This window comes from Lacerta agilis, chromosome 5, assembly GCF_009819535.1.
Source record: "Lacerta agilis isolate rLacAgi1 chromosome 5, rLacAgi1.pri, whole genome shotgun sequence".
Classification (NCBI taxonomy): Eukaryota; Metazoa; Chordata; class Lepidosauria; order Squamata; family Lacertidae; genus Lacerta; species Lacerta agilis.
The window spans coordinates 87,579,157-87,649,823 of NC_046316.1; the positions used below are offsets into that span (position 1 = coordinate 87,579,157).

General features: G+C 46.3%; 3 protein-coding genes across 3 annotated transcripts; all 3 read right to left on the minus strand.

Annotated features, from left to right (window-relative positions):
* Window positions 1-541: 541 nt before the first annotated feature.
* On the minus strand, window positions 542-12,601 carry HRG (histidine rich glycoprotein). The gene is made up of 7 exons (XM_033150748.1): window positions 12,297-12,601; window positions 9,960-10,070; window positions 9,097-9,184; window positions 7,545-7,711; window positions 6,046-6,159; window positions 3,816-3,911; window positions 542-1,458 (listed from the first exon to the last, which is right to left on the minus strand). The coding sequence occupies exons 1-7, from the start codon at window positions 12,498-12,500 to the stop codon at window positions 631-633; spliced, it is 1,608 nt and encodes a 535-aa protein (XP_033006639.1). The 5' UTR covers window positions 12,501-12,601; the 3' UTR covers window positions 542-630.
* A 7,084-nt stretch (window positions 12,602-19,685) lies between these two features.
* Window positions 19,686-28,905, minus strand: FETUB (fetuin B). The gene is made up of 7 exons (XM_033150749.1): window positions 28,610-28,905; window positions 27,262-27,372; window positions 25,455-25,542; window positions 23,583-23,749; window positions 22,860-22,973; window positions 21,591-21,680; window positions 19,686-20,878 (listed from the first exon to the last, which is right to left on the minus strand). The coding sequence occupies exons 1-7, from the start codon at window positions 28,844-28,846 to the stop codon at window positions 20,252-20,254; spliced, it is 1,434 nt and encodes a 477-aa protein (XP_033006640.1). The 5' UTR covers window positions 28,847-28,905; the 3' UTR covers window positions 19,686-20,251.
* Window positions 28,906-36,095: 7,190 nt separating this feature from the next.
* On the minus strand, window positions 36,096-50,564 carry AHSG (alpha 2-HS glycoprotein). The gene is made up of 7 exons (XM_033150750.1): window positions 50,276-50,564; window positions 46,918-47,028; window positions 44,319-44,403; window positions 41,813-41,979; window positions 40,458-40,568; window positions 39,042-39,158; window positions 36,096-37,083 (listed from the first exon to the last, which is right to left on the minus strand). The coding sequence occupies exons 1-7, from the start codon at window positions 50,495-50,497 to the stop codon at window positions 36,826-36,828; spliced, it is 1,071 nt and encodes a 356-aa protein (XP_033006641.1). The 5' UTR covers window positions 50,498-50,564; the 3' UTR covers window positions 36,096-36,825.
* Between the last annotated feature and the right edge of the window lie 20,103 nt (window positions 50,565-70,667).

A 70,667-nucleotide genomic window follows, 5' to 3' on the forward strand; every position in this document is an offset into this window, starting at 1 on the left:
GGCGATTGGGCCGCATCCAGCACACGGGCCTCAGGCTGCCTAGCCCTGATCTAAAGGGTTGTCACATGGAAGATGGAGAAAGCCACCCCAGATTCTGCACTCATCATCTGACGCCCTTCTTCATGTGCCTTCTCCACGTGAGGTTCGGAGGGTGACAACACGAGAACGGGCCTTCTCTGTAGTGGCTCCCCATCTGTGGAATGCTCTCCCCAGGGAGGTTCGCCTGGCGCCTTCATTATATATTTTTAGGGGCCAGGTGAAAACGTTCCTCTTCATCCAGACCTTTGGCTGATTAATATTCTACAGCCTTTTAAATGTGTCTGTGGGAAGGGTGTGTGTGTTATCGTTGTGCTGCTTCGTTTTTGTATTCTCACATTTTCATCCTGTATTTTATTCTGTGAACTGCCCCGAGATCTTATGATGAAGGCTTATTTATAAATCTAATAAAACCAACAAACCAAACATATGTTTTGTGCTTGAGACATACCTTAGGAAGGCACTTTCCACAAATGCTCATTCCCTCTCAGAATAAAAGAAACTGTTTTGTGTATAGAGATGTTTTATTTTTCACTATTGAAGGCCGCGGAGCTATGTAGTTACGGAAACACTTCCGCTTAATGGGAATGTGTTTCATTGCGGATACAAAGACAAAAGGCCCGGCTGATCATGCTTGGGCTTCCCTGGGCACGATTTTGATTCTGAAGCAGCTTCTGGGAATGGTTGCGGCGCTGGTTTCTCGCGAGGGCCTTTGCCGCACAAAGGCGGCTCCCTGTGGCCTCGCTGCTGACTGTCTGGGCCACCAAAGAAGTCTGCCCCAGGAGCTTGGAGGACATTGTCTGGACTCGCAACTGGGACGTAGTAGACCGACCCGGCTTTGCTGCCGTGGAAAGGGTGGCGGTCCCCGAAGGAATCGTGCTCTTCAGAGGATCCTCCTCCTCTCCCAGCTGAGCTCATGCGACACCTGTGGCCGGGACAGCGCCTGCGGTCGCTATGCCCGCAAACCCGCTGATTTTGGGGAGCTGTGGGACAATCGTCGGGGTCATCAGGAGGGGGAGGGGAGTTGCAAAGAGGCCCATGTGGTGGCCCTGGGGGAGGTGGGGGGTAGTTACCAGGTGGAAAATGGTGTGGTCCACCAGGGGGTGGAGGAGGGTAGCAGGGTCCTGGAGGAGGGGGAAAGTCAGGATATTCTCCAGAGGAATTGTGGTCACCTCTGGGCCCTGCATGCCCGTGATGCCCATGCCCATGATGCCCATGTCCATGCCTGTGATGCCCACGATGTTTGTGATGCCCATGTTGGCGATGTCCGATGTTGTGATTGTGATGAGGATGAAAATGGATGTGGCGATGATGGTGATAAGGACCATGGTGCTGGTGGTCATGGTTGTGATGGTGATGAGGGTGCCCATGCGGTGGGTGCCTGCATGCGTGCCCGCACACACGGCAACCTTTTCCTGTATCCTGGTGGTGGAAGGGAGCACAGCCACCAGGTGTGCATGCAGCGCACATGAGAACGGGAAACAAAAGGAGAAAAAAAGAAAGAAAGAAAGGAGTTAGTTTACGAACCTTTCACAATTTTCATTGCACCAGCGAATGCACCCAACCTTTTTTTTTTTTGTTTGCCATGGAAGTAGATTGTCAGTCCTTGGACTTTGTGCTGCTATCACGCTCACCATGAAACAGCACCCTGCCATTTGTCCTCTCCATGCCTGTAAGCTATAGCGGTGCTGGTGCTCTTTACAAACCCAAACATCTCCAGGTGCTGGCCGTGTTGACTAGGGCTGATGGGAGTCCAACAACATCTGTTTGACAGTGGAAGAGATTCCTTTGAGAGATTGTGGACGCTTCTTCCTTGGGGGCTTTTAAGCAGAAGTTGGGTGGCCATCTGCCATGGGTGCTTGCAGGGGGTTGGACCAGATGACCCATTGGGGTCCCTTCCAACTCCAGAACTCTATGATCCCGTGAATGGCCACAGGTTAGGCACCCCTGCCTTAAGCAGCGTGAGGTTTCCTTAGAATCTTCTCCTTCACTTGCCTCTTTTGGCCTTATTTATCTGTCTCATCTGCACTTTTCCCTGTGTCCGGTCTGCTTGCTATAGGAATTAGGCTTTGGTGTGGTGGCACCTACCCTTATGAATTCTCTCTTGCTACGTATTAGACACATGCAATCCTTTTGGTCTTTTCTGTGCCTATTGAAGACTTTCCTCTTCCCCTCCCTCCTTAGGATCTCTTCCCTCGCAAAGTTATTCCTGTTGTTGCTCATATTGCTTAGATCCCAGAAAACCTTCCCTTCCTGCAGAGAAGTTGGATATAAGCCTAGCCAATCAGGATTGGCAGTTTCCCTGCAATGATTGCAATGCAGAGTTGGATTCGATAGATACACAGCGATGTGTTTAACAGATGTGTTAGTTTACAGCTGAATGGCTCCGATATAGCAGTCTATGTGCAAAGCTGTGGAGGAAAAATAGAAGCCGCCAGGTGATGGAGCCAGGTAGTGCACACTTATTGCAAAAACCACCCCCAAAAAACTCAGATGCATTGCTGAGAAGGAGCCTGATTTGCACTTTGGGTAGAGCTGCAACATATGCTTAATTGTCACCCTTGTAATGTATTAGCCAGCCAACCAGTGCTTGTTGGGATATTTGTGGCGCTCTCCCAGCCACTCTCGATAAGGAAGACCTTGTGTCACGCTAATGAAATGTGAGATTGGGGGTTCTGAGATGCTGCAGAAGTCAGGCAAGGAGGCTGAAATGGGCCACTTGCTCTCTTCCCCTGTGGAGTAAAGACTGAAGGGAGCTGAATTGCTGCAGTGTTGGATCCCTGAAAAGAGATTTCCTAATTTTAAGCAACGCTGCAGTTCTTCTTGGCTCATGTCGCTGTAAGTGGGTTGCATTTTCTTACAATAAATCACTAGTATAGGGTTGCCATGTTTCAAAAACTGAAATTCCGGGCACAAAAGTTGCTGAACTCCCCCCCCCCCAAAGTTGTTGAGTTTTGTTGAGTTTTTTTGTTTTTGTTTTGCAAAATCTCCAATTAATGTGAGCCACATTAGCAGCTTGTACTTCCTATTCATTGAAACTCTAGAGACCAAAAGAAAGCACAGTATAGGAGCCTCTTTGGTGCTCTCTGCTGGGTGGAATACAAATTTGCTATTGCCACTTCCTAACGGAAGTACAGTGGAACCTTGGTTTTCGAGTGTCTCAGCTGCTGAACGATTCGGAAGCCAAACACCGAAAACTCGGAAGTGAATTCTTCCGTTTTCGCACACGCCTCGGAAGTCGAACGGCTTCTGCGGCGCGTTCTTCCATTTTCACCATTCACTTTGCCGACAGCCCTTTGATTTTCGGTTTTCGAACATTTCAGAAATCAAACGGACTTCCGGAACGGATTAGGTTCGAAAACCGAGGTTCCACCGTAATTGCAGTGCACCTAAATTTTCTGCCGCCACCTGGTGGATTGGTTTATGCTGCACAGACGGTGTCCTTGAACGTTCCCCCCCTCAATGTCCCCCCCCCAAAAAAATCCTGCAGTGGTTGCATGTGCATGCTGTGTGACACGCTTACCTTAATTGCACACAGTCACGCAACTGCCATCAGCACACTGTTCATCATGCATCCACAGTGCGAGCACAGCACATGGTGCATAACATCAGCGTGCTGATGTCACTTGTGCATGTTGTGGGCCCCTGGCCCCTCAGCTATGGAGGCAAGGCGGCACGCTTGTTTCTGTCGTTGCTGCCTGCTTCTGTCCTTGCCTTAAAGGCAGGTGGGAAGGCCTCTCCCTTCAGCCACAGAGCAGGTGGCAGGGGAATCGACTTACTTGAATATCGTAGATTTCACAGGACTCCATTTCAATCACACTGGGATCTTTTGCATCCGACTCTTTAACGGCTTTCCCTCTACAGAGTCCTTTGCGCTGCGGAAAAGGAGGAAATGTCAACGTGAATCTGTGCCCCCTGCGTTGGATGGCGCTGCAGATTCTTTTGTGTGACAAGGCACCGGAGCCACAAAGTTCCCAGGAGAACAACAAAACACACTGACACGGAGTAGTTTGGTGTATGGGTCCAAATAGGCCACAACTTCATTGTTTACAGATGTGAGCGGTTCGGCTTAGGCATTGGGGTGAAGCCAAGCTATATCTTGACTCCTGCCCATCTGCAGGGAGTCCATGGAAAGGTAAACCACTATGACTTACATCAGATAGAGGCACCACCCCAAGGGGTCCCCGTAGGAGCTATGGACAGGATGTCACACCTCGGATCCCTTTAACAGGATACCCTTTCTGAGGAGGGGCAGGCGAAGGCAACAACCTCCCCTCCAACCAAAGGCTTACCCAACGCCTACTGCCACTCGAGCCCAAGATCCAGAGATTGATACCAAATGGAGAGACCCAAGCTTTGCTTCTAAAGGTGTGATCCTGTTATCCCTAAGGAAGCCATGGCCCCAACAGCCCTTGGCAAGGGAGGGAGGTTAAAAAAAAAGTGTCAAAATGCATATATTTTGAAAGAAAATGCATTTAGAGATGTAGTTTGAGAGAAAACCATTTAAATACAGTGAGACGTTGCGCTGGCCATCAGGCAATGGCTTTTTCCACCAGCCTTGCCCATCCTTCCAGCTTTGATGAACAGAGTGGAAGACTGTGAGTCATGAGTGTGTGTGAACTAAACAGTGCTTACTTTGTTTTTGGTTGCTGGTTCGTTAATGTTGCTAATGTTGTTTTGTGCAGTGCTCTTTTTTCTAGAAAAAGAGGGGCCAGAACTCACCACGAACACCTCCCTTGTTCTCTTAGAATGGCAATGGCACCCACCTGAGAGGAGTTCCGGCTGGGGGAAAAGCCCTGGTTTTGTGGATTAAGAGTGCTGTAATGCTTTGTGGTTTCTTGTCGTGTGGTTTAGCTTATTTTTTAGTTGTTTTGTTAATAGTGTTTCATAGAAGGTTGTTCTACTGAAGATTTTTAATTGTTTTACTGATGATTTGTTATTCTGCATGATTTACGCTGTAATTGTTTTTTTATTCATTCTTTTATTTATATTTTTATACATTTATTTACATTTTATACATTTTTTGACAAAGTAATAATAAAAAACAAATAAGAATAAAAATGTGCACCCCACCGCTGAGACCATTCCATTGTAACTACCCAACCTCCCAAAATTTCAACACCTCTTGCGATGGTTTGACCCCTTTCCGTTTTAACAGTATAAATTCTACAAACACCCTCCATATCTCCTCCAAATCATTTCTCCTGCATATTCCCCGTCTTACATTAATGGCACATGTTAATTTATCATTAATAGCTATATCCCACACCTCTTTATACCATTCTTCCATTTTATATTCTGCTTGCTCCTTCCACTTCTTAGCTATCATAATTCATGCAGCTGTCAATAAATTTGTGAGCAAATTTGAAATGACATTTAAATCAGCCTGGGGGAACTTCAGGCCCGTGGGCTGAATGTGTATCTCAAGACCTCTCCACAAGGCCCTTGGGGCTCTCACTAGGCCACGCTCTCTCCCCAGGCCACACCCCCTGCCTCTGCACCCTCCTCAAGTGCTGGATTACATCCTTGAACTCTGATAATTCCTCCTGCTTGTCTGGATGGGCGGCAAAGAGCTGTGAGTGTGTGTCTAGAAACCTCTCACATTTCCTCTCAAGATTTAGCTTCTAGGGTTAGCTAACTCACAGCCTGTCGGACTGGGGCTGGTGGGAGTTGTAGTCCAAAACACCCAGCAAGAAGAAGAAGAAGAAGAAGAGGAGGAGGAGGAGGAGTTTGGATTTGATATCCTGCTTTATCACTACCCTAAGGAGTCTCAAAGAGGCTAACATTCTCCTTTCCCTTCCTCCCCCACAACAAACACACTGTGAGGTGAGTGGGGCTGAGAGACTTCAGAGAAGTGGGACTAGCCCAAGGTCACCCAGCAGCTGCATGTGGAGGAGCGGGGAAGCGAACCCGGTTCCCCAGATTTCGAGTCCACCGCTCTTAACCACTACACCACACTGGCTCCACATTGCACCACATTGCAGAGGTTATGCTAGACTCTTCGCTTACCGCAGTTCCGTCAGGGAGAAATTCACACGCCGAGATATTCCTTGCAAGACTGGCTCTTGGGCACGAGGTTTCTTTGATGGTAAACTCAACAATGTACATCGTACGATCGGCCATCTGCAGGGAAAAGGCCAGGAAAGAGCCCAAGAGCATAAGCACAGCCATTTGAAATGCCAAGGCACGCCTTTCCTCTTTGCGTTGGGCCCCTGGTAGCTACACGGCAAATCTAAACCAACTGAATTTCATTAATTAACAAAAATTATATATCACATGATTGTAAAAAACAACAACAACCCCAAATCACTAACCCTCTAAAAGGTTTACAAATATATAAATTAAAACATTAAAATCATTGATTAAAAACAGTCGGAAGCAAGTATTTAAAAATATTCAAAATATGATTAAAAGATTGAAACATAAAACAAAACACTTGTAACTTCTTTGTGTCGGGATGGGTTTCCCTATACAAAAGTGATTTGAGCAGGCGCTGAACAGAGTGCATTTATGGTGCCTTTGTTGTTGGCATCTGACAATGGAGTGTGCCTCCGGGGGTGAAGTCAAACTGCTGCAGAATCACAGCACCTGCTGTGGCTGCAGAGACCCGTAACTTGGAATGGCTGCCTCCTGTGTTGTTTTTGCTGCATCAGCAGCACTGAAACAATCTCTCCAGGCCACAAGCCTGGGCAGTGTGCATGGAGGTCTTGGGCTGCCCAGACAAGAAGACCCCTCTCTCAGACTCACTGATGTGATCCAAAGGAAAGCAGAGCAAGATATTTGGCACCAGATTGGCCACAGGAGTAGCCAGAAGGGGCACCATCCAACCGCCTTAGGGACTCCACTCCAGATTTGTGTAGGCTTTACTCCTTGTGGCCTTTCCTCCTCCTGAAGATGTCCTGCAAGGTATGGATTTTTCCTTGGGTTTTGTTATGTAAGGTTTACTCCCAAAGCCTGCCAGATGTCAATAGGCACCCAGTTCCAGACTGCAGGTGCCACCACACTAAAGAAATCCATTTCTTTTGCATGCGGAACAAGCGTTATGTGGCCCTTTGTAACAGTGCCAGTTCCGCACTGTTGAATTAACTGAATAAGAAGAGTTTGGATTTGATATCCCGCTTTATCACTACCCTAAGGAGTCTTAAAGCGGCTAACATTCTCCTTTCCCTTCCTCCCCCACAACAAACACTCTGTGAGGTGAATAGGGCTGAGAGACTTCAAAGAAGTGTGACTAGCCCAAGGTCACCCAGCAGCTGCATGTGGAAGAGCGGAGACGCGAACCCGGTTCCCCAGATTACAAGTCTACCGCTTTTAACCACTACACCACACTGGGACACAGTTTGTCCCAGTGAACTCTGGGAATGTACTTGCCAAGCATTGTGGGCCTTTGACGCCATCCTAATAGCACACAGAAGAGCACACGGCCTCTTTCCTAGCAAAGAAATGGGAGATGGGGAAAGCTTCACCTTTATCCAGCAATTTAAGTTCCAGGGCAGACTGATACATACCGCACTGAAAACTTTTTTTATTTCCTCCACCTTGTAATAGTTCGTCTGGTTGCTGTCCTGATTGTATTGCTCCAAGACCCTGTTGGCGTACTTCACGTGCTCTTCAGCATCTTCTATGACTGTTACCTTCACTGGACAATCCTTGCACTCGTATAATTCAGGTGGAACTGTGAAAAGCAAGCAGTTATCAGCATTGTGTTATTGTTGCCTGGGATTGTAATTAACACGCAGGGTGAAGTCATTGATTGATAGCACGTCCGATGTCCCAGTGTCATCCTTTAATCCCTGACTTCCCTTGCTCTGTATCTTCCTCCGTATCAAATCCCAATTCTCTTCAGCAGTGAATTCTCTCTCTTCATGTGAATTACCTGCCTGTGTTTTTAAAAATACTGCATTTATACCTTTAAAAGTTAAGACAGTGCTTTTTTAAAATTAAAGCTGAAAAACGGTCCTGAAAAGTAGGTTTTTGACATCACAAATCCCTACTCAGTCACCAAAGTCTGCTGCCAGCATCTGCTGGAAAAGTGGGGGGGGGGAGGTTTCTACTGGGATCAGCTTGGGAGAAAAGATAATTCATATGATGACAATTAAGGGCTGTGGTTCAGTGGCAGACCATCTGGATTGCATGGAAAAGGCCCAGGTTCAATCCCTGCTAATAATAATAATAATAATAATAATAATAATAATAATAATAATAATAATAATAATAATAATAATAATAATAATAATAATTTATCATTTATACCCTGCCCATCTGACTGGGTTTCCCCAGCCACTCTGGGCGGCTCCCAACAGAATATTAAAAACAGGATAAAACATCAAACATTAAAAACTTCCCTAAACAGGGCTGCCTTCTAAAAGTCAGATAGTTGTTTATTTCCTTGACATCTGATGGGAGGGTGTTCCACAGGGCGGGTGCCACTACTGAGAAGTCCCTCTGCCTGGTTCCCTGTAACCTCACTTCTCGCAGTGATGGAGCCGCCAGAAGGCCCTCGGAACTGAACGATAGGGGTGGAAACGCTCCTTCAGGTATACCGGGACAAGGCTGTTTAGGGCTTTAAGGGTCAGCACCAACACTTTGAATTGTGCTCGGAAATGTACTGGGAACCAATGTAGGTCTTTCAGGACCAGTGTTATGTGGTCTCGGCGGCCACTCCCAGTCACCAGTCTGGCTGCCGCATTCTGGATTAGTTGTAGTTTCCGTGTCACCTTCAAAGGTAGCTAGCATCTCTAGAGGGCCACTGCGATTCCTTTTAGTCTAAACCACCTGCTTTTGTGTGTCTGGAATGTAGCCTTGTGCACAAAGGGTAAGACTCACATCTAGCGTTCCATTTCCCCCCCTCTGGCACCCACCCACCCCTGGTACCCATGCACCCCTTAGGAGGTTTCCCACAGGAAATGGACTTAAAAAGGTTCCCCAGCCCTGGTATTCTGAGCAAGATGGGCCCAATGATCTGTAATGCTGTGAGTGAGCTACCAGATTGCAGTGACCCATCTTTTAGTCTGTATCCTGCCTGAGTTCACAGACACTTCATTTAGAAGCTATGAATACCTGGGCTCACAGTGCAGTTGTATCTATGCAGTTTCTCTTCCTCAAGGAACCGGTTTATTTGCACAACAGCTTTACATCGCCCAAAGTCCTGGAGAAGGCAAAAGACAGACATCTTTCGGAAGCTCTGATATGAGCACCCATCTTTTCCAAAAGCAACAAGAGAAGTGTGCCGCCGTGCTCTGACGGCTACTGTAGTTTTCTTAAGCTGTGTACACATTAGCGACTTAAAACGCTGGAAGGCTGTTTCCACCGCTGCAATTGAAGTCACCTTTCTACCTTTTTGTACACATCAACGAAGGGCTTGGAATGTCTTCACCTGATGCGCATTACCTGATTTGTGTCCCTGCACCTGCAACCCCCGCAAACTCCTGTTGCATGAAGCTGTCCTCTGCGCATGCACAGTCATCTGCACATGTGCGGCGGCTGTCTCAAATATGTACATCTCAGCTTAACCGTGGCATACATTTTCAAGCTGGATGGAAGCCAGTTTGAGGGGAAATGAACCAAGCAGTAGCATTTCTCAAGGGCCCACAGGATGCATAGAGATTGTGGCTAATGACGTGCATGCTCAGCTTCAAACGCCAGAGGTGTGTGTGTGTGTGTGTGTGTGTGCGCCAGAGCTGCAGTACACATCCTTAGTCACAAAAACATTGATATCCATAGAGCAGGCATAGGCAAACTCGGCCCTCCAGATGTTTTGAGACTACAATTCCCATCATCCCTGACCACTGGTCCTGTTAGTTAGGGATCATGGGAGTTGTAGGCCAAAAACATCTGGAGGGCCGAGTTTGCCTATGCCTGCCATAGAGTATCGGCAGTATCCGTGAGTCTGCCAGAAGGAATAAAAAGATGCTGTTACTTACTGTATAGCCGTAGAACGGCCTGTTTCCACAAGATGTCCAGTTTTTCCGAGATAATACAAAGCATTCTGTTTCCAGCACATCCAGAGTTAAGTACATGATGGAATCATTTCCCTGAAAGGGGAGGAAATGCAACAAATTCAACTGCATTTCTGCAGAAGGTACTGTATTTTAGCAGTATCCAACATTTGCCATCCACCCTACCCCCAATTCTGTGCAATCCAACAGTTTTTTTTTTTTTAGTAATTCCCCCTGCGATTGGTGTGGCCTAGTTGTTAGTGTTGGACTTGGACCTGGGAGGCCAGAAATTGAAATGTTGAAGCTATGAAGCTCACCTTGGCCAGTCGTCCTCTCTCTCAGCCTAACCTGCCTTGCCAGTTGCTGTGGGAATTAAATGAAGGCGGGATGTCACCTTGAGCTCCTTGGCAAAAAGGCGGGGTATATATGCAGCAATAAATTAGGGAATTATGTATTTCTCAGCAGGCAGGCACCTTTACAGCATGCCTTGAGTTGGTGGCAAGGGGGGAAAAAAATAGCTACAAAAGGAGACTTCCCTGGATGCCAAGATCCACGTTTGGGGCAACCGCAGCTGAGAGAACCACAGCAGAGATTTAAAACAACAAAATATGCAGCAAATTAAAGTATGGAAGTATAGGTTGTTAGACTTTTAAAATATACCCTTGTGAGCAGGGGCGTAGCAAGTCTCTGCACTGCCCAGGGCGGCGGCGGCGCGGAGGCACCCCCCTGGGGGAGGGGCACGACGCGTGCGCCGCGACATCGTTGTGACGTCACAACGCACGTGGATGCCACTGAAAGGGGGGAAAGGGGAAGCTTCCCCTTTCCCTCCTTTACGTGGCTTTTTTCGGCCCAAGGGGTGGGCCAGCGAGGAGGGGGCATCACGCTTGTCCCTGGCATGACGCCCCCTCCTCGCTGGCCCACCCCTTGGGCCGAAAAATAGCTACGGAAAGGGGGGGAAAGGGAAGCAGAGCAGGCGCGTTCAAGCGCCTGCTCTGCTTCCCCTGTCTCCCCTTTCCATCGCTTTTTTTTGGCAGGGGGGTGGGCCAGCGAGGAGGGGGCATCACGCTTGTCCCTGTCATGATGCCCCCTCCTCGCTGGCCCGCCCCTCGCGCCGAAAAATAGCCGCTGGAAGGGGGGAAAGGCGGCATGCCCCCATTCGGGGCCGCCCGGTGGGGCGGGGTGGAGGGGGGGCCAAAGTGTCACCCCCTCCCCTGGAACCCGGGGCGGGCTGCCCCCCGCCCCCTTGCTATGCCCCTGCTTGTGAGTTCCTTCCAAAGTTTCTCTCTTCCCCTAGCATATAAAAAGGCTACATGTTGGGTAAGTTTTTTTTTTAAGGGTTTACTTACAAACTATCCAATGATCAGATTCATGTGCTTCCGAATAGATTGCACAAGCAGTAAAATTTACAAGCTGTTACAAAGTGGCTAAAGTTCCCAAATTATTTGTATATAGTAACTCTAATGGCTTGTGAGAGTCATATGGTTTGAGCTTGGAGCAACCAGCTCAGTCCTCTTTACAAGCTGAGCTTCTCAGGTAGACTGGAGGGGGACAAAGGCTTGATTACCTAGTCCATCCCAAACATGACAGCTATTTCTATGACATTAACCTCTCCATGCATCAATTAGATTTAAGCATGTTGGTTATATGAGGTGGGTTATCCCACCAACCCCCTCTCCGGCAAATATAACAGTTGCACGCACAATTAATGAACCACCCAGAGCCCCATCTTGACTCATTCCCAAAATGGTTTCTTGGTAGCGGCTTGGTCAGAATGTCAGCTATCATTGGTTTGACATTTCTCCAATTCGCCTCACATGTATAGAGGTATTTCACACCAATGTGTTCTTGCATGAAACGTCTCGCTTTGAGACAATTTCAAACAGCTTTGGTTGTCCTCCATAGAGCCTGCTAGCTAGGGAAGATGGGATTTGTAGTGCAGAAAACAGCTGAAGGCCCAAGTTTGGAATACTCTGGTGTAGACAATGGGCCAGAGGACTCAGTATAAGGCAACTCCCTGTGTTCATAAGGGGAAAAGTCAGCAAAGAGGCCAGTCAGAAGAAGAAGAGTTTGGATTTGATATCCCGCTTTTCACTACCCGAAGGAGTCTCAAAGCGGCTAACATTCTCCTTTCCCTTCCTCCCCCACAACAAACACTCTGTGAGGTGAGTGGGGCTGAGAGACTTCAAAGAAGTGTGACTAGCTCAAGGTCACCCAGCAGCTGCATGTGGAGGAGCGGAGACGCGAACCCGGTTCACCAGATTACGAATGTACCACTCTTAACCACTACACCACACTGACTACAGTCAGAGCTGTAGTACTTACCACATGTTGTATGTGAGCATCGGCAACACGCAAGAGGGTGAAAATATAGCCATCCTTGCGGTGCTTATTGATCAAGTCGAGGGCCAACCCAGCATCCTTTTCTATTCCTGCATCATTGCAGTCTGCAGAAACTACGGCGGCTTGGTTTTCGCCATTAGAACAGAGCAGCACCGCTATAAGCACAGCAGCTGCCAGAAGCTCCATTTTGACCGTGCTAGAAACTGGCTTCCTCTGGAGTTTACATTTGAAGTGCCCTTCCAGAGATGCGCGCAACACGCAGGCGGATGCTTAAAGGCGCACCGTTTTATACCGACGCAACACCTGCAAGGCTGAAGCAGTTGCCTTGATCCGCAGTCAAGGGAGGCAAATAAATAGAAATGAATCATTAATGGAGGGAAAGGAAGCCAAACAGAACGGCATTCAAGTTGGCCAAAGTAGCCATGTGTGAAGGAACAAAGGTATGTGGGTTTTGGCTGAAATAAAAAAAAGTCCGCAAACAGGGAGGCAGCTGTTTTTGCACAGATGCGATGGTCTCATGAAGAGAGTGCATCTTGCCTATTCTATTTACTTAGAATCATAGAATCTTAAGAGGTGGAAGGGACCCCCAAGCGTCATCTAGTGGAAACCCCTGCGATGCAGGAATCTCAACTAAACCATCCAAGCAAGATGGCCATCCAACATCTGCTTGAAAACCTCCAAGAAAGGAGAGTCCACCACCTCCTGAGGGACTCGTGTTCCACTGTCCATCAGCTCTTCCTGCCAGAAAGTTCTTCCTGACGTTTAGTTGGAATCTCCTTTCTTGTAACTGGAAGCCATTGGTTGGGTCCTGCCCTCCAGGGCAGGAGAAAGCAAGCACGCTCCCTCTTCCATGTGACAGCCTTGAGATGTTTGAAGATGGCTACCATAACTTCAGGATTTCTAAACTGCTCTACATTCAAGGGATACCCAAGAGGTGTGCAGGAATGGAAGAACTGGGGGAAGGAGGGGTTTAGCATCGAGAGCATCTTTGGGGTTTTATGCCTGTAAGATTTTGCAGAAAGGGAGGCTGCTAAAGTGGTTGTATCTGCCGCTTTCTGAAGTTAATGGCTCCAATCAAGTCGGTTAAGTATCTCTTTGTAAGACCAAGGAGCACAGGTGACTGGAATTGCCATAGAAATGGTTAGCTGGGGATGCTTCAGATCTAGAAGGGGGGGGCAAAAGGGAGCACAGCTTTCCCCTCTTTTGTGGTTGGAGATTATGTTATCACTGAGTATAAGGGAACATCAGGCAGGCACTAAAACATTTTTGTTAAGGCAACCTTATCCAGACACATAGATGTTGACATATTTTAAACTTTGTTACGATTATTATTATTTTCTAAAAAATTTTTTTAATAGTAACAAAGATTGTTTTTTTTTCTAAACTTCCTTTTTAAAAAACAAAACAAAACATATTTTTTTAACTGATAATTGTAATATTTCTTGTAAGCTCGTTAGAGGTTCTAATTGCATCAAGTGGGATATACATTTTGCTAAGAAATAAATCAAATCAAATAAACAATGGAAATAGGCAGTCTTGCATGGGGCTGGGATGAGTTTGACTTGCTCTTTGTGCTGAATCTAAAACTATGGCTTTTTGAGAGCCCCTAGAAACCTAACAGGGGAACAAGATCTACTGGAATGTTACTGCTGTAATCCTTCCATCTCATGAATCTCATATATTCATATATGTGGGGGAGGAGAATTATTGTTTTGTTCTTGTTCTTGTTTTTATTATGCAAATTTGTGATTTGTCTTGTATTCTTATGCTGTGAAACACCCCGAGATCTTCAGATAAAAGGCAGTATACAGATTTAATAAATATAATAATGATATATCACAAAGACGCCACCATCTTCAGTGATCTTCATTTAAGGAAGCCATGCCTGAGCTGTGGACTAGCATTTCTGAGTCTCTCGCTGCTTGGAAATTGGGGTGCGCATAACAGAGACCTTTCGGGGAAGTTGCCTATTGGGCAATGCAGAGCTGCAACAGGCTCACATGTCCAGCGACTGAATTCCTCCCCAGCTTTGCGAAAAGTCCAATGCTCACACAGCCTGACTCTCGCTTATCTTGTTTTCTTTGAACCTTTGTATATTGAATTTGGCACCAGTCTCATTTTTTAAAAAAACTTAAAGGTAAAGGTAAAGGTACCCCTGACCATTAGGTCCAGTCACGGATGACTCTGGGGTTGCAGCGTTCATCTCGCTCTATAGGCCAAAGGAGCCTGCGTTTGTCCACAGGCAGCCTCCGACTAAGGTGCGTCTGGCGAACCAGAGCAGCGCACGGAAACGCTGTTGACCTTCCCGCGGGAGTGGTACCTATTTATCTACTTGCACTTTGACATGCTTTCAAACTGCTAGGTGGGTAGGAGCAGGGACTGAGCAAAGGGAGCTCACCCCATCGCGAGGATTCAAACCACCAACCTTCTGATCAGCAAGCCCTAGGCTCAGTTACTTGCATATTAGATTCACATGAGAGAAAAGCAGAATTAGGTTTTGTTGCCAAATCACAGACACAATCTTTGCTCTTTCGTATTTGGACCGTGTCACGCTCAGCTTGTGTGCACACGCACACACACACACACACACACACACACACACAGCCTACAAAAAGGATGCCCATTATTTTACAGGGTGGCCTCCATTGCTCATTCAAGGAAGTGAGCTGTTCGCGAGTGCCTGATGGTGCTTCAATCAGGGACCAGGGTTCATGTGGTACCAACCCTGCCTGCCATCTTTAGATTGCAGAGTAGCTTGATCCACTGGTCAGATGCTAGTCAAACAAAACCATGAAGGGTGTTACCCTGGAGAAAGCAAAACCTGCTTGGCATCTGTCTGTCTCGGGAGACAATGGAGAAGTGCTTCGTTGTCAAACTGTTGGAAAGTTGCAGCATCTGCTGTAGCTGTAAAGACCGATATGGGAGAGACGTTTTGTTGCAGCTGGGGCAGATGAAGGTGTGCTGCTGCAGACGCAATGTGGCGTTTCTTCTCTCTGCGCTCCTCCCAGCGACCATTCCTCCTCTGGTCACTGCTGTGGATACACAACCTGACCGTCTGTCTCCGCGGCCGTCACGGCGGGGTTGATGTTGCCAGCCTTCGTGCCATGTTTGCAGACATCTTTGTAATATAGAGTTGATCTGCCAATGGGACTGGTGCCCAAAGCCAGCTCCCCATAGAATGTGTCCTTGGGGGGAAAGCAAAACAGAGGAGGGGACAATAGCCTCAACCCTCACTCCTCACAGTCCGGCGGAGGGCTCAGAGTTCCCTTATTCTGAGATCAGGGGTATGGGCATACATTGCATAAATGCCTAGACTCTTGGACATTCTTTCCGAAAGTGCATAGGAGGCCAGGTCAGTGAGCATGATTCCCCCCAACCTCCATGCTGTGGGGAGGAGGGCATTCATTCTGCACAAAGACGACCCCTGAAAATAAGAAGCCCAAACTTACCCGCAAAAGGACCAGCCTCTCGGGACCCTTAAGCGACATGCCTGGGGACGCAGAGTGTGCTCTAAGGGAGCACTCCCAGGGCTTAGTCTACCTGATCCTCTCACTGCACTAAAAATAGCACCCAGGGGCCTACTGAGTCGACGCACAAGAAGGAGGGCAGTAGCAGAGGCCCTGCATGATCTTCAGGAGTTTTATCAGCGTGCGGGAGATTACATGGGAGGCTGGCTAGGGTCAAGCTGTTATTATTCCCTGCGGGTGGGGGGGAAGGAAGAGTCTACTGGGACAGTGCTCAAGTCAAGGACCACCCTTGCCTCCTTCTGTGTAACATTGCAGCCTGCAGAAACCGTGGACACCTGGTTTTGGGCATCAGAACAGAAGAAAGCTGCCAGAAGTGCCAGGTGCTCACCTTACCCCTTCTGTGCCCTGTGAAGACTTTGCACCAGGAAAGCCCCCACAGAGGCACATGGGTTGACGCTCAGCAGGACACCGACTTGTTTCGTTTATTAAAGAAGAAGAAAAAAAAGATATAGCATCAGTGTAATTAAGGCAGCTGTCTTGATCCCTGGTTGAGAAATGTAAACAGAAAACGAATGATTTATGCAGAAATGGAGCCAGAGCAGAATAGCAAAAGAGGAACGTTGGATTCATGCCGGTTGGAATAGCAGGTGTGGCCCAAGTATCGCAACAGGTAGTTGTGTGGGTGTTATGGGCCCACTGGAGGAACAAAGGTGCATGGCTGAAATAGCAGTTGTGTGTATTGTGAAATGCAAAAGTGCATATATTAGGGTAAATTATATTGGGCATAAATATGAGTATATTCATGAATTGGCCAATGACTGCATGAGTGGTTGGATGACTGACAAGCTCTTCTGCATACAGGTAGGTAGCCGTGTTGGTCTGCCATAGTCGAAACAAAATTTAAAAAATCCTTCCAGTAGCACCTCAGAGACCAACTAAGTTTGTTATCGGTATGAGCTTTCGTGTGCATGTGGTATCTGAAGAAGTGTGCATGCACACGAAAGCTCATACCAATAACAAACTTAGTTGGTCTCTAAGGTGCTACTGGAAGCAATTTTTTAAAATTTTGTTTCAAGCTCTTCTGCAGTTTGTTTTAATGTTTTCCCAAATTGTCCTTGTCAACTTTTTATCTTTTGTTTTTTTAAAGAAGTGTCTTAAGCATACAAGTCCACTGGTAATCACCCTTTGGCTGCTTTGCACTGACCTGTGATAGATTTCTTGGTGTGCCTAAAGGCTGTTTTTGTGGCTTGTTGCTGACAAAGAGGATGCACTGGGCAGAATCTGAAATGCACCCCTTTTCATTTCTCTATCTCTCAGCGTATCTGTTTTTAACCATGGCTCTTCTGCTGCTCCGTATAAAGGTATTCATCCCTCCCAAATGTGCTATAGTCTCTGGTCAAACAGGGGTTGATCATGCTTCTAAACTCTGCAAATACTTATTGGATTGGATGGTATTGTGGGAGAGAAATCAGGTATAGTGCTTGAGTAAAATGGGTAAAGTATCATGGGTTAAACCACAGAGCCTAGGGCTTGCCGATCTGAAGGTCAGCGGTTCGAATCCCCGCGACGGGGTGAGCTCCCGTTGCTCAGTCCCTGCTCCTGCCAACCTAGCAGTTCGAAAGCACACAGTGCAAGTAGATAAATAGGTACCACTCCGTCGGGAAGGTGAATGGTGTTTCCGTGCTCTGCTCTGGTTCGCCAGAAGCGGCTTAGTCATGCTGGCCACATGACCCAGAAGCTGTACGCTGGCTCCCTCGGCCAGTAAAGCGAGATGAGCGCCGCAATCCCAGAGTCATCCGTGACTGGACCTAATGGTCAGGGGTCCCTTTACCCTTTACCTTTATTGATCCACACATGGTTTCTGGCCTTGCCCACAATTCCATGGCGGAGGCTCTCCGTAGCCCCTCTGGGGGCTGCAAAAAGGTCCAGGCAGGGGAAAGGGAGGGAATGAGGCACAAATCCTCCTGATGCTTTTTTTTGGGGGGGGGGTCCTGGGAAGTTCACTGTATCCTGCAGTGTTGCACAATCCTGTGTCTGCCAATTTGGAAGGCAGAATGGGAGCAATCTGGAAGTGGGCCCCCGCTATGGACAAGCCACCATTACTGGCATGATTTGTGGAAGTTTCCTCCTCAATCTGGGCAGTTGGCGTTAATCAAGAGGTGCTCCCGAAGTGTTATATGCAAATGGGTTGCAATCAATCAGCTGCCAAAAGAACTGGGACTGAAGGTATTTGAATGGTTTTCTGAAATTTGAGAATCCCTACCACAGCCGTGAAAGGAAAGGGGGAGGACAAGGTGCTTTGCGCTCTCTGATGATTTTCTAATGGTCTTTCCCCCCGCCTATCCTCCTCTACATAATGAAGACGTGTGTAGTTGCTACTGTGCTTGATACTTCGAAAAAAAGGGTGGGTGGGTTGATTTATGCTTTACAAGGAATTTAATAAGGTTTTGCTATGCCCCCCTGGACATATGATGCAACAGGAGCAGGAAACCTGATTTTAAGAAATTTTATTAAATTAAAGTAATTTGGTTTGATTTGAAATAATTTGGAAAATTAATAAACATAATTATTAGAGAAAGTATTGCTCCACACACAGTTACAGGTGGGTAGCCGTGTTGGTCTGCCGTAGTAAAAAAAAGAAAAAGAAAAAGAAAAGAAAAAAAATTCCTTCCAGTAGCACCTTAGAGACCAACTAAGTTTGTTCTTGGTATGATCCACACACAGACACCTTTTTGCTAGGCAATAAAACAGGAGATGAATTTTGGGCACAGGGCAAAACTCAGTGTGTGTGTGTGTGTGTGTGTGTTAGGATTTTGTGTAGCCTCTGCTGCTTCAGCTTAGCTATTGTGGTTAGTATAAATCACATGAGTGTCTGAGAGAGAGTGTGAGAACGGAAGACTGTCTTATCTCTTCCGCCTAAGTGTTATTGTAAGTTAGTTTCACTTCTGCTGTGTCACAGTTTGTTTCTTGTTCTGCCAGAGCTTGGAGAACACAGACGTGGAAATGGATTCTTTGTATAAAGACTGTAAATAAACGTAGTTTAGATCTACGGATGTTTCCTTCTTCTTGCTGCGTGATGCTAGAAGACTTGTGTGCTCTTCTCATAAGAGTAGAGTCGCAGATAGGCACTCTGGACTGAAGGGACATTCCAGAAGGGGCCTCCTGGGAGACGCTCAGGGGTCTTGGAGTTCGCCGTCTCCGAGAGAGCGTCATTCCCAACAAGCTGCCCCCATTAGCTGCCTGACACTCCTTTATTCAAGAAATCCAGAAGTGCCACTGTCACAAGAGGTTCTGGGTTAAAAAAGATAGAGGTTTCTGCTCTGTATTGGAAGGCGCTCTTGGCCTCACCCCTGAAAGCTAAAGCTATGCTGTATTATTATAACCCGTTGCCATTCTGGGCACTTCTGGGCAAAGATGAAAAAGAAAAAAAAGGCCGACATGGCCATCAGGACAAGCATGAATGGAAGTGCTGATGCAGAACAATGAGTTTTTCTCTCCCATGCCCTCTATATGAGTTTTACTCCCAGAGCTGGTCTGGACACTAGGTGGACTCAGGCTGCTGCCTCAGTTGGCGGTGGCAACGGCACCTCCCATTTTGCTTCAAGCAATAAAACAGGATGAGCTGCCTCTGTTCACTCCTCCACCCTGACAATTTTGGGGAGGGATTTCCCCCTTTCATCCTCAGCCACCTCCCCCAGGCTGAAGGTGAAATTTCTCCTGTGAGAATATATGTCTCATCTCTCTCACTCTACATGACAGACATCTCCAGAACCTCCTGGTTTCCTCAGGCTAAACTGCCCCAAACACACACTTCACGGTTACCGCCTTGACGTCTAGAGGCCTGCTTTGTTTCAAAGCGAAAATGAGAAAGGTCTGCTTTCCAAAACAGCCACTCAAGGGGCAGTAATGTCGCATCGCTCTTTTATTGAGTATTGTTAAGCTTCCTTGCAGCAGAGAAAATGTCGCTCTTCTCACATTCACAAGGACAAGGAGGTCAGAGATGGGTGGAGAAAAGAAAGGAAAGACAAGAGATCTCTGGCCACCATGTTGTTTAGATTCTCCCACCCCGGCAGGGACTGAAGAAGGCACAGCTGAGCTGTGAACGTTTGGGGCTTTTCAGGTGTTGCTTTTGGGATGCTATAAGGCCCAAGATGGGCTCCCTATTCACTGTAAGCCATTCCTCCCCTCCATGGACTTTGGTCCAAACAGCATACAAGAGGGGGCTTATTTGGCGAAGCACTCGTGCAAATCACTAACATTTGTACCACAAAGATTCCTCTGGTGCCCTTTGTGTCAATTCACTGCACAACCAGCTGATTTTTTTTAAATTACCTTTTGTGGTGAGAGATCATAATGACCATCTTTTTTTCCTCCCCCCTTCCCTTCCTCCTCCTAAACCGCTCCTCTCATGCTGTGAGGATGCAGTACCGCCTGTTGAATAGCTTTTTGGGATTCTACAGTACCCAAACTTTAGGCCTTCTTGGGCTCTGGGGGCAATTTTATCAGAGGCCTCTGGGGCAGCTCGACGCCAGGGATAATTGTTGCGCTGTCTCCTGGACATGTAGCGGAGTTTGAAAACCCAACAGGGAATGCAAAGATGTTTGGCTTAGCCAGTGGTTTGTCAGGAGCACCATGTATATCAGGACGGTTGACTTGAGGGATTCCTGCTGGGCTCTCTGCCCCAGGGGGAATGGGTTCCCCATCTAATTGTTCAGGTTGAATTTCTGGCAGGGAATGGAGAGATACATGTTCGTTTGAAGGAGGGAGAACAACCACACGGCCCACTGTTTCTGGCAGGTCTGGTGGACTCTGGTGCTCAGGAGAGTGGTCCCCATGATGCTTGTGGTGGCGGCGGCCATGACCATTACCATGACCACGATCGTGACCATTACCATGACCACGATCGTGACCATTACCATGACCACGATCGTGACCATTACCATGACCACGATCGTGACCACGATCGTGACCACGATCGTGGTCGTGTCCATGCCCTTTCTGGTGATGGTGTTCTTCACTGCTTTTGTGATCTTTGCGGTGTCCTTCGTGCCCAGGTTTGGGTCCAGGTTGTGGAGTCTGATCATCTGTGTCAAGTGGCTAATAGGGAAAAAATATTAGAATGGTTCATTCTGAATCACTTTGCAATTTCTTTTTTCATCTTTATATATGTATGCATTAATTGGGACCAATCTTCCACCCAAAGGGTGGCGCTGTGGTCTAAACCACTGAGCCTCTTGGGCTTGCCGATCAGAAGGCCGGAGGTTTGAATACACACAACGGGGTGAGCTCCCGTTGCTCTGTTCCAGCTCCTGCCAACCTAGCAGTTCAAGAGCACGCCAGTGCAAGTAGATAAATAGGTACCGCTACGGCGGGAAGGAAAACAGCGTTTCTGTGTGCTCTGGCTTCCATCACGGTGTTCCGTTACACCAGAAGCAGTTTAGTCATGCTGGCCACATGACCCAGAAAGCTGTCTTGGACAAACGCCGGCTCCCTCGGCCTGAAAGCGAGATGAGCACCACAACCTCTATAGTCAATCCAGTCAGCCTGTCCTGCTTCCTTTAAGCAGGAGATGGGCAGGAATCCCCCATCTTTTGCCCCTGCATCCCAGCTGCACCGGTTCACTGCTCCGCTATCTGACGTTTTGAAGACATCTGAAGATAGCTCTGTTTAGGGAAGTTTTTAATGACTGGTGTTTTAATGTATTTTAATCTTTTGTTGGAAGCCGCCCAGAGTGGCTGGGGAAACCCAGCCAGATGGGCAGAGTATAAATAATAAAATTTACTATTATATGCCTGACTGAGCAACATACCTGTGGGGGGTAGAGTTCACACTGCGCTCTGACAAACTTCTGATGATCTACCTGGCTGTTTACCACGGAACCGCTGCACAGGCCTGTCTCCTATGAAATAAAGCAGATCCCTCCATCAGCAAAGCACGAGTGATAAAAAAACAAGCCTGCCTAGACTTCAGGTTCTAATAACTAAAGCGGACGTGGGGAACCTTTCCCTCCTTAGAGCAAATGTGATGGGACGGCCAAAGGTCCACGGTGTACTCCCAAACACAATATCTTTCTGTGGCACCCACAGGTTCCCATTCCCACACCTCGACTGAAATTAGGCTTGGCAGAAGCCTTCTTTAGCCAATGAAAGCCTAACTTGGGTGCGGGATGCAACTTGGGGGGTGAGGGAGGAGGTTGCAGCTGGGGTGTGGGGAGCTGTGGCATGTGCATGGTTCCCGCAACAGGTTCTACAGGTTGCAAATGTGCCCATATGCCCCCAAAAAGGTTGGCGACCCCTGTCTCAGTTGCGCTTTCACCAGAGATCGAGAGAAAGGGAGGGATAGTGGCAACCATGTGCACAAGTCCAACTGTGCTATAATAATAATAATAATAATAATAATAATAATAATAATAATAATAATAATAATAAATGTGCATGCCGCTCTATTCCTACAGTAGAAAGCCTGATTTATGTGCGCTTAGGCTAACATACCTGAAGGAGCGTCTCCACCCCCACCGTTCAGCCCGGACACTGAGATCCAGCGCCGAGGGCCTTTTGTCGGTTCCCTCACTGCGAGAAGCAAAGCTACAGGGAACCAGACAGAGGGCCTTCTCGGTAGTGGTGCCCACCCTGTGGAACGCCCTCCCATCAGAGGTCAAGGGAATAAACAACTACCTGACATTCAGAAAATACCTGAAGGCAGCCCTGTTTAGGGAAGTTTTTAATCCGTGATATTTTAAATGTATTTTAGTATTTGATGGAAGCCACCCAGAGTGGCTGGGGAACAAATAAATTATTATTATTAATTATTATTATTATTATTATACAACATCCAGGGCATGAATGGGGACTTTGCTGGAGTTGTCAAAGACAGTTATTCTTATGCTATCTACTCATGTCCTTGGAGAAGAAAATAAAATGGTGCAAAAATGTTCTCCTGGGTTTCCCAAACTTGAGTCTCCAGCTTTATTTGGACTGCAACTCCCATCATCCCTAGCTAGCCGGACCAGTGGTTGGGGATGATGGGAATTGTAGTTCCTATAGAGGCAAATTTCAGCACAAAGTGAAAGAGTACTCACTGCTGTTTCACGTGGGAGGAGTTCGCAATTGGAGATGTCGGGGACACCCTTGCCTTTGGTGCAAGATGTCTCCTGGATCGTATATTCCACTGAGTTTGAAGGGCCAATAACCCACTGTGCAAAAGGGCAGAGGCAATGGGTTAGAGCAGTCTGTGTCGTCTGGATGAAAGTACAAGCAAGATAGAAGACAACAGCCCTCTCACATTCTTGTTGGCCCTCCACCTTGCTCCCCAGCAACTGGTGTAATTAGTACTACATTTATATCCAATTTTTTCTCCAAGGAGCTGAAGCTCCTTCTCCCCATCTTCATTTTAACCTCACAACAACCCTGTAACTGAGAGATGGTGACCCTGTGAGCTTCATGGTTGAGTGGAGCTTTGAACCCTGGTCTCCTAGGTCCTAACCATGCCATCATGCTGGTGTTAGAAAGTATTCTGCCCCCAAACATGGAATTTCTAGTTATTTGTGGCTTATAGATAGCAAGAAGTCCTCTAGGCAACAATGTCAACTACCCTGTGACGAATGGGGGCGTGTGTGATGTAGAAAACTTCCCCTCTAAATGGCGATGCTGCAGTCCTCCAGGTATTTTGTTAGACTCCAACTCTCATCAGCCAGAGTCAGCATGGCCAAGGATCTGGGATTATGGGAGCTGTAGTCCAGCAGGATCCAGAAGGCCACAGGTTCCCTGCTCCTGCTTCCAAGGATGTCCATTCGCAACCTTACCTGTGACCGTGCCTTGGTGACGTTGAGGAGAGCGAAATAATGAGCATGGTTGCTTTCTAAGTTGAACTTGGCAAGGGTCTCTGCTGCCGCCTCCTGGAACCTAGCTTCAGTTGGGTCTCCGGGAACTGGGCAGTCAGGACAAACTTTGGCGATAGCCCTTGATGAAACTATTTAGAAAACAAACAAGCATATTTGGACTTCCACAGCTAAATGTTACTTTGCGCAGGCCAGTACAGCTGAATTAGTGGGCAAGGAGAAGTGGTAAAAGGCCTTTGCTTCTTAACCTTGTTAAATAAAGACACGTCTTTGGTTTGCTCGTGGACCTTCAGTTTTATCGAGCATTCTTTCTGGTTTGTTACTTCCTGTATGTTACAATAATGCACGACACACTGAGCAAATCTCGTTTTTTAAACAAAAAAGGGCAGTCGCTGGGTGTGATGGGTGGGAAGCACAAGGGGCACCCCCTTTTCCATGGCATGATAGCATTCAACCTGACCCCCAGACCCCAACGTAGTCGCATTATCATGCCCAGAACACACCATGCATTTTTGGCATACCGTAAGGAAACACTGCTTTGAAATGTCAAACATTTTGCTTCGTTTTTAAAATTCTAAGTAGGGATTTCAGTCTTGCGATTCCCCTGCCTACCCAATCACAAGCAGTGCTGCAGTTTTAGTTACGAGTGATCACTTGTAACACAGGAGGTGAGTTGCAGTTCCTAAATTTATCAGCAATAAACTGCATCTGAAACTCTTCAGAATGTTCAGCTTGTGCTAAATATCATGTCAATGGCTGGAATGAAAATGAGTATATTTATGGGTACAGCTCAGGCCCAGCAGCTGCATCTTCACCTGCATGGACAAGAAGAAGAGTTTGGATTTGATATCCCGCTTTTTCACTACCCGAAGGAGTCTCAAAGCAGCTAACATTCTCCTTTCCCTTCCTCCCCCACAACAAACACTCTGTGAGGTGACAGGTAGGTTACCCTTCTGAGTAATACCCCTCCCCACCCTCTCACTATATATAAGGGTCTGGTGACTTCTGTTTCAGTGTATCCAAAGAAGTGTGCATGCACACGAAAGCTCATACCAAGAACAAACTTAGTTGGTCTCTAAGGTGCTACTGGAAGGAATTTTATTTATTTTGTTTTGTCTGTGAGGTGAGTGGGGCTGAGAGACTTCAGAGAAGTGTGACTAGCCCAAGGTCACCCAGCAGCTGCATGTGGAGGAGCGGAGACGCGAACCCGGTTCACCAGATTATGAGTCTACTGCTCTTAACCACTACACTACAATGGCTCTTTAACACCATAATGCAGTGGTTTTCAACCAAAGTGCTGTGGCACCTTGGGGTGCCTTGAATGATGGTCAGGGGTACCGCGGGCAACACTGAACTCTGTCCTTCTTTCCTTCCCTCCCTCCTCTGATGCCTTCTTGTGTCTCTGCCTCCTAAAGGCTTGTATAGCTGCTTGTTGCAGCAGCAATGGCTACAAGCTCCGCAGGAGGATGGTGCCTCTGGGGCTGGCCAGGGGTGCTTCCCAGGCCCCTTTGGGGGCAGTGTGAGGAGGCAGTTCTCTTTGGGGCGGGCAGCTCAGAGATCAGGAGGCAGCAGCTACGGCTTCCCAGAGGACACCCAAGGATAGGGGAGAGGAGGCTGAGGGAACACTCCGTAAGGGAGGGCGTTTGAAAAATGGCGAGAGGCTGCCAGCTCTGCAGGCAAGGGGTGATATAACTGGGCTCCTGTGCCATAGAAACAATGCAGTTGGTCAAGGGAGCCGTGGACTCAAAAAGGTTGAAAACCTCTGCTGTAATGGGAATGGAAGTATATGCATTTCCTTACTAACGTTAATTCAAGCAAATGTATAGAAATACATACGTGGGCGTAAAACGCAGTCGTAGTAACACAGATGAGTAACGTTCCCATGGTTATCAGCGTAAACTGTTACTTTGCACTGCCCGTAGACCTGGAGCAACAGAAAGGTAAGTGATGTTTGTAGAACCGATTTGTTTTGCCAGACCAGAAGCCTTCACCTTTTGCAGACCAAGGAGTCAGCTTAGCCCCCAACTTGCAATGCAGAATCTCCCCCGTTATGTCGCGGGTGCAGTGTCTATGCGATTTCAGCTCTTCGTGTAATCAGCTCTGGGTAGTGATTCAGCATGCTAGCAAGGATATGCTAGGAGTCAAGTCTAACAAGAGCAATCTCCTTTATTGCAGTAGGAACTTGACAGACTGGATGGAAAGGGCGAGCTCCTTCTATACTCTCAGGAACAGGAGCTGGGGAAAGGATACATTTAGATTTTGGCAGGACCCAATCAGAGTAAGGCTCCAAATTGTGCCAACAAATTAAACCAATAGCAACTGTCACCCAGAACAAACTTAGAACAAACTTAGAACATACCTAGAACAAACTTAGTTGGTCTCAAAGGTGCTACTGGACATTTTTTAAATTTTTTAATTTCAACTGATATTATTTGTTATCACTTCTCTCCAGCTCTCCATACATGCAAGGTTTGTGTGTGTGTGTGTGTGTGTGTGTGTGTGTGTGTCACTGGCCTCAAAATGACAGTCTGTATTCCCTCCCCTATTTAGTCTGGATTTACCCTTTCCCAGAAGTGTCCACTAAATTAAAACAACAACACTTCTGTGGCCAATGACCAATATATGATATTTCAGTGACCTGTTTGCAAATTAAGCCCTGGCCTGGCAGTACTCTCTGGGCAGAATGATATATTACACCTCCCTCCCCAGTGGGGCTACACTAAAAACAGTAGGATCCTGCCCCCTTCCCACAGTCTCAAATCATCTTACCACACTCTATACTGCCACTGGTATCTGCTTCCCCACTAGAATTTTCTGTATATTTGGTGAAGGCTTTTGGGGGAGAGAAAGGGAACCGTGCGGACATGTGTGGGCGATGTGAACCCCTTAACCTTTCTCGTAAAGCAATTCATATCTGAAATACACTATAGACCTTTTCACGTCTCACCTGGAGATATCACCCGAGCCTTACTTTGCAAAGCGCTTCCAGATGATTGCACAAAGCTGGCAGCCTCTCACCCCTTTTTTGAACACGCTCCCTTGTGGAGGGTTCCCTCACCCTCCTCTCTTCTCCTTTCGCCTTGGAGTCCTCTGAGCAGCAGCCGCCCCTGCCCCAAAGAGAGGTGCCTCCTCACGCCGCCCCACAGGGGCCTGGAAAGAGGATGCCCCCAGCCTTAGCAGCCTGACAGAGACTGGCCAAAGGTGAACGTGAGGGCGGAACATTACTCCGAAGCCACATCAACTCCTAGCAAACAGAACCTCCTGGCCAGCCTCAGGGGCACCACTCGCCTGTGGAGCTTGTAGCCAGGGCTGCTGCAACAAACAGCTGTGCCAGCCTTTGGGAGGCAGAGACACAAGAAGGCATCAGAGGAGGGAGGGAAGGAAAGAGGGGCAGATGCCAGTGTTGCCTGCGGCACCCCTGACCATCATTCAAGGCACCCTAGGGTGCCATGGCACACTGGTTGAAAACCACTGCTCTAGGGTGACAGCGAAATTTCATTCATTTTAATTGCACAGGCCTAAGATTCCTAGTATGCACTTGAATTCCTGCCACAAAATAGTGGCAGTGTGGAGACATTCCTAGCTTTAAAACAAAACTTAGCACATTCAGTCCTTTTCTGAACCAGGCAGATCAAATGCTTACTGTCTCATGGGCGCTTCTGAAATTGCAATCCTTCCACTGTTTCCTGCTGAGAACGTGGCACACCGTTTCCAGCACATCCAAGGTGAGAAAATACATGGAGACTTTAGGCGCCTATAGAAGATGAAAGACGATAAGAAGACGGAACCCTTTGTGGCACAAGACAGAGCAGAATTTGAAAAGGCAAGGCCTGGCTGTTTCACGCAAAACAAATTCTATAGAACTAAGTAAATTTAACATCGATGTCAACAAAGTTATTCTATGTAAGTTTAGACGATAGCCTTAGACTTTCGTTCTCCTGGGATTTCAAGGATCACAAGGATCAAAATTTTCTCCAACAGCTGCTTCTTTTGCAACCATTTATTTGAAAGCTATATAGAAAAGGGTCTCACAGCTAAACTAGAAAGTCCCCCCCAATAAATTAATGGCTTTTAGAGTTATTTTTTGGTGTTTTAAAAATGCATTCAGCCAGGTCCTGCTTTCTGAGAGCATTATGCTAATCCCTGTGCTGGTAGTCAACAAAGAAGGTTTAAAGACTCTCTCAAGGCAAACTTTTAAAAATGTAGTATAAACACCAACAACTGGGAAACACTGGCCTGTGAGCACTGCAATTGGAGAACAGCCTTTACCAAAGGTGTCATGGGCTTTGAAGATGCTCAAATTCAGGACGAAAGGGAGAAACGTGCTAAGAGGAAGGCACGCTTGGCAAATCCTTACCGTGATCAACTCCTGCCCAGAAACCAATGTCCCCACTGTGGAAGGACATGGGGATCCAGAATTGGCCTCCACAGTCACTTATGGACCCACTTTTAAAACTGTGTTTATGGAAGACAATCTTACTTGGCTACAAGTGATTGCCAAAGAAGAAGATATTATAATAGCACCCAGGACTATTGCATATGCCCCAACACTTGCTTATTCCTCTGCCTCAGTTTCTCCTTTTTTAAAATGGAGCCATTCTCAGCTAGAATTCAGTAAATGTTATTCAGGCTGCAGCTTTCATTCTGTGCAATTGAAGTCACAGGGAGGCCGGTGCTGGAACATGCAGGCAGATCTGGGATGGGTTGGAGCAGAAGTTTTTAAAGCAGAGGTTGGTTGGCCATCTGTCTAGCTGAGATTGCTGTATTCTAGGGGGTTGGACTAATGACCATTGGGATCCCTTCCAGCTCTGCAATTCTACAATTCCAGCATCAGGAGGGCAACATGTTAGCTACTCCTGGTTTGAAGTGTCCACTTACTAGATAGGACAATGGCTCCCCCTTATCTCTCCCTCTTTTATCCGATGTTTTTGAAGATGGTTGTCCCCAACTGCAGTGTAGAGAGCGAAGTCAGAACGAGGGTAGCTGCTTACCTGTGGAAGTTGCCGGGCATCAAAGATTCGCTGAAGACCAAGCACGTACCCCTTTTTTTCATGGGAATTGATCCAGTCTAGGGCCTGATCTGCAGCTGCTTTGACTACAGAATTATTGCACCCTGGGGAAAGCAGTCCTGTCAGTGGTGGTCTTGGTAGCTGTCCTGGACGAGGTGGAAGACCGGCTAAGGAACACAATACCTGTATCCCGACCAGGAAGGAAATTAAAAGGGCCATGTTGGAAAGGCCTGGGTACCAGGGGTGGGGAGAGTCTGCAGGCCCTCTGGAAGAGCAGGCTTTGCAGTACACTCAGGTTTCTTTATATACTTTTGAGGTAAGCCACTAATATTTGCTCATCTTCCTCACCGTGGCCAACACCTTTGAACCTGGACATGCAAACTGCAAACAGTGAGTCAATGATTAGAAGGTTGTGTTGACAGGTTGAAAACGTGATTTTCCAACCAGCTTTGGCCCCATGTCCTTGGCTTCAGATTGAAGTCCGCAGAAAACATCTAGCAATAATGACGCCAAACTAACCACTTGTTATATAAATTCTGGGCAGGGGCTGGATACAAGATCTATGGTGCGATCCTTCGCAGGTTTACCGAGAAGCAAGTCACACTATTTCTGATGAGGATGTTCTGTTACACACCAGGGGCAAGTGTGTATAGGAGCGGGGCCTGGAAGCGAACTTATTGCCTAACCAACGCACACTTTACAAGTGTTGGTGCTGACCTTTAAAGCCCTAAACAGCCTTGGCCCAGTGTACCTGAAGGAGCATCTCCACCCCCATTGTTCAGCCCGGATACTGAGGTCCAGTGCTGAGGGCCTTCTGGCAGTTCCCTCACTGCGAGATGTGAGGTTACATGGAACCAGGCAGAGGGACTTTTCGGTAGTGGCGCCCTCCCTCCCGTCTGTTGTCAAGGAAATAAACAACTATCTGAATTTTAGAAGACACCTGAAGGCAGCCCTTTTTAATTTTTAATATTTGATGTTTTATCATGTTTTTAATATTCTTTTGGGAGCCGCCCAGAGTGGCTGGGGAAACTCAGTCAGATGGGCAGGGTATAAATATTAAATAATAATAATAATAATAATAATAATAATAATAATAATAATAATTTGAATCTCAGTGGGAGATTGTGGCGAGAATGGGAGGAAAACACCATTTGCCACCCCTAAAAGTCGTGTTAACTTATCACTGCCAGACTAGCTAGAACCACAGAATTGTAGAGTTGGAAGAGGGACCACGAGAGTCATCTCTGATATGTGGGTGTAATGACCTGGGACCCAGGTAGATGTTGTGGCCCAGGATGTATGTCAGAACCAAGCACACCAATGCTCTCTGTCTTTTGCTGAGACTGCACCCACCATGGGCCTCTCACTTATCAGGTCAGTAAAGCATGCCAAGAGCTTGCTGGCCTTCCATATAGAAGACTGGGGGCTGGCATCGATGCCAGGAGAACAATAAAATTTCTTGACCCAGGCAAGTCTTCATGTAGCAGATAGCAGAAAAAGGCACATTTTGTATGACCGTTGCTTAAAGACACCTGTTGCCATAGCAATTAGGAGCAGGCTGTTCTGACCAGTGAAATTTGTTTTAGGCATCCACAAGCTGTCCATGTGTTCTGTTATCCAATAATATTGGTGAAAAGAAGAAGAAGAAGAGTTTGGATTTGATATCCCGCTTTATCACTACCCTAAGGAGTCTCAAAGCAGCTAACATTCTCCTTTCCCTTTCTCCCCCACAACAAACACTCTGTGAGGTGATTGGGGCTGAGAGACTTCAGAAATGTGACTAGCCCAAGGTCACCCAGCAGCTGCATGTGGAGGAGCGGAGACGCGAACCCGGTTCACCAGATTACGAGTCTACCACTCTTAACCACTACACCACACTGGCACTCAGAATCATGCACAAGGTGATCCCGCATGCAATTGTTATAAAAAGTGTCTTGAATTTTGTATTCGGGGTCCAGAATTTGGAGAATTCTTCTGGATGACTTATTCTCGCCGCAGCCCGCAATAAATACAAACTCTTTCCACAACGCTGCCAACTTGGCTAAAGAGGACCGGCGTACTTCCAGCCCCCCCGCTTTGTAAGGTAACATTCCAACCCACTGCTCATGCTCTACCCAAATCTTAGGCATTTTTTTTTTGCTTACTCCCAGCCACATGAAAGGCTGGTTGCCTTCACTTTAAACCAGCTGAATTCTGCTGAAAACGTGTTAATAACTAGCAAATCATTTCCTAATGTTAATGCTGGAAATGTGGCCCAAAAAAGAGAAAGACCTCCGGTGCAATCCTACGCAGGTTTATTTACCCAAATCCTACGTGTGTTTGTTTTACATACTCCCAGGTACATAAAAGTTGTTTACCTGTGCCTGACGTTACTTGAGCAGTTATCTGCCCAATTATACAAATGGGCTTGCAGCCTTTGGAACACGGCAGTCTAGAGCTGTAGCCAGAGAACTGGGGCTCTTATTCCCTTCCCTTGAGTGAGGGGGATTTTTTCCTACTGCTGCTGAATATGCCTTGAAAATTGGGTGGACATCTCAGGGTGGCTGGCGCTGTCCATTGGTCAAAGAAGGAGCAGCTGCAGGGAGCTCTCTTCCCTCCTTCCCCCCCAAAAGTACAATCTGTTCCAACTGCTGTTGTGCAGGGGGAAAGGTCACTCTTGCCCCATCTATTGACCAAAGGAACAAGGGCTACCAACTGCGATTTAAGCAAGAACACCAGCAAATGAAGATCAACTGTCCTGGCCATATCAGTACCATGTAAATTCACCTCCTTGTTCTGGCCCTGAAGCACAGATCTTCTTCCTCTGCTTTTCTGGTCCACTTCCCTTCCGTTGTGTCTGTTTAGGCAAAATAGAGTGGTACTATGACTTCCCTTCATCTGGACACTATACTTCTTCTTCTTTTTTAATATATTTATTAAATTTTTAAAAACAACAATCAACAAAGACAAACAAATACAAAAACAATACAAGCATAAAAAAGTAAAAACCTACAATAGGAAAAAAAACTTATTACTATCCCTATCTACTGTCCTTTACATTGTATCTTGACTTCCTCTCATCTTGCCTTCCTGCATTCTTTGTTAATCATCTTTAGTAATTTCTTTCCATCTTGAAAAATCTTATTTAACTATAAAAAAATCATTAATCATATCTAATATCTTTACTCATTCTCCCACACTTCCTAAACACTTAACCAAACTCTAAATCTACAGTCTAACCTTTCTTCCAAATTATTACAAATTTGCAATCATACAATGATTTTTAAGATACAGTTTGAATTTCTTCCACTCTTCCTCCACCGCATCGTCCCTCTGGTCACGAAGTTTCCCGGTCATCTCAGCGAGCTCCATATAGTCCATCATTTTCATCTGCCATTCTTCAATCGTTGGAATTTCTTCTGTCTTCCAGTTTTTAGCTATCACAATTCTAGCTGCTGTTGTGGCATACATAAATAAAGTTCTATCACACTTTGGAATTTCCTGGCCTAGGATGCCCAATAAAAAGGCTTCTGGTTTCTTTTTAAATGTGTTTTTCAACACCTTTTTCATTTCATTGTAAATCTTTCCCCAGAAGTCTTTTACCTTTGGGCATGTCCACCACATATGGAAAAAAGTTCCTTCAATTTTTTTACATTTCCAGCACATATTACTTTGTCCATGATAGATTTTTGCCAATTTAACAGGTGTCAAATACCACCTATAAATCATCTTCATTATGTTCTCTCTAAGCAAGTTACATGCTGAAAATTTTATACCAGTTTTCCACAATTTCCCCCAATCCTCCAACATGATGTTGTGGACACTATACTTCTGTTGCTGCAGCCTAGTATAGCATTAGCCCCTTTTTGCTGCTGCATCACAATGCTTACCCATGTTAAGCTTGTGGTCCTCCAAGACCCTGAGGTTCTTTTCACATGTACTGCTGGAAAGCCAGGTGTCCCTCATCATATTTGTGCAGCTGGTTCTTCCAGACTAAGTGTGCAACTTTTTATCAATATTGTTTATACAAAATGTAATTTCTTTCAAAAAAATAATAATAGGCAGGATGCAAAGTGTTTCTTTTTGAACTAAACAAATTCAGTTCATTGCATCTTCTGGCAAAAGAGTTAGGTGAAATCTTGGGGAGGCATTGCCCATTGGAGAAGACTGCCCTAAATGATGGACTAATGACCCTCCCCATCTGCATAATAATGTTATAGGTGCGGAGGTCAGTGTGGATGATACTTGTGGGTCCCTTCCAAACCTGTGATCCTGAATAGCTGAGGTTAGAATGTATAAGAGGAAATGAACCAGCCAAACCAGTTCCTTTGTTAAGGTAAAGGCCTCAGCTGGCTTATTAAGTACCACCATTTACATGTCCAAAGAGGCTGCCCTGTTGCCATAGAGACATATGGGTAGGCCTTAACCCACCTCGCCTGGCTGGATGCCATATCATCACCACCATCACCACCACCACCACCATTTTATTATTTACACCCCGCCCATCTGGTTGGTGGCTTCCAGCACATATAAAAACATAATAAACCATCAAACATTAAAATCTTTCCAATACAGCCTTCAGATGTCTTCTAAAAGTTTTGTAGTTCTTTATCTCCTTGAGATCTGATGGGAAAGCATTCCACAGGGTGGGTGCCACTACCGAGAAGGCCCTCTTCCTGGTTTCCTGTAACTTCACTTCTCACAGTGAGGGAACCACAAGAAGAAGTGGACCTCAGTGCATAATAATGTGTGAGAGTGAGTGCTTTTAGGGTTAATAAAAGCTCAGCAGTGCGTCCTGCATCACAGATGATGCTGCACAACATCTGGGTATTATGTACTGGACTGTGTAACGCCAAACTGCGGGAGGCAGTGAAAGGTAGGCATGCCTGGCGTGCTCTGGTCCATGGGGTCACAAAGAGTCGGACACGACTGAACAACAACAACAAGTGTAACGTGATATGTGTATCAGTCTGTAATGTCAGTCTGTCTTTGGCTTCCAACCAGGATGGGAGCGTTCTCTCCTGGTGCGGAGCCCTTAAACAATAAATCTTCTTTTTAATGAGCCGAAGTTTGTTGTGAGTAATTGCCAGAGCTAAATACAGATACTAGCTACTGTTTCCGCTTTCTGCTGCAACACCCTGCTTTGAAGAAGAAAGGGAAAAGGCCTGTTGTATCTTTCCCAGTGGAGCAGACCAGATATAGCCTTTGCTGTAAATCTGCTCAGCAGGGAAGCCACACAGCCCAGTGTGCATGCCTGGAATGGCATCAAGAGAGTGCTTAGGTACTTGCAGGGTACCAAACAATTGTGCCTCAAATTGTCGGCAGCAGGTGTAGCACAGCTTAGGTGCTGGTCTGATTCTGATTGGCTAATTTGGAAGACAGGAAGTCGGTGTCTGGATTAGTTGTGAAGTACGGAAATGCTCTGGTTGGATGGAGACCCAAGAAGCAAAGTCTTATGGCTCTTTCATCTACAGAAGCTGAATTCAGTGCACTGTCGGAGATCTGTAGGGAACTACAGTTTTACAAATGTTTGGTCCAAGAGATCAACGGGGAGTGTTGCTTGCCCATCACAGTTTTGGGAGACAACCAGCCCTGCTTGAAGTTGGCAGAGACAGGGCAGTTCAAAGCCTGAACCAAACATTTGGACGTTCGGTTCCAGAATGTATGCCAGAGCGTCCAGACAGGATTGGTAAAACTGAGGTATTGTCCAAGCCAGGAAAATCTGGCAGATGGGTTCACCAAACCCTTGAGTTTCCATCGTCATGGGGAATTTTGTGATGGTTTGCTTCTGGCCTAAGGGATTCCTTACGCTGCCTGTGTGATGCAGGACGAGAGGGGGTGTGAGAGTGAGTGCTTTTAGGGTTAATAAAAGCCCAGCAGTGCGCCCTGCATCACAGATGACGCTGCACAACATCCGGGTATTATGTACTGGACTGTATAACGTGATATGTGTATCAGTCTGTAATGTCAGTCTGTCTTCGGCTTCCAACCAGGATGGGAGTGTTCTCTCCTGGCGCGGAGCCCTTAAACAATAAATCTTTTTAATGAGCCGAAGTTTGTTGTGAGTAATTCCCAGAGCTAAATACAGATGCTAGCTACTGTTTTTGCTTTCCGCTGCAACACCCTGCTTTGAAGAAGAATGGGAAAAGGCTTTTACACACGCAGCTGAAGTGTGCTGGACTTTGTGTCGCAGCAAAATGCCGGAAGTAATGAAGGACCTTTGCATCTCATGACTCTGCAACGCTGCGACGTTAACTTTAACGTTAACACTGAACATAATGTTATAGGCGCGGAGGTCAGTGTTGGTGATACTCGTGGGTCCCTTCCAAACCTGTGATCCTGAATAGCTGAAGTTAGAATGTATAAAAGGAAATGGACCAGCCAAACAGTAAAGGCCTCAGCTGGCTTATTAAGTACCACCATTTACATGTCCAAAGAGGCTGCCCTGTTGCCATAGAGACATATGGGTAAGCCTTTACCCACCTCACCTCGCTGGATGCCATATCATCATCATCATCATCATCATCATCATCATTTTATTATTTACACCCCGCCCATCTGGTTGGTGGCTTCCAGCACATATAAAAACATAATAAACCATCAAACATTAAAATCTTTCCAATACAGCCTTCAGATGTCTTCTAAAAGTTTTGTAGTTCTTTATCTCCTTGAAATCTGATGGGAAAGCATTCCACAGGGTGGGTGCCACTACCGAGAAGGCCCTCTTCCTGGTTTCCTGTAACTTCACTTCTCACAGTGAGGGAACCACAAGAAGACCCTCAGAAGTGGACCTCAGTGTCCAGGCTGAATGATGGTCATGGAGATGCTTGTTCAGGTATAGTGGGCCGAGGCCGTTAAGGTCAGCACCAACACTTTGAATTATTGTGCTTGGAAACAGTGAAGATCCCTTTAGGACCAGTGTTCCATGGTTCTGGTGGCTACTCCCAGTTATAGCACCACTCTAGCTGCAGTAAGAATGGGCGAAGCAGGGCTGCGTGTGAAGAGAGTTTGGGGCTGATGCTGGAAGCTGGGACACAGAGGCTTGTCTTGCTCTCTGCTGGACTCAGAGCTGTGGCCTGGGGCCTTCCTAGAAATCCAACAGGGAGGCAAGACCTATTGGAGTATTAATTCTGTGAGCCCCTCCATCCTACGCTCAGATTGTATTTATGTGTAAATTAAACCACATACCTTAAAGACACCACAGTCTCTGTTGACCTTCATTCCAAGGAAACTTCATTCCAAGTTTCCTGTCGCTTGGAGATTGGGGTACATGCCACAGTATGTTCAAGCCTTTATATCAGGAGAGGGAAACATCTGGCCCACCAGATGTTGCCTAACTGAATCTCCCATCATCCTTGGCAAATGCCATCACCCTTGGCAAATCAGGCTCCGGGCTGATGGGAGTTTTAGACCAACAGCCCCTGAAAGATTGCGATCAATCCCCCTTCCTGTATGATGACAATAGAGGCGAAACAAAAAGGCAAGGAGGGTTTCGAGTTTCGTGTTTTATTTTGGAAGCACCTTTGTTTTGGTTTGCATGTTGTTAGAATATGCATTTTCCAGCACGGTCTGCATAATGTAGCACTGCAATTTTGGACGCCGGGGAAGGAAAGAACAGTAATTCCTAGAGAATACACCTGATATATCACTGCGGTCCCTTCTGTTCGGTGCTGTGTATATTCTTCCCTTTTAAAAGGAGAAAACCCCCAAACCACACCTCCTTCTCCACCCAAGAGTGCCATGAATCTGTTAGCTGAATAGTAGAGTATGCATATTAGCAAATTGTTATGTAATTTGCACGACTGATCCTGCTTCCGCTACTCACCAAGAGGAGGGACAAGGATTGAGACACAGGACAACAGCCCCGCCCTAACACTGCCCCTCCTGCCCCTGAGTTTTCCACCTGGCACGGACTCCTGGTTTTCCACCTTGCCTCTGCCCAAAGGAAGCAGAAATGAAAGACAGCAGGGAAGCTAGAAGATGCAGGATCTGTCGGAAGCACCAAAATCTGCACAGGTAGGTAGGAAGCAGGTAGGCACAATACGCCTAGCCTTTCTCATGACAGACTTGACTTTTTTTTGGGGGGTGTATGTGTGTGAGAGAGGAATTATCACTATTTTGCTGCAAGAACGTGAGTTCAGGCTTGGGAGAATATACAAAGACATTTCGTTGACCGGGCGGCTCCCGTAGTTTCTATCAGCTCTCACAAGCAGGCTCTCCTATATCTTAAAGTGGCGAATCCTCCCTGGGCATACGGGTGGCGGAATTCCTGAGATTGGCACAGTAAGGTCCACTGCTCTCTTGACGACAGGCTTTGCTGCCACGACGGCTGGAACTTCGGCAGAGTGAGACTCATGGGATGCATGCGTGTCATTGTGGGAATGGATGAGGTCAAGGACCCTGCGGCCAGTTCCAGGGGAAGGGATGTTCTTCCCAAGATGATGCATATAATGCTCGAGGAAATGGGAACCGCCGGCCTGGAAAAGAAAACCATTGTGTCCAGTCTGCTGGTGCTAGTCAGAACACAGTCCAAATACATACATACATACATACATACATACATACATACATACATACATACCACTCAGCTTGGAGCTGTGAGCAGGTGCAAATCTCATGAGGTGCAATGACCTTCCCCACCCACTTCCATAAATAAAGGTGGAGGGGAGATATTAGGGTTGCCACCTGCCCTGTAAAATACAGGACTGTCGATGTGAAATGCCAGGTCCTGTATTCCAGGTCTTCATCTCTCTCTCTCTCTCTCTCTCTCTCTCTCTCTCTCTCTCTCTCTCTCTCTCTCTCTCTCTCTCTCTCTCTCTCTCTCTTTCTCTCTCTCTCTCTCTCTCTGTGTGTGTGTGTGTGTGACAAATTGCAGAGGGACCATTCTGTTAGGCTGCAAAAGATTGTAATGAATTGCTTTGAAGTCACTTCAGCAGCAGATGGGGGGAAAAGTCGTCCCCTGACCATCCTGCCCTGCCCTGCCCTGCCCTTTATTTTGCCAGAAGAAAGGTGGCAATCCTAGCAGACATACCCAGAGATCTATATGGCTTCTGTCTCTCCCCAATGCACAGCCTCATGGCCCTACAGAAGGATGAGCAGGAGGCAGAAATCCTTCACCATTAAAAGGAGGAGCTTTGGTCACCAGCATGGCAGGATGACCATGAAAAGCTGCGTCTCCTGAAATCGCCACTTCTGTTCAGCCATTAAAGGTCCTCTGTTGTGTCTGTTGTGTCTGGGCTCCTGGCCAGCAGATTAGACCTCTTTCACAGAGGTAAATCTAGATGGGCAACCTAACTCTGCATTTTTAAAATGACAATGGTTCACTAAAATAAATAAACCAGCCGGTATTTGTGCTGATGAAAGGACCTCTTCCTATGTATGGCAGGTAATTCTGTTGCTTAAGGTGGCTCAGGCAGTCTTTTGGGGTGGGCCCTTTTATCTCCTGCCCCTTCCCCGCCTTTTCGACTAATGCATCTTTCTTGGATTATAGGGCAGCTGAGCACAGTAGTGCTAAATACCGACCCATCACCTACCTTAATTCATAGAATCATAGAATTTTAGAGTTGGAAGGGACCACAAAGATCAACTAGTCCAACCCTCAGTAACGCAGGAATCTTTTGCCCAACATGGGTCTTGAACCCACGACCCTGAGATTAAGAGTCTCATGCTCCACCAACCGAGCTACCAAGGCATGCACAGAGACGCAGACACATGCATATGCAAGTTTCGTGCAGATTTGTGCCACAGGCCAATGCCCTGAGTCTAAGTACCTAGCAATGCCATGAGTGCTAGGAAAGGGGTGGAGCAGGACTGCAACAGGGGTGTGGGGGGCAGCCTCTTTGAATCTAGGGAATCCCTTAATTGTTCTGCAGGGAAGCAGCGAAGTTGGCCTTGGGAGGAGCTGGGTCAGGGTGCTTCTCTGGAAAAGTGGGCGGGTGGAAAGGTAAAGGGAGCCAATCAGGGAAGGCCAAATAATCAGAAACATCCGAAGTCTGGGTGCTACAGGATTTGGTGCAAGAGGAGAAGTGGTTGTGCTTCAAGTCCCAAAGGGCTTTGGTTTCCAAGCTAGCTTCCATGTACACCAGGGGTCAGCAAGCTTTTTCAGCAGGGGGCCGGTCTACTGTCCCTCAGACCTTGGGGGGGCGGACGATATTTTGAAAAAAAATATGAACAAATTCCTATGCCCCACAAATAACCCAGAGATGCATTTTAAAGAAAAGCACACATTCTACTCAGGTAAAAATACGCTGATTCCCGGGCCGTCCGTGGGCCGCATTTAGAAGGCGATTGGGCCACATCTGGCCCCTGGGCTTTAGTTTGGGGGCCCCTGGTGTACAACATCAGACCCTCCCCAGTGAACCTCAGAGCATGCAACTGGTTGTGAATTCTCTCTGTGTGTGAATTGCTGGAAACCATGTTTAAAATTTGCACCTACCTGGTGATCATATAAAGTACAATCTAGGGTGACCTCCTCTGCAGGTGGTTTGGGCTCACCATCAACAACAGGAACAGGAGGCAAGTGGATAACGGATGCCTTGCAAAACCCATTACGCTTGATAAGGAAGAAGAAAAAGAGAGCAGTTAAGACATCCCCACAGGGACACCCGGGGGGGGGGAATTCATCTCAGTCAGGCAGCGTGGTGTAGAAAATTCCACTCATTCCCACCTTCCTCACATAAACCATCCAAAAAGTGTGGGAAACGATCGAGTACTTTGGCCACCTCATAAGAAGAGAAGACTCCCTGGAAAAGACCCTGATGTTGGGAAAGATGGAGGGCACAAGGAGAAGGGGACGACAGAGGATGAGATGGTTGGACAGTGTTCTCGAAGCTACTAGCATGAGTTTGGCCAAACTGCAGGAGGCAGTGGAGGATAGGCATGCCTGGCGTGCTCTGGTCCATGGGGTCACGAAGAGTCGGACACGACTGAACGACTGAACAACAACAACAAAGGTGCTACTGGAAGGAATTTTTTATTTTATTTTATTTTATACATGTTAGTAGTCACCCAGAGTGGCTGAGGCAACCCATTCAGACAGGTGGGGTATAAATAATAAAATTATCATTATGGAATGGGACGTCCCTATTTTCACCGGAGAAATGTTGGAGGGTATGAAACCGTCCCTAGAGGAACCCAAAGCAAACTTCCAGTGTCTGGCACTTTGGAGTCTGCCAGAGCTAGCAACACGCTTGTGAACATGGGCCAGATTTAAATCACTTTCACTTGTGAAAAACAGGCATTTCTAGACCTGAAGTCATTGGACCTTCGAGTTTACATATGGATTTTTCTATATAGAGAGAGGGACTTGTAGCCATGGAGGTCGGAAATGTGTGGACTTCATTGTTCAAATGCTTTCTTAAAGGCAGTGCTGTCAAGTATCCCGTTTTCCCCGGGAATCTCCCTTATTTCAAGCAGTTTCCCGCTGCTATCCCTTATTTTTTATATCCCTTTAATTTCCCGTTTTTTCAAAGGAAGCAGCTCCTCTCCCACCCCCTGCTGGCCAGGGACTGGGAAGACCTCGCCTCCTTGCAGCCTCAAAGCAAGCGGGAGCCATTTCCCGCGCTTACAGGCGTCGTAGCCCACGGGCAGCGTTTCCAAAATACAGTAAGCCTACTGAGCGCGTTCACACCAGTGCCACTCACTTTTGCTTCTGGCTCCGCCCACCACTGCCATGTGACTGTCCCCGGGATAGGTGAGGCTGCTGATCCCTTATTTTCAAATCCGAAACTTGACAGTTATGCTTAAAGGCACAGGGGGCCCGCAATGCAGAAGGGCTGGCAGGCCTCATTTGACTGCAGACGTTACCAGTCCTGGAGTCTGCACTAAATTAATTGGGATCCCATCCACTTACCGCATGCTCATCTGTCACCACGTGGCAGTGTTCTGCAGGGTCTTGAGCTTGTTGTCTTGAGCAGTTAGTGGCGGCAATTGCAAACTCCACATGTGTACCGAGAGGCAGATGCTGGGAACGTAATAACGAACATTTTAGCTATCTCTCTCAAATGCCAAAACTGAGCAGAAAGAGTCATAGAGAATCTTAATGATATAAATGGACATTTGCAACACTGGGGCACTTTTGTTCAGTTTTCACTCCCTCCCTCCCTCTCCCCAACCCAGCCTATGAAGCTGCCTTTTAGCAGCTCAGACCAGCCCCTCTTTCCAGCGGAGGTTAGGCTCAGGGCAGCTGTGGGGAACCAGAGTTTTTAGTGGAGCTGGTAGCATATCACTTCACACACACATCCGTGACCCGTTTCACTGCCTGCCGCTTTGTTCAGGACTCAGTTCCAAGTGCTGGACTGGACTTTTAATCCTCGAGCACCTTGGGACCAGGGTGTCTCAGGAACCACTTTCTCTCCAGATGTTCCCCTTCTGAGGCCCTTCTCCAGGTCCCTTCACGGTTGGAGGTAAAGTGAGTGGGTACTGGAAGCAGAGCCTTCTCTGCCATGGCCCCCCACATTTAGACCATCTTCCCAAGAAAGATATGCCTTAACCTAGGTATCCCCAAACTAGGCCCTCCAGATGTTTTGGAACTACAACTCCCATCATCCCTAGCTAACAGGACCAGTGGTCAGGGATGATGGGAATTGTAGTCCCAAAACATCTGGAGGGCCGAGTTTGGGGATGCCCGCCTTAACCCTTCACTGCTCACTATTTGCAGCCAGCAAAAAAGTTCGACACTCTTGTTTAGACTATTTGTTTTAGAGGATAAGCTTCCCGTCGCTACTTTTTAATTAATTGGCGTTGCTGGGTTTTGCTTTCGATCCGTTGTGCCCAAACTCCCTCTGCCCTTGCCTGATCAACTGAAACTTGCTGAGGGTCTTCATAATTTGTCTGCCCATTGTGGCGATTGACAGGCACTAGGCTAAACGCAATACAATTCATAATGAGAAGTGATAGAAATGAAATTAAAAATTGTTTCGAATATTGAATGCAACGGGTATTTCGTCTCCCTCCTCCAACCACAGACAGCGTAGATGGCCAGAATGAAACCTGCACACCAGAACGGACCATTTGGGAGCTGGAAATTGTGTTGCAAAAATTTGAAAGAGCAAAAGTAGAAGGGATAGCTGCGTTTAGATCTGTGCGCCAGTACTATCATCTTGTCTCGCTTAAACATGTGGACTGAACCACGTCTTCAAACATCCCCACTCTCTACTCTCTCTTGTAATAAGGGTGCACTGCTAGTGGCCCTGTCTGGATACTTACTGTGCTAAACCCTCTTGAAAGCTCAAGGAGCTGGTAGTGGATTCCATCAACATTTTCAGCGTTGAACTTGGCGAGCCCAGAATTAGCTGTCTCCTTCAACTTAGAGTCATCCAGACGTGACAAAATGGGGCAATCGGGGCAAAGTCTGCGAACATCTTCAACTGAATCTAAGGAAGAAAATGAGAAAAGCACAGGGTGTTTTTATTTATTTATTTATTTATTTATTTATTTATTTAAGTGAGTAATGTTTTGTTGCTGGCTGCTCCAAAAGATTTAGGATAGCTGATCAGTTGATGACATAGGCTGTTGCAGCCATTTTGTGTTGGCAGAAACTTAAGAAATGAACATTTAAGGAATTTATTATATTTTTTAAATTTTGCCCTTCCTCCAAGAACTCACGATGGCCCTGCAAATACTGAGGTCCACCTCCGAGGGCCTTCTGGCAATTCACTCACTGCGAGAAAGCGTGTTCTCCTTCATGGAGAGCACGTGTTGCGGTGGGGGCTAGCAAGTCACCCCTCTGCTGCTGGGTGGGTTTGTATGGATGGCTACTACTGCGATTGGGCTCTGGCTGCCGTTGGGGAGATTTCTATGTTGCAACTTGTTGATGGACAGTCCAGAGCCTATAAATGACCCTGCACTCAGCGTCGGAGCCCTCCTGGCTTCGTGCATCGGATCGCCCGCCCTCCCGCCCTGTTATTACGCCTCTGCGTTGACCTTGCTATGCCTGTCATGGGGTCGTCTGTGTTGGAGCAGGGGCCTGGTAGGAATTTTTCCACTTGGCTGATTGGCTGGTACCATTTGGTTTTCGCCTACTGCGTAGCAATTAGTCACAACTTGTAAGGCATTGGTTATAAATTGGTTTAGGAGGGGCAGAGTTGGCTGTGGTTGCCCCTCCTATGCTGCGAAGGGGCAGGTTGGCTGTGGTTGCCCCTTCAAGGCTGCGGCGGCGAGGGGAATTCCGTTAAAGGAATCCAGGGGCTCACCATGCTTGTCCGTTTCCCCTCGGTCGGGGGACAGGGCCCACGCAAGAGCCCCTGGGAGCATTTGGGGAGAACAGGCGCACATTCTCTCCCCAAAGCGTTTCCCCCTATACTGACTCCACAGGCGGGTGGATGTCAGTTCTGTCCCCAGCGGGACAGATAGTCTTAACCAATGCCCAAGCAACCACTCACTTATTTTGTATTCAATAAAGTTGTGGCCAAATTAATGCCAAAAACCTTAAACTTATATCTGGTGTGAAGTGTGTTTTACTTGAGGGGTGGATTGGGGACCTCGACACGCAAGTGAACTTACAGGGAACCAGGCAAAGAGGGCCTTCTCAGTAGTGGAGCACCTTCCCATCAGAGGTCAAAGAGATTAAAAAAAAACAACTACACAGTTTTTCGTAGACATCTGTACCAGGAAGTTTTCACTGTTTTTTAATGTTATGTCGCAAGCCACACAAAGTGGCTGGAGCAACCCAGTCAGATGGGCAGGGTACTACTACTACTACTGATAACAACAACAACAACAACAACAACAACAACAACAACAACAACATGTTGTTGTTGTTGTTGTGGTGGTGGTGTGTATTTTATGCAAAATTGCCTAGAAAATGTGCGTGTCAGAAGAAAATGCTGGGGAATTCTCCTGAGGGTTAAAAAAAGAAAAGAAAAACCAAATGGCAAACTCATTTGGAAATGTGGAGAAGTTAGCTGAAGACTGGGAGAATGAGACACTGAGAGGAAACAGAAAAAGACCTACCGACCCATTCTAAAAGCTGTGTGGTCCCTTTGTGTTTATATCAAGGACAGGGAACCTGTAGCTCCTCTCCAGATGTTGATATTTGACTATTGTCCAGGCTGGCAGGGGGTGATGGGATCTGGAGTCCAACAGTATCTGGAGAGCCACAAGTTCTCCATCCCTGGTTTATGTGCATGATTTTGCCGGGATGTGGGTTCCAGACAAAGATACACAGGTGTACTGAGGGCCACAGGACACACCTGACGGATGTGCGTTATTGTTTTTAAGAGCGGCAGGTGTGGCGACATCCAGTCAAGACCAAGTCCACGTCTCATAGAGCAGGGGTTTAATCTTGTGCTACACAGTCTGAAGTGGGGGGGACCCCAGATGTTTCAGGGACAAACAGTACCTGCGAAAGAGAGGTGCTCACTAGGGCTGAGAGAGGGTTAACACCGGACCCCCACATTGTGCTACTGCTTCTCATTGCCCTACTTGCAGCTGCGCTCTCTCTCTCTCTCTCTCTCTCTCTCTCTCTCTCTCTCTAATTTAGAATGGGATGCAGAACCTTCTTCAAGCCAGCGGTGCCTTCTGGGAACCCTTCATGAGGCCCCATGGAAGGCAATCGAGAGGAAGGGTATATCCCTAGGCCAGGCAGAATGACTCAAGGGATGCGCCAAGCAGGGCCGGAGGGAGGTAAATTGGGTGTGTTGGAGCGTAGGTCATTGACCTCCTATTTCTCAGGCCTGGTGACCGAGGACTGCAAAGCAGCCAAAGAGATTACCTTCAGAAGAGTGACAATGGCTAGACAGCACTTTGTAGCCTTCATCGACGATGAGTAGTTTGACGTCGCAGTCCCCTTCAACAGCCTAGCGGTTCAAAGGAAGAGGATTATGGGCTGGTTACGATGGGAGCAAAACCCAGTTCCGCAGCATTGTAGATCATTGAACACTTTGTACATACATTGTACACCTACGCTGACCTGTTTGGCAATGTTTTGGACTGCAACATCCATTCACTGTGTTGGCAAGCTCTAGTCCAAAATATCTGGGGAATGCCTGGTGGGCCAAGGCTGGTACACCATGCTATGCTTCTCCCAGACGCTGAACCCAAAAGGGACCAGAACCCAGCATAGCAAACAGTCACTGCCCTGGTCACCTATGCTGGGTAAGAAATGCCTCTAGGGAAATGCCCTCAAACTGGGAAATGCCCTCAAGCTGGGAAGGAGCAGGGACCGAACAACAGGAGCTAACCCCATCGCGGGGATTTGAACCGCCGACCTTCTGATTGGCAAGCCCTAGGCTCTGTGGTTTAGACCACAGCGCCACCCGCGTCCCTTATTGTACATAGAAATACACAATTAACCATTTATATTGGATGACAATTGACAACAGATTTTTTGGATTCTTGTGAAGACCATTGGACTAAGTGGACCTTGACTTGAACCCTCTAGCCATGCCTTATGAACAGGGTTTTTTGTTTTTTTTTAAGAGCATGGTGGACTTGGTTAGACTTCATTACAAGATCACTTTTCTGTTTGCTTTTCTAGCCACATTGATGATATTAGTCAACACAATTTTTCTTTTAAAAAATCCATCTGTTGAACTTGCATAACGAGTCCTTCAGTCTGGTAGGCCCAAGCTAAAGAGAATTGTAATAAGCTACCAGAATTGTCGATGCAGTTGACAATTATAAACAAAGGAGACACGGAACAACTTCCACAAATAGTCAAAGTGGGAAAAGATGCCGTTCTAGAAATAATGAGATAGATTTGAATTTCTCACTTAGCTTCCATCTTGCACTTTGACCAGTTGAAATAGAACTTGGACGATGTACCATATAATTCAAAGGAGCCCAGATTTTAAATCTGAGACCACAGATTCAAGCACTAAAGCTTTTATGTGTGGCAAATATTTAGGTTTCGGGAGGTTGTATTGTTGTTGTTGGGTTTTTCTTTAGGATGTCTGTGTGATCCTGAACACAATCAACTTTCACTGTCAATTCAAATTTTGGCACAATAGGTTATACAGAGTCAGTTCAGTGGTCTATCTCAGTGTTTTTCAACCACTGTTCCGTGGCACACTAGTGTGCCGCGAGATGCTGCCTGGTGTGCCGTGGGAAAAATTGAAAAATTCAAGAGAATTACTTTATATATAGACAATATAGGCACAGAGTTAATTTTTTTAACATTTTCTAATGGTGGTGTGCCTCATGATTTTTTTCATGAAACAAGTGTGCCTTTGCCCAAAAAAGGTTGAAAAACACTGGTCTATCTCAGTATTGTGTACAAGGGCAGGCAGTGGCTCTCCAGGATTTCAGACAAGGAGATGCTGGAAAATTAGGAGGTCTGGGATAGCTCACTTGTTAATCTCAGGGTCATAGGTTCAAGCCCCACATTGGGCAAAATATTCCTGCACTGCAAGGGGTTGGATTAGATGACCCGCCGTGGTCCCTTCCAACTCTACAATGCTATGACTCTATTAACCTAGAATCCTCAGCATGCAAAACAGCTGCTCCATTCAGGGGCGTACGAAATGGGGGGCAGAGGGGGAGGGCAGGCCCAGGTGCCACTCTGGGGGTGTGTGTGTGACAAGATGGCCCATGCCTCCCCCCAGCTGTAGAGCGGCCAAGTGTGCACGCAGTCAGTATGGGCGCCGCTCGCATGGCACCCGTATGAGCCGCCGCTCATGTGCGCCGTCCATACGGGTGTCCGTGCGGGCTGCCTCTCGCATGGCAACTGTACAGGCTGCTGCTCTCTCATGCCGTCCGTATGGACGCCGCACGTGCACCTTCGTGCAGTTTGCCCCGCCCCTCGGCGTCCCGCCCTGGGTGCCGGAGAGGGTTCCTCCGCCACTGGCTCCATCACTGAGTCACAGACCTTGAATGTTGGACATCATCAGCCACCGAAGTTTGGGAAAGGTTAGGGTAGCTGAAGTCCACTGGAATGAATCAGACTAATCTATAGCGGCTGGGCGTCCATTAAATTGTAACTAGGTTGTTCTTGTGGACAACCTAGTACCTGCTGAAATCCTTGCAATGCGTAGTTGAGTAAGTGGAACTTGATTTGATCCATAAAGGCACTTCCCATGCTCTCAGTCAAGAGACTTGGTTGAGGTTATATAGCTCAGGCAAGTTATGCCTTAACATGTTAAGGGACCCTGAGTATGAACGCTTGCTGTGTAAATTAAACTTCTGTTGGATGCAACTTTGAAAAGCAAAATCAGCGCCCTCCTGGCGAGCAGGACAGTTGAGTTTCAAGCAGTCAGCCTGTATTGTCATGCCTTTATTTTTATTGCTATTAATTTGAATAAAGATATGAGGTGTGAACCCAAAAATTCATGCTTATGTTCTCTACAAGGTTAGCAAAAGGTCCAGGAACTCACATGCTCTGTCGGTGGCCTTATGGTACAATTTTCAACAGGTAGTGGGTTCGACACATGGCACTTAGTCTCCAATAAGTTCAACTCAAGGAAAGCTACCTTTCCAAATGGCCTCTGTGGAGGAGGAAATGAGAGAAGATGATTAGATTTTTTTAAAAAATAAACACCCCAACTTGCTTAGATTTATTTAACCAGCAAACAGCTAAAAGGCCCAAATCCATAGAGGGCTTCACAGTGTCCATTCCCCCCTTAACAGATGAGCCAAAACAGAAATTTCCAACAACAACAAACCTTGGTTACGTACAACTATGCATAAACATACAAACCAACGTAACTGGCTGATAAATGATAATCCCAATATCACATAATTTTATAAATGCTAATCACAAAAAACATGCAGATTGACCAAATCAGATGTATGATAAATCAATGTACATGCAATATGTCCTTGCTAAAACTCCATAATATGTGCGAAGGTTTATGTATGGAGGTACAAGTGAGGATACAACGGGTCTGGTGCCGTCTACACAAATTATTATCCCTGTTTCACCATTTGGCTTCATCAGCAGAATAAATACTAAATAATATAAGAAACATGAGGTCAATAATCTAACATATATGTCGTCCAACCTACATAAGGATATAAATGTATACATACCAGTTGATGATAATTTTGATCCTGTTTGTATATAATTTCTGGTCCTAGTTCTGAGTACCATATTTTTGCCTGTGGATTCCTTTAAGAACATCTACAGGAGCTTGATAATTGGTAACACCTGTAACTTTCAGTGGCATTACCTGTATGTATACATATATATCCTTAGTTCACAAGGAACTCTCACTGAAGTCTTTGGAGTGCCTGTAAGGTCTCTGCTTGTACATTATCATCAACTGGTATGTATACATTTATATCCTCATGTAGGTTGGGCATATATGTTAGATTATTGACCTCAAGTTTCTTATATTATTTAGTATTTATTCTGCTGATGAAGCCAAATGGCGAAACAGGGATAATAATCCAGATATCCTTGTCCTTCTGTTCTTCTGTTTGCCCTGATTCTTCGTGGGGACATCACGTTTATACTTCGGATTGTTATGATACTACATACACCATCGTCAGATTATGCTTTATCATCCTTTGGAACTATCATTTGATTTGTGTAGACGGCACAGGACATGTTGTATCCTCACTTGTAACTCCATACATGAACCTTCACACATATTATGGAGTTTTAGCAAGGACATATTGCATGTACATTGATTTATCATACATCTGATTTGGTCAATCTGCATGTTTTTTGTGATTACCATTTATAAAATTATGTGATATTGGAATTATCAAAACAGAAATTCCTTTAAAATAGTATGTCATTGACTTTGGTACTTCCTTCCAGCTTCCTTAAAGAGAATCATAGAATCCTGGAGTTGGAAGAGACCCCCAAGGGCCATCCAGTCCAACCCCCTGCCAAGCAGGAAACACCATCAAAGCATTCCTGACAGATGGCTGTCAAGCCTCTGCTTAAAGACCTCCAAAGAAGGAGACTCCACCACACTCCTTGGTAGCAAATTCCACTGTCCAACAGCTCTTACTGTCAGGAAGTTCTTCCTAATGTTTAAGTGGAATTTTCTTTCTTGTAGTTTGAATCCGTTGCTCCGTGTCCGCTTCTCTGGAGCAGCAGAAAACAACCTTTCTCCCTCCTCTAGATGACATAGAAGAGGGCAGGATGAAGGGAAAAGGGAAATCTATCAATGTTTCCTGGTTCTGAGAGCTTCTGTAGAGACTTGCTCTGAACTCCTTGCATTATTAAGCTTTCTTGTAAGCCTGGTTCGCTTCTTTCCTGTTCTTGAAGCTTATGCTTTATTTATTTATTTATTGCATCTTCCGCCACCTTTTACTCCAAAGTGCTCAAGGTGGCATGTGTGGTTAACCCCCTCATTTAATCCCCGCAGCAACTGTGCAAGGTAGGTTCGGCTGAGAGGCACTGACAGGCCCAAGGTCACCCAGTGAGCTTCATGGCTGAGTGGGGATTGGAGCCCTCAGTATATAAATGCAACAACCAACCAACCAACCAACCAACCAACCAACCAACCAACCAAACAAGTGGATGTTCCTGGAGAGTGGTGAGCACCATGCAGACTTTGTGTGGTGTTCAGCTAAGTACAACTAATTATACCGAGGGCTTTTCCCCCCAGATGGAACTCAGTTCCGGCACCTCTCCAAACGAGTGTGCATGAGTAAATTAGGGCTATTAACTTCAGTGGGTCTCCTCTGCATAACTGCCACCCCTTCATTCCCACAACACTTTCTGTGAGCCTGTCCCTGCCATTCAGGACATGCACAACTTCAGAATGCAATAGATGTGCACCTTCCGAATGCAATAGGGACACTCGCTGGACAAAACGACATTTGGATGCCTTTAAACAACTGCTTAAGACATGCCCATGTGCAATCCACACCAAAACTTCTATTGTCCGTGTGGATACACTGAACCCCAATAACTTCTCAGTGGAAGGTTGGTAGTGAAATAAACCAACATTGAATAAACAATTCAAAGTGTTGGTGCTGACTTTTAAAGCCCTAAACGGCCTTGGTCCAGTATACCTGAAGGAGCGTCCCCACCCCCATCATTCAGCCTGGACACAGGTCCAGCGCCGAGGGCCTTCTGGTGGTTCCCTCACTGCAAGAAGTGAGGTTACAGGGAACCAGGCAAAGGGCCTTCTTGGTAGTGGCTCCCGCCCTGTGGAACGCCCTCCCATCAGATGTTGAGGAGATGAGTAACTTTATAACTATTAAAAGACATCTGAAGGCAGCCCGGTATAGGGTAGCTTTTTAATGTGTAATGTTCTATTATGTTTTTATATATCTTGGAAGCCGCCCACAGACCCTCCCAGTGTCCCTATTTTCCAGGGACAGTCCCAGATTTACAGAAGCCATCCCGGTTTCTGATTTGATCCCAGAATGTCCCGCTTTTCCTTAGGACGTCTGTCCCTTTTTTCATTGGAGAAATGTTGGACGGTATGGAGTTATGCTACTTCCAAGCCAAGGAGATAAGTAACTATACAACCTTTAGTAGACACCTGAAGGCAGCCCTATATAGGGAAGTTTTTAATGTTTAATGTTTTATTATGTTTTTATATATGTTCGAAGCTGCCCAGTGTGGCTGGGGCAACCCAGTCAGGTAAGTGGGGTGCAAAAAAATATGATGATGATGATGATTATTATGAAACGTCATAATGAAGGTTTTGTTCTGAAGCAGGGTATCAGACTGGTGCTGCACAGTTGAAGATCTTACATAGCCTTCACTCACACCTCGTATGATCTGGAGAATGACCACCTTCCCCACCCCAGTGAAGCACTTACCCGAGGGAGAACCTTGACCATCTTGATGCTGTTTATGTCGAACTTGTACCCGTGGTTATTTTTTGCATTGATGTGGTTCACTGCAAAGTCTGCCATACGCTCTGTCTCAGGGTCATCGCAAGCAGGAAACTCTGTCTGAAGCAAGTCAAGTAGTACAGCTGCATTTGCTATGCAGAATCCCAGAATCAGACCCAGGAGCGCTGGAGCTACCGGTGATCTCATGGCTTCGCCTGCAGAAGATCTAAGGAGGAGGGTTGTGCTGGAAGGAAGGGTAGAAGGAGCCACAGCAGAGCTCCCATTTATACAAAGATGCAGCACCCGCCTCCCATCATCGGGACAGGAGGGGGCCTGCAATATTTGTTCTGGCTCCCAAAAAGCGACTGCAAACAACAGAAAGGGGAAAGTAAATATGCGCAGGACATTGAGTTAAAGGTTTATTAGATAAGGGGGAAATTGCAAAGTGTGCTAGAAAGAAGATGGCATGGGCAAAAAAATTTCAAAGCGTCGTTTTGGTCCCATTTCCCATACACTAAAAGGGCACTGGTCCCATCACCTCCTGGCAAATAGAAGGGGAAGAAATGGAGGCAGTGAGAGATTTCACTTTCTTGGGTTCCATGATCACTGCAGATGGTGACAGCAGTCATGAAATAAACCTAGACAGCATCTTAAAAAGCAAAGACATCACCTTGCCGACAAAGGTCCGTATAGTTAAAGCTATGGTTTTCCCAGTAGTAATGTACGGAAGTGAGAGCTGGACCATAAAGAAGGCTGATCGCCGAAGAATTGATGCTTTTGAATTATGGTGCTGGAGGAGACTCTTGAGAGTCCCATGGACTGCAAGAAGATCAAACCTGTCCATTCTTTTTTTTTTTATAAGGAATTTATTGGCTTTTGCAAAACAAAGAACAACAAAACACATACAGCAACACAAACACAACAATTAAACCATAATAAAAACAAATACAAATCACACCAGTAATTCTTTTTCTTGTTTACACAAAAAAAAAAACTTTTCTTGTTCGAATCTTTACTAGGTGACTTCCCCCGTTTTCTCTCCTTTGGTTCCAATTCTAATTTACTTTAATAACTTCTCATCTCTGAAATTAAATCATTCAAAAATAAAAGCTAAACATACTTCTTAAAATCTAATTTTTACTTCAAAATAATCTATCACTTCTTAACTCAAATCAAATCTATTCCAAATATAACTTCATAATAATTAATAATATAACTTCATAACACAACATATTACTTCTTGTATCAAATCATACATCTTCTTTCACTTAAACTGCTGCTAATAAAAACTTAACATATCTCTTCAATAATTCAAATCTTAAATTCTTAACACACTGACTTCAGGGTACCATAATAAACCATCCTGATTACATTTTAAATATTCTCACCCTATCCCTTTTCTAACCATTTTCCTTCGCCATCTCTGGTTCTCCCCTCAGAAATTTCTCCATCTCCCTCCAAAGCCATTGTCCAGAATGTCTTCTTTTTCTGTAAGTCCACAGGTCCAGACACAATCCATAAATGTCCTTGCAGGGTGCTTCAAATCATCTTCTTCCGGCATCTCCGTTTCAAAGTTCCAATCATCTTTCAATTGTAGATTCACAAATCTTCTTCCCATCATTTCTGGGTTCTCACCCCAGAAATTGGATATAAAATGTTTTCCAACCCTGTGTCTCTCACACCAACAGGATTGTTCAGCTTCTCGGAGTTGCACAGCCTCTATACTTTGTTTTTCCAAAACTTTCTCAAGTTCCCTTGCAAGATTCCTTTCCAGTTTAACGAAATTCTCCAAAGTCTTCCCTGTAGCATATAACATTTTTTCAACATCCTGGCTCAGCAAAATTAATTTCTGGTTTAATAATTCCAATTTCAAAAAAATAATCCTTTGTTCATGAGTCAGTCCTGGATCCAGAGCCAGTTTAAAAACGAAACCAAGCATGGTAGAAGTAGGCATAGGGTAACAAATTTCAGTATTTTTCCATCTTTAACAAAGAGTTTCAGCAGCCATTTCCCCCGGAGTCAGGGTGAAAAGATTGCATTCCAACGACTTCAAAAAGAGATATTTCCACAACTTTAGCACCCCAGAAAAGGGATTCAGCCAGTCTCACTTATCAAAAAAGACATACCATTGAAACTTTGTATCCACTACTGCAGCAGCAGTCATGAAGAGAAACAGTTATTTTCTTCTTTGAACAAAGGGAGGAACGGGCTTCCTGTTTAACGTTCCTCCCGGAGTGCCAAATGTCAATCAATTTAGATCCAATTAATCCCGTACTCACGGCCTGCGGTTTCTTCTTATTTTCTTCAAAATCAGGTAGAACGAACTCGCTCATCACAGGCGGCGGCCGCTGCTTTGCCGGCCCGGTTGGGGCATACCTCCACAGCCCGGCGCCATTGCCCCTTCACTCCCTCTCCCCCTTTACAGGGGGAAAGGGAGAAGGGTTCAGCGCCATAGCGGGCTCGCTGGAGAGCCCATGCCGCGGGACGCTCGACCCGCGGTTTAACGGAGCCCTGCTGTGCGGTAGCGGGGCTCCAACCCCCGGGCCGGCCTGAGTCGTTTTGCTGCCGAAACGACCCACGACCACCCGCAATGGCGTCCTCGCCGGAAGTCTCCAAACCTGTCCATTCTTAAAGAAATCAGCCCTGAGTGCTCACTGGAAGGACAGATCCTGAAGTTGAGGCTCCAGTACTTTGGGCACCTCATGAGAAGAGAAGACTCCCTAGAAAAGACCCTGGTGTTGGGAAAGACGGAGGGCACAAGGAAAAGGGGACGACAGAGGATGAGATGGTTGGACAGTGTTCTCGAAGCTACTAGCATGAATTTGGCCAAACTGCGAGAGGCAGTGAAGGATAGGCGTGCCTGGCGTGCTCTGGTCCATGGGGTCACGAAGAGTCGGACATGACTGAACGACTGAACAACAACAACAACAAAAAGGGCATTATGGGGAATTATGCTGTAGCTCACGGGGGCGTGTGTGTCCAATGTGGCCTGCCAGGCCATTTCCTCAAACCACACTCACCTGCCCATCAGGTGACATCACTGGTGGCATCACCTGATGGACAGAAGGGTTTGATCCTGCTTTGGCTGTACTGGTCTGTTGTCAGCAGGAAACAGGTTCACGCAGCCAAGGTGTAACTATTTGTTGTTGTTGTTGTCACAAAATGTATTTCTTAAAACCATTGAGCCATCTAGGCTTAGTTCACATTGGGAGGGACTTGGTATTCAAGCTGTTTTCCCCCTCAGTCTACCTGAGAAGCTCAGCAGGTGAAGAGGCTGAGCTGGTTGCTGCAGCATCTCAGCCACATGGCTCTCCAAAGCCACTCTTGAGTTCCTATAAATTTAGGAACTTTCACCACTGTAGCTAAGCCAAGTTTTACTGCCTGTGTAACTTTTTCTGAATGCTGTAAGGAGAAGCACATGAATCTGACCTTTGGAGAGTTTGTAAGCAAACCATTTTTAACTTACCAAATGTGTTGTCCTTTTCTATGCTAGGAGAAGAGGGAAAATTTGGAACTCACAAGGGCGTATTTTAAAGGTCTAACAGCCTATATTTCCATGTTTTACTTTGAGGCTTTTTAGTGGATTTAGATCTCTGCTGGAATCCTCTCACCAAACAGTACTTGCTCAAACCCTGGGCATCCAGGGAAATCTCATTTTACACCTATTTTAAAATATTTGAAGCAACAATTATAATATCATTATTTATACCTCATGTTTTCCCTGACAGGGAATCAAGGCAGCTCACAGATAAAGATAACAATAGTTAAAAACACGGTGTGTGTGTGTGTGTGTGAAACAATCATAAAAACAATAAGCATCAATAGATGTTAGGACGTTCAGTGGTTGCTCATGAGTAAAGCGACGCCACGCAGAACTTCTAAAAACTAAGTTCTTTATTGTGAAAGCTATGTACAGTGCAGTAGCAAATCAAGCGTCCATCTCAATCCTCCGCAGAGTCCCGGAATGAAGTCTTCCGGTTCTTTGTCCAGCAAAAAAGCAGCGGGATCCTGAACCCCCGCCTCCCTCTCCCACGTCCTTCCTGCATCCTGGCCCTGAGCGCTGGAACCTGACCCCTATCCCCACTTTCCCTGTGGTGCTGAGGCTCTCTGACCCCTTCCAAGCCTCTGCACCGCCTTCCTGGCTCCACCTCCCCTTCTCCGCTTGAGGAATGGTCGCTTCCTGCCGAGGACGGGGAGGAGGAGCTTGTGAACAATGGACATGGGTCTCTGTAGTCCAAACGCTCCCGCGACACCGGCAGCCGCGGGGAGGGGTTTTTTCCTGACAATAGATTTCTCTTTATTAGAACAATACAAATACGAACACTGCAGCACCATCCCTTTCATTAAAAGCAGTCAGTTCCCCAAAAGCCTGTCAAAAGAGAAACAGGGAAGGCCACCAACCCATTTGGCTTTAAAAGAGGATTAGGTGAATTCATAGAGGGAAGGGTTATCAATGGCTACTAGCCAGGAAGGCAATGCTCAGCCTCCACAGTTGGAGGCAGCAATGCTTCTGAAAACCTGCTGCCAGAAACCACAGGAAGGGAGAGTTGCTCTTGTGCTCGAATCCTGCTTGCTGGTTGGCCACTGTGAGAGCAGGATGCTGGCCTTGATGGTCCATTGGCCTGATCCAGCAGGCTCTTGTTGTGCTCTTATGTTAAGCAGAACAAAGCACCAACTGAAACAAGCTTTCCCCTGCTTTAAAGGAGGGAAGAGGCTGCTTCAAAAGAGATTTTGATGCATAAACATGGTAGATAGGCAGAGACTGTCCTAAACTGCTTAAAGGGGGAGGGGGAGACTCACATTAAGGGGTTCTGCAAGACTCCTCCTGCTTTCCTTTTGGGTTCCTGATGTTCTTCCTCAAACCAGCACCATCTTGGACCGATTTTTGTTTTTACACATCACTTGGGAAGACAGGCGATCTAATGCCAGTCTACTAGAAGAAGCAAAGATCATCAGTGTCGAAGCAATGATTCTTCAACATCAACTTCGTTGGACTGGTCATGTTGTGCGGATGCCTGATGATCGTCTTCCAAAGCAACTACTATATTCCAAACTTAAAAATGGGAAGCGTAATGCTGGTGGTCAACCAAAGAGGTTTAAAGACTGTCTCAAGGCAAATCTTAAAAAATGTAGTATAAACACTGACAACTGGGAAACACTGGCCTGCGAGCGCTCCAGTTGGAGAACAGCCAAAGGTGTCATGGGCTTTGAAGACACTCGAACTCAGGATGAAAGGGAGAAATGCGCTAAGAGGAAGGCACGCTTGGCAAACCCTCACCGTGATCAACTCCCGCCCAGAAACCTATGTCCTCACTGTGGAAGGACGTGTGGATCCAGAATTGGCCTCCACAGTCACTTACGGACTCACTGCTAAAACCGTGCTTATGGAAGACAATCTTACTCGGCCACGAGTGATCGAAGAAGAAAAAGAAGAAGAAGAAGAAGAAGAAGAAGAACCCCTTAAGTGCCTACTGTGTGCGAAATTTAGATAGATATAGATAGATGGATGGATAGATAGATAGATAGATAGATAGATAGATAGATAGATAGACAGATATACCGATAGATAGATAGATCGATCGATCGATCGATCGATAGATAGATAGATAGATAGATAGAGCCCCACTGTGCTTCTTCACTGTGCTATGCTGGATTGGTCATGTCCACAGAATGGAAGATCTCAGGATCCCCAAGGACCAGGCCAACTGGCAGAACAACTCTGCGCTACAAAGATACCTGCAAACATGATGCGAAGGCTGGCAACATCAACGCTACCACGTGGGAATGCCTTGCAGACGACCACAGTGCCTGGAGACGGGCACTCAAGTTGTGTATCCATAGCAGGGACCAGAGGTGGAATGACCACTGGGAACCAGGCAGAGGGCTTTCTCGGTAGTTGCACCCGCCCTGTGGAATGTCCTCCCGTCAGATGTCAAGGAGATAAATAACTATCTGACTTTTAGAAGACATCTGAAGGCAGCCCTGTTCAGGGAAGTTTTTAATGTTTGATGTTGTATTGTGTTTTAATGTTGGAAGCCACCCAGACTGGCTGTGGCAACCCAGTCAGATGGGTGGCATATAAATTTATTATTATTATTATTATTACACCGCTCAGAGATTGTGGGGGCATGCAACAATAGGTAACATAAAACAAGGAGGAGAGACCATTCCCCGATGGACAAGGGGATCAATCACAACTCAAGGTCAAATGCTTGATTTCAAATAAGGGTTAATGGGCAAGGTTTAAATCAACAGAGCAAGCTTATCGCTTTGAAAATTAGCCAAATCCAACAGTGCTTGATGCGCTGGGTTCATGGTCGGGTGATTGCAATAGAATATTGGAATATATGTTTTCCCTTCATTTTGCAGATTTTACAGTTTTGCACGCCCCCCCCCCCCAGCCTCTTCATGCTGTTTCTACAGGTATTTGCTTTTGCAGGGAACATCATGGCTGTAATCATGCCCCATCTGGGTGCAGGCAGCAGTCAGAGCGGAGGTTCCTTGCACTAAACCCTTTCCCTTTCCACCTCTGTCCCAGTTGGCTGCTCTTTCGCTCACTAATGATCCAGGATGCTGATTGTACATTAAGGTTCTTAGTTTGGTGGTGGACCATCTCCAGGTACCGCTGAAAATGGCCCCCTATCAGAAACCTTGGAGAGCATCTGCTAGTCAAAGAATACTGAGCTAGATGGAGCAATGGCTTCACTCTGTGCAGCCAGGGACAGATTTACTATAAAACAAACGAAACTTAAGCTCCAGGGGTCCCGATCCCAGAAGCAACTTCAGTCCACATTGCTTTTTTTAAAAAATGGGTCTAGTAGACCCAATTTGAGTCACAGAACTCAAATTGATTTTACGTTGTCTATATTTCAACAATCCCAAAGTCTGAGAGTCAGTAGCTCAGGTGTTGCAAAGGTGGTTGTAAGTAAACCCTATTGAAGAAGATGACCGTGGTTACCCAGAACTTGATGCTGCTTGCAAAGGGACCCGCTATAACAGTTCAAGCTTTGGGGCTCCAGAAATGTCGGTCCGCCACTGGGTGCAAGGCAACTTCCTAGGTTCCTAAGGCCCTGGCTGGCAAAACAATTGCTTGCAGCTGGAGTGGTGCTTTTCATATGTGCCTCTACATGGATGGTCCACTGACCAGGTGAAGGCGAAGTATGGAGGGAGGTCTCTGGCTGATCCAGTGGTCTGGCACACTGTGACATTCCTGGCAAAGGATCCACATACCCAGCGTGGGGCAGTGTGGTGGGGGAAAGCAGGGTTGTGCAAAAGTCCCATGATGAATTTTTCTGCCCCGTGATCAGCATGTACAGAAGGAAGGGGATGTCTCTTTTCTCCCTCTGTACAAGGGCAATTGAGGAAGGGGGCACATCCTGGAGAATGATCGTGGCACTTCATTTAGAGGAAGGGTTGCAGTTCAGTGGTGGAGCACCTGCTGTGCATGGTTCCATCCCTGCTTCCATCCCTGGCACCCCCAGGTTGGGCTGAGGATGCCCCCTGTGTGAAACTCTGGAGATGGCCACTGCCAGTTGGTGTAAACAGTTGTCATGGAATGGTCGGATGCAGAGGAATGACAGGAGGAGCCAGCTGGGGAGTCCCCAAGGGAAGAAGGCTCAGAGCCCAGGGAGCGGTAGTGGGAAAACAATGAGTGGTCAGAGGGAGAAGAATGGGAAGAGGAAGAAGTAACAGGGCTTAGTGAGCGGGGGGAGTCTGTGGCAGAGAGAAGTCCAGACTCAGAGGAAGAAGCAGAAGAGGAGGGAGGCCAAGAGGCAGAGTTTGGTTGGAGAAGAGGCATGGGTGTCTCCTCCTCCTGCTGCAACAAACTCCCTTTCCCCCTGGTCTCCAAGAACCAGGAGAGGTATGAAGAGCTAGGAGCGGAGACAGCTGCACTGCTGCAGTCTCAGATTGTCTGGGAAGGACTTGGGAGAGGAGGAGATTTAGGCAGCTGTGGGAAGACAGGGAACATCAACCTCCACAACTGCCTCATAAGGGCAAGAACAAGAGTTGCTGTGTTCATTAGGCCTGGCACCCCTGAGCAGGCCTTGTTTCTTCTAATAAAGAGTTAACTTCCCTTACTGTGTGTGATTTATTGCTGGCTGGCTCCCTGACAACAATACGAAGATAAATGGACCAATGCCCTGATTAAAGCAGTTTCCGTGCTCCTGGCTACCATCAAATGGATCTGAAGTACGGTTGGAACGATGAGCAATTTTTGCTGCTCATTGCCGCCGCTGCTGCTGTTTTTTGCAGGGGTCAAGTGGGGAAATCCGGTGCCCTCACCAAAGCATGCTAAAAGGCAGCAGCCAAACCACCAGGACTTCTGCTTTGGCACTGAGGAGGCCCATGGCTGCTAAATGGGCAGCAACACTTGGCACGGGTGCAGAATTCTGCAGATGGATGCAGATTTATTTTCTTCCCAGGACGAATTTCATGCACCACTGACTGTTGGATCTGATCTGCACACATCCTTTAGAAGTCTGCTTCTGGTACATATCACCTCCCTTAAATTTTCAGAGGCTTCCATGAAAGCTTCTTTGAGTTATTCTGCATTTGCAACCATTGGACAATCTCAAAAGCAAGTCTGCTATGTTAATAATTCAGATTGCCGGGCTTCTTATCTTGCTGTTAGCTCAGACATTTCTCTCTGAACTTCAGTGAATAAACAAAATAGCCTCCCCCCCACCCCCCACCACCCCCGCTTTCTTATCTTATCTCATTGCCTTGGGTGATATTTTAACTCAGTGTGTTGGTGGTGGACTCCTGTACAAAATTTTAAGTGGAATGGATTTTTCCACTGTGCTTTGATTTCTGTTGATTGGAGTATATCATGGCTTGCCAATAGGGATGGGGGTAGACATTCAATTTCCATTTGCATTTAAAAACAAACCTAACTAATTCACTTTTTTTTTAAAACAATACATGAACCGAAACCCAGGCATCCTTCGAAATGTGCATTTCCTGAATTTTGCAATGCGGTTCTCCAATTAAGTAATGCATACGAAGCCCCATCTGCTAGGGTAAAGAGTGCTTTAAAATTCACCCGTGGGTGAAAATGACATAGAAAATGCATTGCATGGGGCAGAAATTGCTTTGCAAAAATGTGTATAAGGCAAAATTACATACAGGGATGTGATTGTTAGGTGAAATTTGCACTGGGAGGGGTTTCATGGGTGGTTTTTTTTTTTTTAATTGCATACTGATGGGGAAATGTAGGTAACTGAACTTAAAGTTGGAAAAATAAGAAATGGGAGAAACTGAAATGGGCAGATACCTCTGCTTCTCCAGCAGTTTCCTAGAAAGAAACTAAAGGACAAGTCTCTTCAAGTGTTGTTCACAGGAAACAGTTAATGATTTTATGTCTTCTGTTGAATTGTCCTTCTCCTGGACTGATTTAAGCTGAGGAAGGAGCCGGTATTTGTACTCTTTAAAGATGTGAGCGTCTTCCTGGATCAGAACCGTTTGTGCATTTCACCGGAGAATTTTACCCAGAATATCCACTTCACCAACCTGGGGCCTTCCAGATGTTTTGGACTACAGTTCCCATCAGCTCCGGATGTTGTTGCTGATGGGAGTTGTAGTCCAAAACAGTCCCCAGGTTGGTGAAGGCTGGGCTAAACAATAGATGTCATCTTTATGAAGCAATAATCCCCATAACACATTCCTGACTCCACTTCAGACCTACTCATACTGACATATCCTCCTGGTTTTCCAGGGATAGTCCCAGAATTATGAAAGGGGAGCACAAGGAGTCTCGATTATCTTATTTTCTAATGCTCTGTGCCTAATTTTGCCCTTTACTAAATTTGATTTAATGGTGTGTGTTTTTCTTTTTGTAGATCTACCAAAGAATAAAATCAAATAAAATCGGGGTTAAGGGATTTTCTCCAGACGATGGAGGGCATGTGTGTTGTGTCCTGTAAGTGGCAGCGGCGTTTGCCCTTCTTCTGATAGGAAATCCTCTGCAGTGGGGGGACAAAAATGGGTGTTGAGGAGGGTCACCTGGGGTGTGAGAAATGTCCCTATTTTCATCTGAAGAATGTTGGAAGGTATGCACTGACAGGGAAAGCCTGAATGGAGGTTCCGAACACGTTCAGGTGAATGAACATAGAATCGTAGAGTTGGAAGGGACCCCCAAGGGTCATCTAGTCCAACCCCCTGCAATGCAGGAATCTCAGCTAAAGCTTCCATGGCAGATGGCCATCCTACCTCTGCTTAAAAACCTCCAAAAAAAAGGAGAGGCCACCACCTCCCGAGTGAGACCATTCCACTGTTGAAGAGCTCTTATTGTCAGAAAGTTTTTTCCGTACGTTGAGTCGGGATCTCCTTTCTTGTAACTTAAAGCACATTGGTTTGAGTCCTACCCTCTGGGTCCTCGCTTGGATCGAGAACTCTGTCTCATCAGGGTTCCCATTTGCAAGAAGGTGTCAAAGGGCGTTCACTTTGCTGCGCTTCATACTTTCCCAGATGTGCTAACTGTTGCCCCGCAGACCTTTGCCAAGAGCAATTTAAACCTCCGGGATGAACACATGCAGCTAATTCAAGTTGTAATATCGATTTCGCGCCAGCAGATGGTAGCAGCGCAGTTCCGCTTAATTTGTTTCCGGCGAGGTCTTTGGGGGCCAAGTCTAGATGGGTTTCCCCCCTCAGATTTCAGATCCTAACACTGTGTCTGCAACATGGCTGCACAGCAGCACATCTTTAAACTAGTAATAATAGTAATAGTAGTAGTAATAATAATAATAATAATAATAATAATAATAATAATAATAATAATAATAATAAAATTATTTATACCCCACCCATCTGGCTGGGTTTCCCCAGCCACTCTGGGCAGCTTCCAGCAAAATATTAAAATATATGATGCTGGGTAGCCCAGTTACACAACCTTGTGACAGGGCGGTCCCCTGCGAATTGCTGTATTTTTCCTTCCTTCCTTCACCAGCTATAGAAGGATTGAGGAGGGTAAGTGATAACATCTTTTTTTAAAAAAATGAATTTTAGATCTGCCTACACAGAGTTATAAAAAATTCTCTCAGGCTTGTGCTGCAAAGGAGACCTCAACTTGAAATCCCCCTTGCTGAGATATAAAAGACTATTTCTGGAATGAAGCCATGGTTTTCTTCTTCTTTTTCAGAGTACATTTTTAATTCCTCTTTGCTCCCTGACGCTCCTCACTATCCCCCCCCCCCCAGCTTTAAAGCTTCCTTCGGAGGTTACGCTTCCTTGCTGCAAGTACAAGCTCGAGTTGCAAAGAATGGTTTGCTCTGCAACACACTTGCCTGCTCTCGAAGGCACGCAGCGAACTGTCAGCAGAAACAAATAAAACAGAGTGTTCTGGTGATCTAAACCCATGTGCCCCCCCCCTGGTCCTGGGGCCATTCTCAAAGAAACTGCAAGGTGTCTGCGCTCCCTTTTATGCACTGTGCACAGGAAGGTGTGTCATGAGCCCAGGGGAGCCATCTTGGAGGGGCTGGTTGGATCAGGGTGAGATATAGGAGGAGCCCAAGGAGTTAAGAGGCTGACAATCCTGGGGAGGGACCTAGTTGGCTGGGACATGTCATGTGCCATGGAATGGTTGCTATCAGGTCTTCAGGAAATCCTCTCCCTCCCACGGCGGGATGTCAATAAACAGATAAGAGGAGTTCTTACCAAGTAATTTATTCCATAGATCACAGATAGAGAGATGAAGGAATGCTGTCTTCCTAAAATAATGGCGTTGCTCCAAATAAAGTCCAACCCCTTCTGTTTCTTCTATTCTACGTCACCCTTATGTTGGCTAATCTGAGCTTTCTGCCTCCGAGCCTTCTGTTCTACTACCCTTAATGCTCACCTGGTCCTGGGAGAGCGGGGGGTCAAGAATGCTCTACAAAGACACTGAGTCTGTTAGCTGTCTCTCCCCTGGCGTTTTGTCTTCCTGCTGTTGTTCTCCCAATATTTCCCAGCTTCTTTCCTCTTCAGCCTCTGAACTATGACCTTCTGCAAACCACTGTTCTGAATCTATACTATCCTCCTGTTCTCAGGAAGGTTCAGGAGAAGGGGTGGGTGGGAGCCACAATTCCTCATGCTCTGGCGGCACAGCAGCAGTGGGAGGCCCCATTAGCTAAAGTGGTGCTTCAGGTTAAGAACAGTTTCAGGTTAAGAACGGACCTCCGGAGCAGTTTCTGGTCAGTTACAGGTAGGTTTACATAAACAGTTTCTGGTCAGTTATTGATATTTCCTGTCCTATAATACCTAACAAATTTTAAAAGGGCATATATAATATGTAAATCAGATCAACCAAAGGCCTGGTTAAAAATGAACCTTTTTGACTGGCGCCTAAAGGTGTATAATGAAGGCGCCAGGCAAACTTCCCCGGGAAGAGCATTCCACAGACGGGGAGCCACTGCAGAGAAGGCCCCGTTCTCGTGTTGCCACCCCCAGGACCTCTCAAGGAGGAGGCACACGAAGAAGGGCCTCAGAAGATGATCTCAGGGTCTACACAAAACCATGGGCAAGTGCCTGAAACATACACCCCAGTGGTCTTTCTCTCTCCATTTTCTGAAATGGCTCCTTGGCAAATGCCAGGGTTTTGCCTGACCACCACCAGGATCATGGGGTGATCTTCTGAGAGGAAGAAGCATGGGACCTTGCGGAGAAGCTCAGCACACCAGGACAATGGGAAGAACTCACCTTAATCCGAAGGCAACCCAGAGTAGCAAGTTGACTAGTGCCTTCAGACATCTTGAACCTTGTCTCGGTCTTGATTCCCATGCTTTCCCCTCTGGACCCCGAGAGTAAATGCGGCAGCAGATTGTACAGTGAGTAAAGGTAAAGGTAAAGGGACCCCTGACCATTAGGTCCAGTCGCGGATGACTCTGAGGTTGCGGCGCTCATCTCGCTTTATTGGCCGAGGGAGCCGGCGTTTGTCCGTAGACAGTTTTTCCGGGTCATGTGGCCAGCATGACTAAGCCGCTTCTGGCGAACCAGAGCAGCGCATGGAAACACTGTTTACCTTCCCACTGGAGCGGTACCTATTTATCTACTTGTACTTTGACGTGCTTTCGAACTGCTAGGTGGGCAGGAGCTGAGACCGAGCAACGGGAGCTCACCCCGTCGCGGGGATTCGAACTGCCGACCTTCTGATCGGCAAGCCCTAGGCTCTGTGGTTTAACCCAGAGCGTCACCCGCATCCTGTACAGTGAGTAGGTGTGCTCATTTGGGTGTTTTGGAGGCTTCTGTGGCCAGGATGCTCCTTGGGAGCAAGAGCATATCTGGGAGGAGATTTCAGCTACATGTGAACAACAATCCTGCAGATGACCAGGAAGGGGAGTATATAACCTGCTGTGTTTCCTTTGGGTTCTCGCTGGAATAAGAGTTCGCTATTAAGCTCCTTTGTCAAGCTCCCTTCTGACCAGCTATGCTAAGTGCTGGTCAGATTCTGGTACTATTTTTTTCCATCTTAGATTCTGTTCTCCAGATTTATTCAGCAATGTGCACTTGTTTTTTTAAAAAAATCTTAATGAAAATTTGTCAGCATTTTAGTTTCTTGCATGCACATTTTTGCTTGCCTAATATTACCATTTTCTACCAGCAATTCCCCCCCCAATAGTATGCATTTTTATATGTTGTTTTCACTTTCCCCTAACATGTGCATTTTTTAACAGGCAATCTGGTTGGAGAATTTGGAGAAATGCTATTTTTTATGGTTATTTATTTATTTATTATATTTATTTGCCACCACAATTTTTTTTTGGTCTCGTAATGAATCACAATTTCCTTAAAAAGCATACAGTACCAAACTCAAAATACGTCGGAAGATAAAGAAAACATTATTAACCAAAAGCGCTCATCCTGCAATACCATAAAAAGGACACAGCTAAAAGAACTCCAATTAAGAGTGAAATGCCTGGTTGACCAGGAATGTCTTCACCTGGCACCTAACGGTTGATAGTGATAGCACTAGGAGCATCTCTCTGGGGAGAGCATTCCATGCCTGGGGAGCCACCACTGAGAAGACCATCTTGGGTTGCCACCAAAGTCTTTTGGTTACCAGTATTTTGGTTTGTGCATTGTTTGAAGAAATGTGAATTAGGACGTTTCCCTTAAAACACAAAAATTGAATTTACCCCTATCTACAGCAAAACAGTAAAAGTTTCCTTCTCTTTTGTCCCTATGCCTTTCAGAGATGGCTCTTTAAAAAAAAAAAAGTTTTAAATATGTGTTCATATTTACTGGAGCTGTGGTGGTCAGAAGATAGACTGGGACCTACCGGGAGATGTATAGGTAGGAGTTTCTGACTCCAAAATATTGAACACTAGCAAGTTGCATGTAAAAAGAAATAAGTACAGTAACTCTCTCCCATGGCTGTCCTTGTGCTAATTCCTAATCTCTCAGACTCGACTGTAAATGATTGGTATTGATCTGCTCCCTTGGATCCAGCTTTTGTGCAACTCTGCTGAGCAGGTTTAGACCTTTAAGCTCTCTGGTTTCAAGTAGCTCTGATGTATATTTGAACTTGGATATGCTGGTCATCCCTGTGTCTATATGGCTCATGGGGACATCGGCTCCATTCCCTGAGCCACCAGCATTTTCTACTTGGCCCTGATTTGTGTAACTCAGGGTTCAGGCACAAGGCAAAGTAGATCTCATTATCCCAAAGTCTGTCCACCTCCTTCCCTTCTCTGCCACCCCTATATACTGCTGCCTATTGAGGCAGCAAATCGGGTTCTACCATGAGTAAGAGCACGTGTTGCGATCGGGACCTGGCAAGACACATCCCTTCCTGTGGGGGTGGGGCTGGCAGCAGACCTTAGCAGCTTTTGGGGAAGAAATGTGTTGCTGGGCAAAGCTAGATGTAGCAATTTGTGATGGACAGCTTAGCATCCTATATATTCCTCTGCACACAGGGTGATCCTTCTCTTGGCTTCGAGCTTCTGATCACCCATCCCGCCCCCCCTCTTTTCTTAGGCCCCTGTGCTTGACCTTGCAACTGCCTGTCATGGGGTCGTCTGCTTTGGGGCAGAGGCCCAGTAGGAATTTGTCCATCTGGCTGATTGGCTGTTGCCATTTGGTTTTGCCTACTGCAGTAGCAACTTGTCACAACTTGTAAGGATGGCGGATAGGCATTGGTTCCTGTGTGGATTGCTGGATTGGGCGGTACCCATCCAGAATCATGATGATACTGGGAATTCCGTTAAAGGAATCCGGCGACTCTTATGCTTTGTCCGAACCCCCGGTAGGGGTTAGGGCCGTGGCCGAGTCCCCGGGACCATGGGGAGAGGGAAGCGTTGTCCCCCAGCTCCTTAACTCTCCTCAGCGGCATTCTCCCAATCGCTGGTTCTAGGCCAGCCTCTGTCCTGGTAGGACAGTAGTCTGAACCAATGCCTACGCAACCACTCACCGCATTTGTATTTAAATAAAGTTGTGGCCTAAATTATTGCCAAAAACCCAAACAAAAATTATGTCTCCTGTGTCAATTCATTGGGGGGGTGGCTTGAGGTCCTCAATATGCAAATGTTGCTCAGTCCGCTTTGAGTAAACTGCAGTTACTACATAACCAGCGCAACTAGACCCATTGCGATGAGGCGTGAGTAGACCTAAGGCTTGCACAATTTACTTCATATTTTTGCTCAGATCTTGAGATCCACCAACTGAAGCCAGGTGCAAAATAGTTGTGGTGGGCAGATGGGCAACAGACTCATGAAAGAAAGAAACATAGTGCCTCTGAGCATATCAGCCCAGGTCAAGAATTTGTTTTCAGCAACAGAGTCCAGTGTCAACCTTTCCCTTTTTTGCGGGATTTTCCCTTATTATAGCATTGGGAAACAGCAGGGAGGGTTGACAGCTATGCCAGTCACACAAAAATCTGCTCCTGGTTTTCCCTACCTCCTGAGCTTCATTCATCCCAGCGGCTTAATTTAGAAGTTTTAGCGTCTTCTTTTGTTGTTGCAGTTGCTGAACGTTTGCGAGTCAGGATCGTCGCTGATCTACTCAAAATCATTCAGAGATCTACTACTTGTTCCCAACCGACCTTCTCCCCAGATCTGCATTTTGAGATGGAGCATTCAGTTCAAAGATTACCGCAAGCTGAAAAGCTGTCCGAAACAAATTAAAAGGAAATGGCTGTTATAAGCTGCGGGGGTGGTCTCAGAATCAAGAACCCATGAAATGCTGGGCTCAGGTTTTTGAACCCGGGTTGTCCTCTGGTACTGCTGAACGGATGAATTCTATTGGCCTCTTCAGTTTGGAGTTGGAAGCTGAAAGCCAGGCTGGTGTTTGTTTGTTTGTTTGTTGTTGCATTTTCTATACCACCTTTCCTCCAAGGAGATCAAGGAGGTACCGGTATATATGGTTCTACACCTTCCCCATTTTATCCTCGTAACAACCCTGTGTGGTAGGTTAGCCTGACAGGCTTGGGCACGGTGCCCAAAATCGTGTATTTTGGGGCACTGTGCATGATCACGGCCCTGGAAAAAAACACGCTTTTTCGGGACAAGATTGCAGCATCCAAAATGGCCACTGTGCTCATGTGGGGGTGGGGTGGGGGGTGGGATGTTCCAGTTTTGTCAGGACAGTTGAGAGGTATGGCATACTTTTTAAAAATATTTTTATTAAAGATTTTCAAAGATAGTACAATGTCTCTCTCGAATTTTTCCATATAACATTTTTATAAGTCTGTGTTGGTGAGACATTGGAAAAGAAAGGGGGGAAGGGGGGAAGAAGTGGGTGGGACGGGGAGGTAGGTGGGGTGGGGTGACTATGTTTCTTTTTTACTTGATATGAGTAGGGTTTGGTGTCAGCATTGTTTATGTAGGTTCTTTGTTGTTTGCTTGTGCTCACACGTAAAATAACCAAGCAAGTGTTAGAAATCACCCCAGAATTGGTCTTACTAAACATCTTCCAAGACAATAATGCCCACTTACAACACAAAGAACTCATAATCCATCTACTCTCACCATCCAGAAACATCATAACCAGACACTGGAAAGACCTGTCAGGAGTAAACATGGACCAATGGTACCAAGCAGTATGGGAAACAGCCCTACTAGAAAAACTAACCAGTAAGCTGAAACTGACTTGGGGACAAAGAAGACACCTTCACCCCAGTATGGTTCCCCTTCATCACATACACAGCCCAACAAGACAATGACAAAAACCTACCAACAGCATACAAATCAATATGGCTAACCTGACCCAAAATACCCACCAACCCCACTCACACAGGAAACCAAAGATCACCACAGCCAACCACAAATGAACAACCACACCCTAAGCCAACTCCGACCTCTCTCACCGCCAAATGAGGTATGGCATACTTTTAAAAAATAATAATGATTAAGATTATATATATATATTTAGAAATCAGCCATCACCAGCCCTTTCCACATAATACCGTTCTGCTTTTTCATAATGTCAGCTGTGGTCTGTTGCATTTATTGCGAGTTCAGTTTACGTAATAAATATGGCAAAGCAAGCACCATTAAGCTGGAGGAAGCCTTATTGCGGGCTGATTGATGGTATCATGAAACTGTGATCAGGGGACCAAAAAAAAAAATACTTGTGGCTTTTTGTGTGTGAATTATATTAGCATGGCTATTCTCTAGAGAATTCAGAGTAATTCCTCCATCCCCCCAGACTATCATCTTTGCCAAAGGGTTTACTGACCTGGAGTCCATTACGGCTGCTAAATGCAGTCGGTCCTTGTTAGGATAGATTCTCTTAAGCCTGTTGTCTACCCAACTACAAGGCCCTCTCAGTTTAGGTTCATGGCTCAGTATACCAGGGGTGAGTTGCACGGTCCCTTTAGCATGGCAGGGGGTTGCTTGAGGAGAATCTGAATTGCAGTGCTGTTTGCAGTGAGGAGGACCTCATGGGAAGCTTCTGGACACTGATCAAGAAAGGGTCGCCATGATCCGGATTGTGCAGAGAGTGCTTGGGCTGGCAGAAGAATAGAACAAGTTTGAAGAACCTTTTAATGAGGGTGAAAGAGGAAAGCGCAAAATATGGTCTGAAGCTCAACATCAAAAAAACTAAGATCATGGCCACTGGTCCCATCACCTCCTGGCAAATAGAAGGGGAAGAAATGGAGGCAGTGAGAGATTTCACTTTCTTGGGTTCCATGATCACTGCAGATGGTGACAGCAGTCACGAAATTAGAAGACGCCTGCTTCTTGGGAGAAAAGCAATGACAAACCTAGACAGCATCTTAAAAAGCAAAGACATCACCTTGCCGACAAAGGTCCGTATAGTTAAAGCTATGGTTCTCCCAGTAGTAATGTACAGAAGTGAGAGCTGGACCATCAAGAAGGCTGATCGCCGAAGAATTGATGCTTTTGAATTATGGTGCTGGAGGAGACTCTTGAGAGTCCCATGGACTGCAAGAAGATCAAACCTATCCATTCTTAAGGAAATCAGCCCTGAGTGCTCACTAGAAGGACAGATCCTGAAGTTGAGGCTCCAGTACTTTGGCCACCTCATGAGAAGAGAAGACTCCCTGGAAAAGACCCTGATGTTGGGAAAGATGGAGGGCACAAGGAGAAGGGGACAACAGAAGACGAGATGGTTGGACAGTGTTCTCAAAGCTACTAGCATGAGTTTGGCCAAACTGCGGGAGGCAGTGGAGGATAGGCGTGCCTGGCGTGCTCTGGTCAATGGGGTCACGAAGAGTCGCACACGACTGAACAACAACAACAACAACAACAACAACAACAACAACAACAACACATGCAGCAGAATCAATACTGCAGAGTGGACTGCATCATTTCAGGCAACAGGACTACGTGTCAAGGAAGTGGAGATACCGGTTTTGAATAGTCTCCCATGTACAAAAGGTTTTGCAAGCCAAAGCCCCTAATACCAGGGTGAAAGGTTCAACCCCAGTCTACTTACTACTGTGCCAAGTTTGTACAGACAGGGAGTTTTGTTTTTAAATGCGGCAGTTGCGCAAAGATTGGATCTCCCATCAGCAGCCTCTGAAGCGGCGCAGTCTCCGCGAAGCCACCTTAGGAGAAGCTTCCCCACTATCAATGTTGATAGCACTGAGGGGAAATTCAGCTGCCAGCCCAGTTGGCTTCTGTGTGTGGAATGGGGAAGGGCGCCATCTTGTCTTTCGCTTCAGGCAGCAAACAGTCTTAGGCCTGCCCCATGACAGACTGTCTGGCATCCGGACAAGGCAATCGAGGCGGGATAGCTGGAGCCTCAGCCGACCCAAATGCCAGCAGGCCTCTCCAGCACCTCAGAGGGAGATGAGAACAGCTGAGATAGGAAGAAACAAACGTCAAGATAAACAGCCTCCCAAGGAGCCAATAAATAAGCTTTATGACTCTTAGAGCAGTTGAAGTTGCTAAAAAAAAATCAACACACTAGAACTTGGCTGGCGAGACTGACTGAGAGACGCAGACTGAATTTTAAAAATAAAATAGATACAACATGTCATATTAATCCAAAGGATAACGCGGCCGTGATAACTCAGGACTTATCGCAAAAACGATGAAAGAAAAATGCCAACTGTTAATGTTGCATTTCTTATCAATATCTTTTTCTGTATAAAAAAGTTTTCCCTCAGGAAAACAGCGCGCCTGCCCTGGATGTGTTGTTGCTGGTGCAGATTTAGTACTTGGATTCATATTTTAAAAGTAGAAAGAGACACTTCATCTTCCATTTGCTCTCTTACCGAGACCTATTCATCAGCCTAATGTGGGTGAGTCAACGCAAAGGAGGAAAAAAGAGGGTTACAGTATTTATTGTCTCCTTTATTTTTCAATGCATAATTCAAGGCCAGAATATATTCCCAAAGGCAACACATGTTTACTTTTTAATCAACTGTCCTACTTTTTTTTAATTCCTAAAAGGATATTGTGTGAGGAAATAAATACACAAGTTTGGGCATGACCAGACTTCTGCATCCAAGGCACTTGAGTGAAAATGGGTGAAAAACAATGAATATTTAGAGCTCAGCTCTAAATATGCAACAGGGGGAAACAGCTACACTAGTGTTATGTTAAATCAGGAGTGGGAAATTTGTTAGACTTCTAGATGCTGTTAGACTACAGCTCCCATCATCCTTGGCTACTGGACATGCTTACTGTAGTTAATGAGAGTTGTGTTAAAGATGTAATTTTAAAATGCATAAGATGTAATGTTTGTATACATTGAAGTAAAGTAAAATGTATGTAAAAGTTTGCATGTGTGAAGCAGAGAAGTTTGCATTAAGTGAGAGGTTCCACTCTAGGTGAATGCGGAAGGCTGGTGTTTTTCCATTTTGTTGTGTTTGGCTACCTGACGATTCATCGCCAGAAAGCCAATCTGCCGAGCTCTCCCAGCAGGAGAGGAAACCTGAGAAGTCAGTGTAGCTCTGCAATGGTGAACAAGCTTACGGTCTCTTTCTGGGACCAGG

Excerpts from the sequence above, each read along its gene's own strand:
- FETUB (XM_033150749.1), bottom strand. The coding sequence starts at position 28,846 with ATGGCCCTTTTAATTTCCTTCCTGGTCGGGATACAGGTATTGTGTTCC. Across the intron at positions 23,750-25,454 it reads CGACTGCGTTTTACGCCCAC|TTTCATCAAGGGCTATCGCC; the intron begins GTATGTATTTCT and ends TTTTCTAAATAG. Across the intron at positions 22,974-23,582 it reads TCACCAAGGCACGGTCACAG|TGGGTTATTGGCCCTTCAAA; the intron begins GTAAGGTTGCGA and ends CCTTTTGCACAG.
- AHSG (XM_033150750.1), bottom strand. The coding sequence starts at position 50,497 with ATGAGATCACCGGTAGCTCCAGCGCTCCTGGGTCTGATTCTGGGATTC. Across the intron at positions 47,029-50,275 it reads TGGTCAAGGTTCTCCCTCGG|AGGCCATTTGGAAAGGTAGC; the intron begins GTAAGTGCTTCA and ends CCTCCTCCACAG. Across the intron at positions 37,084-39,041 it reads GTACTTTATATGATCACCAG|GCCGGCGGTTCCCATTTCCT; the intron begins GTAGGTGCAAAT and ends TTTCTTTTCCAG.
- HRG (XM_033150748.1), bottom strand. The coding sequence starts at position 12,500 with ATGGAGCTTCTGGCAGCTGCTGTGCTTATAGCGGTGCTGCTCTGTTCT. Across the intron at positions 10,071-12,296 it reads ATGCTCACATACAACATGTG|GGAAATGATTCCATCATGTA; the intron begins GTAAGTACTACA and ends CTCCCCTTTCAG. Across the intron at positions 3,912-6,045 it reads TTCTCCCTGACGGAACTGCG|CGCAAAGGACTCTGTAGAGG; the intron begins GTAAGCGAAGAG and ends CCTTTTCCGCAG.